This window comes from Melanotaenia boesemani, chromosome 5 (assembly GCF_017639745.1).
Source record: "Melanotaenia boesemani isolate fMelBoe1 chromosome 5, fMelBoe1.pri, whole genome shotgun sequence".
NCBI lineage: Eukaryota > Metazoa > Chordata > Actinopteri > Atheriniformes > Melanotaeniidae > Melanotaenia > Melanotaenia boesemani.
Genome location: NC_055686.1, coordinates 9,804,946 through 9,861,548, shown reverse-complemented (window position 1 = coordinate 9,861,548; position 56,603 = coordinate 9,804,946). Strand labels below are relative to the sequence as shown.

The following is a 56,603-nucleotide window of genomic DNA, read 5'->3' as shown; positions in this document are numbered from 1 at the left end:
ATACGCCATTGTAGAGCTCTAAAAACAAGTGTTGACACATAACTATAAAAGTTAAAAATAAATTCCTATCCATTGTAGGCAAGTACCTTATCAATCTTAACTATGTTATGCTCGAGCCGACATGTAGATCATTGTTTCTGAGCATTGATTCAGCATGTCAAAAGTCACGTGATAGACCAAACGAGGGCTCGTTACGTCATCAGAGCGTAACGAGCAGCACGCGGGATTTTCAAGGGACCGGCCTTGTCAATCTCTCAATGAGAGATTCCAAACGCTGAGGAGATCGCGGTTTGTTGAGAGGATGAGATTCTGCTAGCGATTGTGCACATTACATTTTGACAGCAAATTTAGGGGAAGCATCACATCAGCATGAGCTTATATTGAATCACATTTAGCTTTTAGAGATTTTGGAAAACAAAAGTCTGCGCGAGACGCCGTTGCCAGGATTACTGCTGAAGGAGCTGTGTGAGAGAGGAGTATGAGAGAAGGACGGATCGGGCGGTACCTTCAACATCGCATGTAAGCTTAATTCCCCTTTCTTTATATAGATGTTTTTTAAATAGCCTTGCAAAGAGCAGACTTTAAAGTTAATCATAAACTTCAACCAGAAGCATCAGAGGAAACGTCTCAGTCTACAGCTGCAGAGAAAAACCACCACCTGCAGGACCTTAGACACCAAGCTGGTTTCTGATCACCATCAGCAGAGAATTTAATGTTTTTAAACTTGGTTAATTACAATTTTGTTCTTGTGTTTCTTTCAGGTGCAACCTCTCCAAAGCTGGAGAGGTAGTGTGCCAGAAGAGGAGCAGACTGAAGCCTGACAGAAAATACGTTTTTAAATAAAAATCTATGTCACATCACAATGTTTACAAAGTTTTTTTTCTCATAACACATTTCAAGATTCAAAGTGTCTTTGTCATTTGCAAAGTAAGGAAACAAGTTTCCCTGAACAATGAAAATCTTATTTTGCCGTTCAAACTGAATGCCATAAAACATTATAAAATAAAAAATAAACAATTTAAAAAACTAGATAGAAGATAAAGTTAACATAAAAAAATTCGGAGTAAATAAATCTATGTACATAAATGTGCAGTGTGCCACATTCAACAACGATCAGCTATGCAAAAAAAAAACAAAAAAAATGAAACAAAAAAAACAACAACAAAAAAACAAAAAACAACAACAAAAAAAAAAAAAACTCATGAAGTAGACAATAAGATGCATTTGCAATTTCTATTATAAATGATAAGACACAACACAGTAAACAATTTTACTACAACTGTATAAAATCACTAACACATTCACTATCCCCGTTGCACAAGTACCCTTCCCTCATACACTGTGAGTAGACTACTGTCATTATAGATTGATATACCTAAGTTACACCACAATTCTGTTACCTTAACTAATCTTAACTAACACCCCTCCTTGTTATTTATATGAACAGAAAATAAATATTCACTCGGATGGTAGATTACGTATCGTTTATTGAACACGTATTCCAAGTTGAGATAGGGATGACAGATGTGAGGTGTCAACACTGTCCTTCTGATACATCAGACTCCCACAGCCAGCAGATGGAGCTCTTTGGTTTGGTCAAATGATTCAGAACAGGAAGCCATGTTGATGCATTTGGGTCACAGTTGGCTCGATGATTCATGAATCCTTGGTTTCACCATCCCTAATCTCAACACACAAAAGTTAAAGATTAAACATCCTTTTTTTGTACCAGGTGCACAATGTTTTTCAGAGTGAGCACCTGCTACACAGAGGCAAAAAAAAAACTTTTATAAAGAATTTCTCCAGAGAATCCAAGAAAAACTAATGAAATCAGTAAAGTATAGTATTTTTAAGAGGTTCTTGAGCTTCTCAGCTCCCTTGCTTCCTCTGGTCCATGTTGAGTGAGGTACACACCATGTCACCAAACAGCACAGTGACTACCTGTAGCCCTATATACAGACCCACTGACTGGTTACAAGATTGTAGACGCCTGTGATGCTAATTAGTGGACACACCTTGGATGAACATGTCCCATTGGTCACATTATTTTCAGTCTTTTCTAGGGGTACCATCATTTTTGTCCAGGCCTGTTTTATGAGTTTATTTTTTTGTTTTTAATAATTCTGTTGAAGCATGGTTGAAAAGCAATGTTTGACTTTCACTGTTTAAATTTCATAGAATTTTTATTTATTATTACTTTTGTCAGATTCAAGTTATTTCTGTGACCATTGTGAGTTTTTCTTTCATTAACCGAAGGGTACCAACAATTTTGTCCACATCTGTGGAATCCCAAAATTTTAAAACTTAAAAACATTTAAATATAAAATTATAGTCATTAAGGCCTTTAGAACAATGTTTTATTGGGAGATGGGGTAGTGCACGATAGGCCCCTGTGGCTTGGTCTGAGCTTTTGTCTTGACTTTTTCCCCCCTTAGATTACTTTTATTTTCATACTCTAAGCAGTTTTGAAACCAGAACTTTTACACTTTTACTTGAGAAAAATACTTGACTTGATGCTTTAACTTCTGTGGGAGTCTTTTTAAATGCTAGTATCTATACTTTTATCTGAGTAATCAAAGTAAAAACTTTTGACACCCCTGCTCAACACACATCCTCCATCCAGAATATGCACTAGTTTGAAGCTCTTATCTTATCTTAAATACAGTTAATTTTAAGATTTTTATTAATCAAAGGGGAAAATGATTCTGTATAGATTTTTACATTTTATAAAATTATCATGGTAAAACTTACCAGATTGCTTTTTAGGTTTCTTTCCACACTTTGGACAGGAATAGCCTGGTGGTGAAGCAGACTGGTCCCAGTCTGATCCTACACACTCTTGGCATGTCCAGTGTCCACAGGTGAGCTGGGTTGTCTTTCTCACTTCTTCACATGCTGAACATCTTGTTGGGTGGCTGAAGGATGGATAAACATCACATTTGTTTTGTCATGTAAATGTGTCTGTTATAGGAAGCTAATCTTAAACCAACGCTACAGAGCTTTTGCTCATTTTTGCCCTCTGGCGCCCCCTAGTGAACGTTGGGGGTAAGGTAGAGCACGTACTTGCATTTAAAACATTCACACCATTTCTTAAAATTATTTTAATTTCACTGATTAATCTGTTTGTATTAAAGCACAACGCTTCACAGCCCTAATAAAAATGCCAAATTTATTTGATAAATGTGGGCTATATTTTTTTTCAGTGGTCCAGCGACCTCCTGAAATTATCTTATGATACTCGGTTTAAAAAAGGCTGGTCCAGAGCCACCCTTAATTTCCTTATAATTTGCTTTCCAAGCAGTTAGTTTCTTATAATCTTTTAAAGTGGTCTTGACCAACGCTTCTCCAGGTTTTCTGAAGGTCTTTCAAACATTTTCTTTGGGCATTGGTTGCTTTTCACTTATTTTTACTGCAGTTCTTGAACCTGATCATTTTAAGAAGAATGTAATCTTTGCTGAGCCCACAAATAATAATCTGTGAGTCATTCAAGCATAAAAAGGCTGCTGTTGTGTCAACTAAACACGCAACTTACCAAAAAACTATATGGTAATACGGTATGTGGAAATGTGGGGTAGCAGAAGACATTGACATAGCACAGTATAACAGCAATAAATAAACAAAAGAAAAATTCATTTAAAAAAAAACATTTGTTTTCGGGTTTTAAATAGAAATAATATGGTTCTAACTGGTAATTAAGATTTTGAAAATAGGAGCAACTTCTTTCTTGACAAAAACACAAAAAACATTATTTACAAAAAAAAATTAGGGCTGATTCTGCGGGTTTGGACAGAACTAAGTAACTCATTCCTACAATGAAGCATGGTGGTGGCAGCATCATGATGTGGCAAAATGTCTCAATAGCAGGTTGAGACAGACAATATATATTATTGCAAAGAGCAAAACAAATCATTTACAATTTAAGTGGCCAAGCAAAATTCTGGTCCTACACCTTATTGGAGGCACCTTATGAAGTGTAATTTGTAAGGCATTAAAAGCTCTTCCCCCAAAATTCAGCGTCTTGTAGGGTAAATCCTGGACACGTATAAACTGTGTATATTTTTACAGGCAATTTTAAATACACACTGACTGGTCATATTGTTAAGCTGCATGTTTGTTGGATGATGTTAGACTAAATCTCTTCTGGAATATGTTATGATTTGATGTCACACATTATAAAACAATAAATTCACCTTTGGATCTTTTCAATATCCAAGTGAACTGGCTGATGCTCTGGTGAATCACTCATCATAGACTCGGTGGTGGAAGCTCCAGGTTCAGTTTCTCTAAACTGTAAACTAGAAACATAGTTCTTTTCACACATCTTTGTATTTCTTTATGGAAAGATTTATTGAGGTAATGGAAGATTTGATTTATACTAAACAAAATGTGGAAGTTGAGTGTGTGATACATTGAACCATCACTCTTCAAAGATTCCCATGTAGGATTTCAGACTCAGATACACTCCTCTCTGAACTGTTAAAGAGAAGACAATGATACACTGAAAGTCATAAAAAATATCTAAGATTTTACTAATTAAGACATAATGAAAAAAACATTAAATCCAGCCTTATATAAACAACAGAGTACATGACATTGTATGATTATTTATAATGGACCTGCCATGATCATTTCCACATATTTAATTCTTAATATTTTGTATCTCAAGATCAGCTTTGCATCCATCACAACTTTGAATATTTTTAAATTATTTCAAAACATGGGGAAACTTTCTCCTGAGGGAAGCATCATCTTGAGAATATTTGTGTCCTTAGACTCATCACCACAGAGCTACTCAATAGATTTTGATTCAGTCGAAAATTTTAATGCTCCAACTACCGCCCACTTAGCTTTAAAAAAGAATGACCATGTTTAATATTTCATTTTAGATGGTTCAAACCCATTTGCATTCTTTATCTGCTAGGCTGCACTTATGTTTTCTGGAACTAATTGGCTGTAATTTAAGCTTATTATTTGTTATGATTTTATTTTGTTTTAGTCATAGCAGTTTAGTCACCTGTTGTTTTTAAATGGATAAACTAACTGTGTGTTGTTTCTGCCATTTGTGGGTGATTAAATGTGTTTCCTTGACTCTGGGTCTTACAGGTTATTCCAGAATAGTACACAACATGCACAAAAACACAATAAAATAAAGTAGATAAGTAGAAAAATAGAATTAGATACACTTAAGGGCACTTGTGAGATGATAATATAATTATAGTAAAAGTGAGGGTGTAATAATAACAGTATACGATTATAGCAACAATGTTATATGCTAATAATATTATTATTATTATTATTATTATTAATAATAATAATAACTGTCCTGGACTGGAGACATTAAAGGAGGCTGCTGCAGCCGCTCAGCATCAATATTTGTTCATAATCCCTCAGAACTCTTCTTTCTCTTCACAAAAACTAATCCTGTTAATCTGCAGCAACATTTCTAGACTTCATGTAGACGGTTGTAACAAAGAACAAATAAAATCAGAATCCACAAACCTCAGTAATAATAAGACAAGTGTTGTAGACTTTTACAATAAAGAGGTTTCAGTTCTTTTTATCAGTATTTTATCTGTATTTCTGAAAATTTTCATCTTTATATATTTCAGTTAGGCTTTAATAACCACTATTAGATGTTTATTTAGTCCATTTTAATACCATGAAGATGTAATACAACTAACATTTGTCTGTGGCTCTAAAAGTAAATTTATTTCTGTAGACTTCTAGTGAGTGGTGTGTTTTATCTGAAGTAAAACACAATAGATTTGGATTAAAAACTTAAACTAAAAACTTTGAGCAGCTCAGTATGACAGAATATTTTATCTTTAACATTGATAAATTTTATAATATTAAAGTGCTTTATTCTTATGTGGTGATTATAAGGGGTTAAACTCTATTACCTTTACTAAGCTTGACAATGCCAACTGGAGGAGTGTCATCTCCAGTAAATTAAAGTTAAGGTAAAATCTACAACTTATTAACAGTTGGTTAAATAAACATATATACACAAAGATAAAACAATAAGAGCAACCAACGCAGGCATAACGGCTGGCAGACAGCTGCAGATTGCAGAATAGCAGCGTCGCCAGAACCAGCCACACCAAGAACATGGACGCACACTGAGGAGCAAACACCTGACCAGGTACAGGGTGGTCCACATCAATTAACAATCAGTGCTAATAAGCCACACCTGGGGTCAGCAAAGTGGCAAGAAGGAAATCCTGTAACAGGTTTCAGACATAATAAGAGTCCAGATTAGGGCTGGGCAATATATCGAGATTTTCAAATATATCGAGACTTTATCAGACGCAATATAGAAGGAGGGAATATCGTTTATATCGAGATAGCTTGTTTTGAGTTAAAAGCATCTTTTCTTTTGCATTTTGCACAGCTGTATTTTTGTTATGGTCATTGAAAAGTATTTTTAATTTATTTTGTTTTAGGAGTATTTAATTTAATATAAAGGTACTTTAATTTCAGTCAGTTGTTTTAATGAACATGTGCTGCTGATCCTTAATGAAAGTATATTTGGCACTAAAGGCTGTAAATTAGAACTGGCTCTTTGGTTACTTGACAAAAAAAACTATATGGAGATATAAGATTTGGTTCATATCGCCCAGGCCTAATCCAGATTGTCGTGTCCTGTTGGGTCCAGACACCTTTTTTAAGAGTGAACAAGTCAACGTCCTCATCAGTAGAGAAGTTTCCTTCCTGATGATCAGCAGTCTGTCTGAGTCAACATGGACTCTGTTAAAGCTGCATTACTGCCATCTACTGGATCCATGTGTTATTACAGTGGTTGGGCGTCTCCTGTAGTAATGTCTGACATTGTTAATGGTTTTTAAGTATTGTTATATTCATATATTAATGTAGATGTTAGAGAGACACAAATGTTGGTAATCTCAGTTTCTTATTGTTTCTTTCTCTTCGTGGGAAAAAACAGAGATAAAAAGGACAGAGTTGTGTCTGGATATTCAGAAAAATCAGCATCACGAACCTTCAGGTTTCTGTTAAACAGCTGATCTGAAGTTTGTCGTATCCTCAGTAGATTTAATAAAACAAATTACTGAGATGAGTTTGATCATCAGAGCTGCTGCTGCTGCTGCTGCTATCAGTCCCAGTGCAGCAAAGAGGCCGATTCTTCCTCGATTGTCTGGTTGTTGATTCTCAGTTGGTCTCTGAAGTTGATCCTGACCAGCAGCTGCTGTAAAGGACAAAAAACGTAGTGAATACATTCATGACTGTTTTTTTTTTTAATCTGTTGTCAATTTCTTTCAGTTTCCCTACATAAACTTAAACTGCTGAAAAAGAAAATGTAACTTAATGACAAAGTTTTACCACCATGAGCATCACAAGGTTTTCATTCACACATGAGAGAAACATTTGTTGGTTTTGGTGTAAAAACATGAACAAACACAAGAACAGAAAATCCTAAATTTGCTTTGGGAAGAAGAAAATCTTTTAGGAAAAAAGGAGAAAGTTGGTTAACTCACCGGTAACGTTCAGTTGACATTTTTCAGAGCTGAAGCCGTAATCTGTCTTCACATCACACACATACAGACCAGAATCATTAGTTCTGAGTCTGGACACATGAAGTCTGATTCGTCCTTCTCTGAGGACGTCTTTGTCACTCTGGACTCGTCCTGCAAACTTTTCATCCTGAGACTCTGGTACCTCAACTCCTTCATGGACATGATACAGGGTGAAGAATCTGTGATCAGTTATCAGGTTACAGATGATAAACAGGAACCTCCAGGAGACGTCAGGTTTGGTGGTGAAGGTCCACTCCAGAGTGATGTTGTGGTTCTCCTCTGCCTGATAGGAGCTCTGTGTCACATTCACTACAAATGTTGCTGCTGAGGAGACAGAGAGAGAAAGAGAGGAGCAGACACACTGAGAACTGGAACATGGAGGCTTTAAACTACATCTAGAAGTTTCTGAACATCTTCATCTCTGTGATGTCAGAGCTCATATCTCACATTAAGCGAGAGCAGTTTGTTTATAGATTTAGTGTAAATTAACAGTATAAACTGACCACAGACAGATGAGATGAGGATGAGGAGCAGCAGCATCCTGCAGATCATCTTCTCCCTGTGAGAGGAGACAGAGGTGAAGAGTCATGAACACATGAGGTCAAAGTTCAGTCATTCCAGGTAGAAGAAGGAAAATCTCCAGTCTGACTTCATTCAGTCATTCCAGCATCTGATCCTGTTCATCATCCTGTTTATTTCACATCAAACAACTTTCTGACTGAACTACATGAACTACAACCACTGAAATAGAAGCTGTCACCATGGAAACCTGCAGGTTTTGTATCACTAAAGGTGAATTTGATCCTTCCAACAGTGCTCACTGAGTCAGGATTTTATTAGACTACCTTTATAAACAGAGTTTTTTTTATTTCTTTTCTTTTTTCTTGTCAGACATCTTTGTTGCTGCAGAGGAAGAAGACAAACAGGTGGTTGTGTTTTTGTAATTAGTCGGCAATGTATTGACAAAGTTTGATAAATTCATAGTTAACAGCACTACAGTAGCTGTATGACTGCATTTCAACTCGTATAATTTTCACTTACCAGGAATGAGATTTAGCTCTAAGCTGCAGCCAAAAAGGAAGGTTGTGGGTGCTTGTAATAGATTGCAACATAAACCGTCATTTTGTTCTGTCATCTGTTTCCTCTGTAACAAAAAAAAAAAAAAAAGAAGAAGAAGAAACAAACTATTTCCTTATTCAATCCCTGAAATAAAACTCAAACTACAAAGAGATATAACAGGGAAAACTGTTAAACCAGCAAAAATGCTTTGACCCAATTAATATTTTTCTTTTCAACATTGTGACTCTTGGCTGACGACAGCTGGGAAAAACTCCGGCTTTCCACAATCCTAACCAGGATAAACTAGAGAATGGATGGAGGGAAATATATACCAATAAGTAATCTGATATTAAATTAATAGTTGCCAGTGGTGCTTTTAAGAGGATTTTATGAATATAGAATTTCTGGGTTTCTGCCAAAAAGGTATTTCAATTCAACTTTTTATTTATCACCAAGGAGTAATTTAAAAGGCCGGAGGAGCAGCACGATTAGAAGAACATTATTTATTGTGTATTTATGTAATAATCTTATCAAGCAGAAACATTTCAGTTCTTTTTGTCAATGATTAATTGTTGTACTCAGGTTTATAGTACACACAGAAATGTGGGACAGTTATGAGCAACATGGTGCGTCACCTGCCTGTGTGCAGTGAGACGGTTTGTGTGTACGTCTGAGTTGCCATAGAGTGTGTGCGCTGCTTTTAGTTAATAATATGTACCAGGGATTACATCTGCCTTGTGACAACATCGACCAACTTTCTATAGATAAATGCTCTTCACTCTGAATTTAGTTTTGTTCTTTTTAAATTATTTTAAAAGCTGAGCTGAAATAAATATTTAGTTACTTTTAATTATAAATGTTTTTTTTTGTTTGTTTGGTTTTTCTTTTGTTTGTTTTTTTTTATTTTTTTTTTAATAGTCTCTGCGAGCAAAGTAAAAGAAATCCTCATCAAGATGGCAGTCTGACAAAGGGACAAAATGAGAACAGCCAAGTTCATGAGCAGTCTAGCTAAAAAACAAAACAAACAAAAAAAAAACAAACAAACAAACAAACAAACAAACAAACAAACAAACAAACAAACATACATTTACTGTAAATGACTGCTAACAGAATACAGAGAACATTAATGTTGATGGTAAGAAGACATAGTATATCTCCTATGGCTCTTACATCAAATATCCTGTTAATCATGTTAATATCAGGTCATGTTTTACATTAAAAGAAGCTAAATTTAAGGTGGATATTTTAGGCCTATAATATAATTATGTTCTGTCACGGCTCCCTGACAATGTACTACTCTGTGTTTATTAACTAAAAGAAAAAACTAATAAAGCTTTGAGACAGAAAAGTGATGAAAGACGGTTTAACGTTTTTTTAACTGAATGAAATTCAAACAAGAAATTGTAATAACTGAACGAACAAATCTACAGAACACATTAAAGAAAGTTTGTAAAATATTCTTTTTATTTCTGTTTAAATACAAATAACTTACTGTTTTTAAAAAAGGTTCCTTCTGTCGCTCCTTGTTCTTTATATTCATGAACAGCAGTCTGTCTTCTCTGCTGGTGGCGTCTCAAATCGTTGTAACTGTTTTGTTTGTTTATTTTGTTTATTTGTTTAGTAACTCCACTGCTTCAGCCTTCTACCTTCATGTCGTGAACCCCATTATCTTTGTCTGAGCATGCAGCACCAACTGTTTCCTCTTCTGGGTTAATTTGATACACCCATCAGGGGGTGGGGGTTAACTAACGACAGCTGCTTCACCTGCTCCAGTGAAGTTTAGTCAACACATTTCTAACAGCTGCTTAGTGTCAACACACCATAAATTATCTTTGTTGTAGAAAGATTGTGGGAATATTGCTTTATACACACACACACACACACACATATATATAATGTATATATATATATATATATATATATATATATATATATATATATATATATATATATATATATATATATATATAAAAGATGACACAACTCAGCAAAATGTTAAGCAAGGAAAACTGTAGACAACACAGCACACTGAGATAATCCATTATTTGAAATTAAAGTAGAATTAAAGTCATTTAAGAAACTGCTAACCCCTCCCACTTTAAACTGAAATAGCTCAACTATTATGCTGCTAGCATCTTAGTCAAACACTTCTGCCATCCTAACATCCAGTGTATTTGAATAAATAAATAAAAAAGAATTAGCATATTATCTAAACTGTAACAGCATATAAAGGTACCTTTGAACCTATAATAGAAGTTGCTGCTGAGTGCTTGTACTGTGTTCTGGACTAGGAGTGTTTACCAGGGCCAGTCAGGATTTAGGTGTGTGGATTTGGGCCACGTTGGGTTGAGAGCTGTTAAATCTCATGTACTGTGATGTTGCTTTGGACAAGATGAAGACCTGGTGCAGACTCTGGGAAGTGCTCTTGAGCCTATCATGGCATGTTACTCGTGTCACCTGGGTTAAATACTTTTCTGGGTTTGAGCCTTTGGGGCTAACATTCAGGTGACAAAGAGAATAGTGAAGAACAGATTAAAACTAAGTGGCATTAATAAATATGGTCATTATTGATAATGTGTGGATGAAAATGTGTTGACAGATTTTAATGATTTAGTTAATGATGATATGCTAATGATTTTACCATTTTAATAATATACAAGTATTTTACATTTACTGGCTTGTTTATCTTTTGCATGCTCATGAAATATGTTGTAAAGTGAAAGCAGCAAACACATGCATTGGCAGTTGAACTGTTAAACGATCTTCATGCAGATCTTTATCTAGTCAAATGAAGTCAATGAAATCTGGTTACGTCGTAAGAGGGTGGAGTTCAAAGGCACGATGGGGGCTTGCTAAAGTGTGTGAAGCCAGTTGAGACTGTTAGAAGAATGATCAATGACTCATTTTTATACATTCAAGTCCAAACCAGGGGTTTAGAGAATAACGACAATTCAAACAACACTGTAGGAATCTGTGAGATTTTCTTTAAAACCGGTGTTGTATCAGCTGCTAGTTGACTTATCAGTAAGGTTCCATCACATTCAAAGACTACTTTGGTTATGTTTCTTAAATACTACCAATAATTCAGCAACAATAATAAAAATCAAAACAAAAGCTGGACATCCTTTACGTAAACCTCATCTAACATTAAACCTTTTAGTCGTCCCAAAAGGAAAAAGAAACAGAACCGTTGATATCATAATATAATAAAGTTTTTTAAGTGTTTCTCCAAATCTAAAATGTTCTAAAGCTTTTAAAATGAAAGAAAAAAATCAAATGCCTTGTAAAAGTTAGCGATAGGATAAATTATTATTATCTTTGCCTCCGCCAAGGTTGAGGTAATAAATTATTTGATTAATTTCTCCAGCTTCCATTTACTTTCTGTTAACCATGTAGGAAGATCATCAAAGTAATCAATCAGAGCTGTATATTATTTAATTTTAATTTTGGAAAGTTAATGGACAACATTGACGTATTTTTGTGAACTTTTCCTGTATTTGTATGTTTTTAAAAACAAATCATGTGATAATCTTCCTGTTGAAATATTACTTTAACCTTCATTTAAACAAGCAGGTTATTTATTGACAACAGCATCGTTATTGGGTTACTTTGCAATGCAGTAGCATTTAGTTTATAACTGTAAATAGACCTAAAACAAATTAAATAATGTTCAAATTCCAGGACGTCTATACTTTATCTTCATTTATACTTTATTGTCTGATGATTTGCAATACATTTGTGATACATGTAATAAAGCAGAAAAACATTTCACTCAATGTAAATTAAAACCAGAACACATCACACTGACACGTGATACTGAAATTAAAATGATCACATCATTCTTCTTCTTTCTCATCCTGAAGTCACACTTTTTTCTTTACAAGGCAAGTGACATAAAATAAACACAAATCCTACTTACAAATGAAATCCTACATTTCCACATAACTCCTGGATTCACCTTTAAATCGGTCTTGAACAAATGAAAATGGAGTCTGAAGAGAAATGGGAGGTTATCACGAGGTCAGAAAATATGCAAGAGAAGGTTCGTTTATCAAATCATATAAGTAAAAAAAAAATAAAACTTTTTTTGTGATTACTCAGGAAATAAGTGTGTCATTACAAAATCTGTTGTTTTAAACCAAATACTTCACCAAGTCAACTTCAGTAATGACACATTAATTTTAGCTTATCACAAATTGTTAAGGACATAATTTATTGCTTATTAGATTTGTTCATTCACACCAGCTGAATAAATATAAACAGATAAAAATCTGACACAACTTAGTAAATTGTCAGAAAGGGACGGAAATGTGTTATTTGTACATCAGTTTATACATAATATAGTAAAAGAATCTATAATAAGAGATTAAAACAAAATATGGTTGAATAACATCTTCAGGAAACTACTGATAACACGAGGTAAAAAATGACTAATTTAAAGTAAATGAATGTTAAAATGAACACACATACATGGTTGTAGTAAGTTTTACATATAGAAACACACTCTGGATGTACAAAATAAACATGTTGCTTTATCATCATTTAAGCAAATCATTTCTGCCTCATGGGCAACAAAGAAAAATGTGTTTACTAACACGATGCTGTCCTACAAAGATCAAATCTTTATTTTTCATTAGTTTCTTCATTTCCCTACTTTGGTGTTGAGTGCTCTGGTTTAACCGCTCCTACCTCAACCTTAACACACACACAGTAAATACACAAAAACCTGACACACAAAATAATTATAAAATTCAAAACAAAGACCAAAATTATAAGAAAATGAGAAAATCATAAATAATCATCTGTATGTGTAAATGGGGATCATTCGATTAAATTGGTGATGATAAATGTTACATGTTCAGATGCCTGGTGTGGAGGATATCATGAAGCTTTATTTTTATTAATTTACAAAGATTTAACCTCCACAAAAGGCTTAATTTATTATTATTGTTTAAATTATTATAATTATTTACAGCATTAGTAGTGATAGGAGCCCCTGTAATAACAGCTTTCAGTAACACATGTATGTTACTCATCTTTAGGACGCAGCTGTCAGGGTGTGTGGAGGACGAGGACCCAAATGCAGGGTGAAGACATAGTAGACAAGCTGATGTAGGAATCAGTCATTTAATGAAGATAACTAAATGCCCTGCACAGGCAGGATAACTAGAACGTAACACAATTCTTAAAAAAAAAACAAACTAAGAGGCAGATTCGTACCAGTAAGAAAGACAGAGGACCCGAAGAAGACGAAGACTAGAAACTAAATAAAATACCACAATATAAAAACAAGAATTAAACCAAAAATCACACAGACCACATTTACCATTAAAGCTAAAAGACGCTTTTATACACGACTCATTTTTCTGTTTTTTGGTTTTGGATTTTTTCATTCTTTCTATTTACATTTTAGTCATTTTATTGTATTTTTCAGCCACATGAGTAATGTTAAGAAAAGGTAACAACAGATTAAAATGGCTAAAAACTAAGCGGTAAAAAGAAATATGTGGATAGAGTTTATTATGCTTGGATGGAAGGTGAATAGATTCAGTCATGTGAGTCATGGTCCGTCTTATGGTGTTTGGATTTCCCAGCTGCCCTGAACGCCCCCTCCTTCCACTCTCACTAATTATTGATGCGCTCCACCTGCGCTGTGCTCTTTATATACCTGTGTGTGACAATCTCCCTCTGTCAGATCGTCTTGGTTCATCCCTGCATGCATCCAGCATTATTCTCTGCCTGCTTTGCCGTTGACAGCTTCCCCTTTGGACCTGGATTCTCATCTCTGCCTGCTCCCTGTCTGGTACTCTGCTGTGTATTAATTGGATCTCCTGGCTCTCTGACCTCTGGATTTGTTATCAGGATTTGGATACTGGATGACGGACTTAACCCCTTTTGGCCCAAAGTAGTAATACGGAAGCACCACCCTCTGTCTACCACACACGGTGCCCCAGCTCTCTGTCTGTGGCTTCTTCACTAACTTATTCTCTGTTCAGAAGTTCTCTCCCACAATCCAGCGGTCTCCCTTCTGGTTCCTCCTACTGGTCCCCGAAATTCTCATAAAGTAAGACGCTGAACTTTCGTTCAGTAACATCATCCCAACCTTCCTGCCTCCTAACTCCTGTTCTCGTGTGTCCGCAGATTACTGACCTAGGGAGAGACCGGATGGCATATTGTACAATAAAAATCCTTATACCTTTCCCTGGGATTCTGATTACTGCTGAGTCCAATCACCTGAGTTATGACAGTGCGTATCTCTCATCCTACCAGACGGATCCCTGCAGAACATGGAATGTCGTACATAGTTTTTCCACTGCAACATACGTCCACAACAAATTAGCAATAAATGCTTAAATCTATTGTTTACATCTGTACACTTTACACTATTAAAATAAACTGTAAAAAATAACAAATCTAAAGGATTGTTTAACAACCAGACAGCTGTTCACTGGTTGACTTTTAACTCCCACACAGCTAAAAGAAAACTAGTCTTCAGAGACAAACCAGACTCCTCTACTTGAACCTGATACTAACAGATGAAAACTTTTAATACATTTTCTTTTAAATGTAAAAGTTCAGGTTGCTGAATGAATAAAGTAACACCACTGAGCGAGTTCAGGCAAGCAAATAAAGCTCCTCTGTGCTTCATATTCTACATGTCACATAACAACTAAACCTTCCGATCTGGACAATGTGTTTAAGCTGCACACGTCCTGTCTTGCTCTCTGCTTCATACTTACTTCACAAACATGACTTGCTTGCTTTTTATGCCCTTACTGCTGCTGCGTACTGCAAACAATACATGCTGCCTGTAACTGACTAAACTACACTTATGTCTGTGAGGAGCATGTCGGAAAATCTGAAATTCAGCTGAACACAGCAGATGTATGAGGGTGGAGTTCAGCAGCAGGATAGAGAGGCTCGCTGAATTTTGCATTGAAGGTGTGAAGCCGGATGAGACTGTCAGAGGAAACTTTGTAGAAGGACAGAACACCAGCCTCCCAATCCAGATACACTCCAACATGCCTGGTGCGTGCACCTAAAGACGTGATACAGATCTTCTGATCATCATGCTGAACATAACAACCCTCCTTAGAGCAGCTCAGACACCAAGACTTGTCATTGAGCCCCAGCTTGCAGTCATCAGTCTCCCCCTTTCTGACAATGCTTCTGTATGTTAACCCGATGCTGAAGGGTTCCCCCTGCTCCACCTCAAAGTAGCATCTCTCTTTAAGGCCCTGCTCACACAACACCTGACGACAGAGATCGAATCTTTCCACGTGACGAGGATATGGCTGCTCGTCTTCCACCCAGGTCACCTTTCTGTTCCCGTCTGAGAGAAGCAGGTTCTTGTGTGCTGTGTTGGGGTCCAAAGTGACCCGACAGGCATCTGGAGGTAAGAAAACACTCGATGCTATTTGGGTCATATGAACTGTAAATTATTTAGGATTTTACCCTCTTTGTAATTTCAACTGTCTATGAGTTTCACAGAGATTTATAAAAAGGCCTGTAGGCTGGAACAATGATATAGCTGAATATGAACCATATCATTTTATTTTTGGCTTCATAATGGTCATACCACTTTAGCAGAGACTTACTTTAAAATAAATTGGGCTCAAATCAAATTAAATATTTAGAAGCATACACCCACAAAGAACTAACAAAATTAAAGGCTTTAAATGTCACTTCTTTAGGTCAAAGGATAAGAAAAGACACAAAAACTTAATTTGAAATTTAATTCCAATAGTAATACCACACACTCCCAATTAAACACAATGAAAAACAATTCAATGAATGATATAAATTATTATAAATGTATATTTCACATCCAAACTCTTCAAATGTCCCAGAAATAAAAGGAGCTTTTCACTCCCTTGTTCAACCCTTTAAAGTCCCACCCAAGAAAAAATGGGGAGAAAATTAATTTTATTAAAATCATGTCTTTATTTGGAACTTTAACAAAATGTAATATATATATATATATATTGTTTTTTTTTGTATAATTACTTTATTACTGTGTGATCTCTGAAAATGATTGCAGTTTAGTCGTCTGGCTCCTGGTATCCAACAGTGGGCAGAAGACAAGTATCAGATTGTGAACATCAGGGTTTTGAACAATGTTTTAACATAAAATGATGCAAATGATGTCAGAAACTGTATCAAATATGATGTTTGGCATTATGGAGATAAAGAAATATGATCAAGCAGCTTAACTGAGAACTCTTTATTGCTGGTTCAGTCCTAGTTGTTAAGAAATCAAGCAAAACTTATCCAAACACCTTCCAGCCCCAGCTTAAAATGAGCAACAAACGGATTAATCAACCTTTTAAAATTTGGTTAAATATTACTACTAAACGAGGCCTGTTCATGGATATAAAGATCTTACAGTGGTGTTCATACACTTTTGATTTTAACCAGAATCAGATTGATGCTAGCTTCAAGAACTGGATGAAAAGGAACCTGTTTGTTCACTGAACTTAAAATAAAATAAATAAAATAAAGGGACCCTGTGTGACCCTGAGATGTTGAAAAACGAATACGGCTTAGACAGTAGGGATTTTTTTTATTCTTACAGGCACATTATTACATGTCTAGCTTTATTAAACATTTAGAATTTGATCATAATGTGGTGGGAGGATCCCTGGTCCAAAGTAATTTCAGGACTACACAAGAGTCTTCAGGAAACTAAAATGATAAATTTATCCTATAAAAGGCAGAAATGGGAGAAATGACTGAGGAATTGTGGCTGAAATACTGTGAATCCAAATGGAAAATCATATATTCAACCTCTTGGAGAGTATTTGGCTGGACTTGGTAGATTTCCATTACTCCGGTCCAAAGATCATGTAACTCAGAGCTCCTCCATCTGCTGGGAAACTGTGGTTCACCGATCAGCTTAATTTATTCTGGGACTGTCCATAAAGAAACGTTCTGGATACTCATTTATGTAAAACTATTAAACACAGTTGCTACTGGAGTCAAATATGTGTTTTATTTTTTTTTGTTTTGGTCACTAGATGGTGCTGTGGCTTCATGTATGTAGTGAAGGTGACAACAGGTTGAGTTCAGGTGTCGACCCGAAAGGGCCGCAGATTTTTGACTTGCTGTGGCGGAGTGTGTACGAACGCTGTCGTAATGTAACCTGTGGGATCGCAAGAGTTGGACATTGTTTACTATTCATCTGTCAAGAAGCAATAAACTGGTAACACTGAAAACATGACGAAGTCTTGGACTGAACTGCACACGAAAACAACAGGTACAACATGAGCCACCCAGCGCGTCATAAACAAAGCAGCTACCTCACTAACAAAACACCTCACTAGTGCAGCAGTGGGCTGTTATAGCTGCTATTTAAATCATGTTTCACTGGGAGGAACCTCTCAAAATCTGTTAACAAGGTCAAATATTTGTGTTATTGAGCGTTGCAACAAGGAAAGCAATCATGAAGAAATGGCTCACACCACAATATATTGATCATTAAATTATTTTCTATATGTAGACTCGTTCTAAAAAGGTTTCACTGTCATGTACCCAGGTTTGCTGCCAGGAGTTTAGGGCCCCCTGAAGACCATTATTTACAGTTTTAATGTCATTTTTTTATTGTAAAATGCCAATATTAAAAATTTCTCTTCACTTTAAAGAAAGTTAAATATACATTATTTATTGACTAGATATATATAATCTACATTACAGTAGATATATATTGTTGGTGCAGCTGCTTCAAGCTGCTTAAATAAATTGCCCTTCATGGGAATAATGAAGATCTATAGATGTGTTTTCACTAGATGTGGCTGTAATTGACTCTCATTGTACACATCACACTGGCCTATTTTGATATTGACTTCTATTTAAACACAGGCTGGAGGCTACTCAGTGTTTCTAATTAAAAAAAATAACGCCTTTGATTTTTGTTAAAAGAAATTTACATTTTATTGTTTTTGAATGGTTAAAAGAGAGAAATTCCCACAGACTCTCTGAAATTATGCTAACTGGCATGTTGGCTGAAGAGTCCTGTTTCATTAAAAAATGAGAAGCCTCCAACCTCAGAGGGTGAAGAGGATTAAGGTAGGTTAGCAGTAAACTGTAGCTTATTTCTCTGACCGGCAGGTTCATTTAAACCACTCACAAACTATAGAGGCAACACACCTTCCCTGCAGAAAAACCAGGTCACCTAATGACACCATTTCTTTTGTCTCTCATCTCTCTCCTTTCTCTCTGTCCCTTTTTGAAAACCAGATTTTCTTTTCTTGCTGCAGTTTTAGTGACCGATAGTTTAATAAATGCTCCGGTTCTTGCACATTGCTGCTGACAAGGAAACTGATGTGCGAGGACAGGACCAAACCATTTCATACACTTTCATGTGGTGGTTTGGTCAACATCGATATTCATTTTCTTTTAGCAGTTTACTGCCAAAAAACCAAGTGAGAACAAAGAGGTCATTCATTTTACTAATACATTTTCTTATTATCTTTGAAAAATGTATACATCATTTCTAATGAAGGTTTAATAATTGTTTTTATATATTTGCACATCTTTTGGGCTCCTATCAAGTCGTGGGCCCTTGAAACCAACAGCAGCCATACGGCGCCTCTGCATGTGCCCAACCCCCTCACCCCTTCTATAATATGTGTTCTAGACCCGACCTGGACTCTTAGAAAGGAAGGGTGAAGTGAGAGATACTGAGTGTTGCTACCTTCAGTTTTACCACTAGATGTCACTAAATCCAGAATATTGATCCTTTAAAAAGATCAAGCTGGTTTGAAAGCATCAGATCTTATGAGCAACTTTAATTGCTTTAGAAATACAGACTGATTGATTAATGGATTTATTTCTTGATTCATTCATAAATTGTTTGATTGGTGGTTTGATGATACTTGTTAAATTGCTTATACTTACTTTCTGAGAGTACTTACATTTTTTGAATCCTGGTTTCAATCGATGACTTCCACCACATTTAAAACTGTGGACAGAAAGGAGAAAAGAGGAATGATTGTTATAAATCTATTTTACGTTCACAGTGATTGAATAAAGTGATGAATACTGAATGTTGTGTTTGATGTTCAACATCAAACTCCTCACCAGCCAATCAGAAAAGAAGACTTTCAGACCAGAGGTGAAAATACTGTGGTGTCTAGCATACAGTGAATCAGACAGGGAAAATATTGTGATTACTGGAGTATGTTGAGTTTGTATTGGTGATTTTCTCTGAGCTCAGACAGCATCTTTTCTCCTGATTCCCCTGGATGGTTGTAGCTCAGGTCCAGCTCTGTCAGATGGGAGGGGTTGGACCGCAGAGCCAAGACCAGATGAGTACAGCCTTCCTCTGTCACCATACACCCAGACAGCCTGAGAACAGAGAGTTTGATTTTTCAGAGCGCAGCTAGAAGAATCTTTGTAGAGCTTCATCACAGGTGACGTGTAGAAAAACTGTGAATGATGAACACAGCTTATGGTGGTGTTGTGGAGGTGCTGTTACTGAAGGAATTCGTCATAAGAGTTTGTTGGTGTTCTGTCACATTTGTACAAACATGTTGTAGGTACCTCAGGATCTGGAGTCTGCAGCACCGATTTGACAGGCCATCACACAGAAGCTTCACTCCTGAATCTCTCAGGTCGTTGTTACTCAGGTCCAGATCTCGTAGACGTGAGAATGGGAACTTGAGACCAAAGGCCAGGTGATTAACCCACTCTTCAGTCACTTTGCAGTCCTTTAACCTGAGTCAGGATTAAAGGATTATAATCTGGTGTTTTTCAAAGAATTATTTATACAGTAGCAGTCAAAGGTCTGGACACACCAACACATACAGTCTGTCTCCAGTTTGATTATCTTCTGTACTGTAGTGCTGCATCAGATCACCTAACCTCTGCAACACATCTGTAAAAAGTGGTTCCAGTTTAGCATTGTGTAGCATCTCTACTTCTTTTAACAACTGTCTGTAAACATCTGGGAAGTCAGGAGACCAGTTGTTGGAGTTATAAGAGAGGAATGTTCTCCCATTCTGGTCTGATGCAAGATTCTAGCTGCTCAACAGTCCTGGACCTTGGTTGTTGGATTATTGGCTTCATGATGCTCAAAATGTTTTCTGTTGGTGAAATGTCTGGACTGCAGGCAGACCAGTTCAGCAGCTGGACTCTCCTCCTGTGAAGCCATGCTGCTGTGATGGATGCAAGATGTGGTTCAGCACTGTCTTGCTGAAATCTGCAAGGTCTTCCCTGAAAGAGACGTTGTCTGGATGGGAGCAGATGTTGCTCTAAAACAGGGCTACTCAATTCAGTCCTACGAGGGCCGCAATCCAGCAGGTTTTCCATGTATCCCTGCACCAACACACCTGAGTCAAATTAGGTGGCTCTAACAGCAAATCAGGTTCTACACAATGACTCATTAATTTGATCTGTGTGGTTGTCAAATACTGCTCCAGTTGTTTTTGATTTACTTTTCCAGCCTTTTTTTTTTTCCTGCTTTTTAAAGATGTGTTGCTGCCATCACATTTCAAAATGAGCTCATATTTTCCATGAAATGGTAAAATGTCCCAGTTTCAGCATCTGACATTTATTTATGTTCTACTGGGAATAAAATATGGGATTTGCAAATCATTGAATTTTATGTTTTTTTAAATTTTACATTGTCTCAACTTCTTGGAAATTAGTGCTTTGTTCTTTAATGGCAAAAAAGTTTTTTTTTTTTTCTTTTTTTTTAACTGTTTATGTTGAGACGTGTTCAAACTTTCCACTGTATACAAGTTTCAGTTATCATGGAGGATTTGTCCCATGTGCAACAATCCTTTTAATAGAAATCCAGTTAGGATTGTATGCACTTACTTTAATACACTTTAATAAATGCTGGAATAAAGTTGTCTGATTAAAAAAGTTAAAGGAAACTCACACAGCTTTCCTGCTGCACCTCACAGCTGGTATCAGCCTCCTCCGGCCTTCCTCTGATGTGTTGTAACTCTTCAAGTCCAGCTCATCTAGTTCATCCTTTGAGATCTGCAGCATGTAGGCCAGCGCAGAGCAGTGAAGGGGGGTCAACTCTGTTTTTGAACGATCTGATAGTTTGAGATATTCCTGAATCTCATCTTTGACTTTGTGGTCCCTCATCTCCACCATGGTCTGGAAAAGGTTAACGCAGCTGTCTGGGGACAAGGTCTTCCTCCGAATGGATCTGAGGTAAGTCAAGATTTTCTTGTCTACATCTTGGTTTGAGTCCAATGGAGTCAACAGACCCTTAAGGACTCTCTGGTTGGCTTCAACCATCAGGCCAAGGAGGAATCGCAGGAAAAAGTCCAAGTGTCCATTCTTCTTCTCCAACACTTTGTTAACTGTCATCTTAAGAAGCTCAAGTAAAGCATGTTCTTCGTCCTTTAGATTGAGGAACCTGCTGAGACCTACATAGTTCTTGGTTGTGAAACATTCATAAACATGAAGAGCTGCAAAGAACTCCTGAACAGTCAGATGCACAAAGAAGAAAACTCTTTTCTTGGAGAAAACTTCTTCTTCCCTAAGAACTGTGTTGAAATATCCAGAGAAGACTGATGCTTCTTCAATGTTAATACTATAGCCTTCCAGGTCTTCTTCATAGAAGATGAGATTATTTTCCTGAAGATGGACAAAAGCAAGCTTGCCAAGTTTCAGAAGAAATTCTCTGTGTGTCTCCAAGAGTTTCTCTTTCTTCTTCTCAGTATTCTTGTCATATTTTCTGCTTCTGCATTTAGTCTGAGCAAACAGGAAATGTGCCATCATCTCTGTCAGAGTTTGAGGAATCTCAGTTTCTTCTTCTTCAAAAACCTCCTGAAATAAGACGGCAGAAATCCAGCAGAAGATCGGGATCTGGCACATGATGTCAAGACTCTGTGAAGACTGAATATGTGACACGATTCTCTCACAAAGATTCAAGTCACGACTAAATCTCTTTTTAAAATATTCCACTTTTTGTGGGTCACTGAACCCTCTTATCTCTGTCACCATGTGGACATACTCTGCAGGGATCTGATTGGCTGCTGCTGGACGGGAAGTTATCCAGAGATAAGCATCAGGAAGAAGGTTACCCTGAATGAGGTTTACAAGGAGATTACCCACAGACGTTACGTCCTTGAGTGACGTTACTGCCTTAACGTTTTCAAAGTCTAGCTGAATTCTGCTTTCATCCAGACCATCTAAGATCACTATGGTCTTGCTTTTCAATAAATCTTCTGACTCTTTCAGGTGGTGGACAGCAGGGTGGAACTCAGTCAGCAGCTCGTGCAGGCTTTTCTCAGCTGAAATCAAATTCAACTCTCGGAGAGCAAAGCAGAAAACAAAGTCAACATCCTGGTTTTCCTCGTCCTCAGCCCAGTCAAGAATGAACTTCTGTACACAGAATGATTTTCCAATGCCTGCAACTCCCTTCGTCAAGACCGTCCTGGAGGGTTTCTCTTGGTTCGGGGATGATTTAAAGATGTCACTGAGGTTGACTGATGTGTCAAATGATGTCCGTTTTTGTAATCTACTTTTAAGGTGTCTGAGCTCGTGTTCTCTAGATAACTCTTCACTCTCTCCTTTAATGGTGTAGAGAGTTGTGTAGATGCCTCTCAGGGGACTATGTTGGTCTTCATCACCTTCAGATGTCAACCTAAATTTCTTCTGCATTGTTTCTTTATGAATCTTCTTTGTTTTCAAATGATAATCATCACCTGTAAAAACCAAATGCATGGCTGTAACTGTTGAGGCAAAAATGCAAAATTTAAAAAGTTAAATAACTTAAAAGCAAAGCTGCCTTTGCTTTGTTATATTTGATGTTGTAGTTTAACATGTTTTTTTTAGACATTCTGGGTTTTTGACATTTTCTGTTGTCAGTGGAGTCTAGCTGAAACATGCTAACATCTTTTCAGACAAACAGCACTGTTTGTTCACAACAGATGACCAACCTGCTGTGTAGCCCTTGGTCATAAATGCAGATGCAGTTCAAATTCAAAACAATTTATTTATATGTGTTTATTTGTCCACACGATACATGGGATATGCAATATAATATGCATTCTTTAAGCTGGTAAAAACTGCACAAAGGTCCACCTTTTCTACAACCAATCTAGGACAGAAAATAACAACCAATGCCAGAGGTGTCAAGTAACAAAGTACAAATAGCTCTGTTATCTTAAGTAGAAATTTTGGATATCTACTGAATACTTAACTGGAGTAATCATATTTCAGCGGACTTTTTACTTCTACTACTTACATTTTCACATAATTATCTGTACTTTGTACAATCCTTGTTTATCCTTTTCATTCCATCTTGAAAGTCTTTAAAAAACATTCTGATACCCTACATGTAATTCTAGTCATTACAGCCTTTAGAATAAAGTTTTATTGGGAGATGGCATAATGCAGCTTAGGCCCCTGTGGCTCGGCATAAGCTTTTGTCTTTAATGTCTTTTTCCCCCCTTAGATTACTTTTACTTTTATACTCTAAGCAGTTTTGAAACCACAACTTTTAAGCTTTTACTTGAGTAAAAAACTTGAGTTGACACTTCTGTGGAAGTCTTTTTAAATGCTAGTATCTATGCTTTTATCTGAGTAATGAAAGGGAAAACTTTTGACACCTCTGCCCAACACACAACTTCCATCCAACTAGTTTGAAGCTCTTGTGTGTGCCTTCATCCATATCACTCCTAAACTGCTGCAGTCACAACAACCTTCAGTTTAATAAGAAGATATGTATCTTATTTCATCATCATGTTTTATGTCTCCACTTGATTAGACTGTATTTTATTTGGAAATTTACCTGTTTTAGGATTTTTACTGTTCTTCATGTTTCAGGTTTTTAGTTTTTTTTTCATTATTATTAATTTGTGTCCATATCTTAAGTTAAATACCGTTCAATTTAAGATTTTTTATTAATCAAAGGGGAAAATGATTCGTTATAAAATTTTACATTTTATGATATTATCATGGTAAAAGTGTTTTAAAAACTTACCAGATTTCATTTTAGGTTTCTTTCCACACTTTGGACAGGAATAGCCTGGTGGTGAAGCAGACTGGTCCCAGTCTGATCCTACACACTCTTGGCATGTCCAGTGTCCACAGGTGAGCTGGGTTGTCTTTCTCACTTCTTCACATGCTGAACATCTTGTTGGGTGGCAGAAGGACAGATAAACATCACATTTGTTTTGTCTAGTAAGTATCAATCAAAAACACATAAATGTGTCTGTTATAGGAAGTTAATCTCAAACCAACACTACAGAGCTTTTGCTCATTTTTGCCCTCTGGCTCCCCCCTAGTAAACGCTAGGGGTAAGGTAGAGCACATAACTTGCATTTAAAACATATTCACACCAGCTCTTTTTATTTGAATACTAGTCCGTTTGCTTTGAAAGTCTGCTTTGTTTGGGGAAATGTCAATGCACAAATGAGACCAGATTCAGATGAAAGAAGTGAACTGATAGAAGCCAGCGAGGCAGGGCATCTCAGTGTGTCCAAGGAGGAAAGGACACCCCAGGTGCATGGCCAGATACCCAAGGACGGAGGAGCTGGGACAGTTCTGGCAATCCATAGGACATTTTAAGAGTGGCAACCTCCTCAGGCACCAGAGCAGGAAGGAGGAGCATACTGCTTGGTGACCCGCTCCCCCAGAAGCATGCTCTCCCGGACCACCACTAAAACAAGGATTCAAGAAGCTTACTTCCCAAAAATCAGTTTCTCTCTCCCAGATAAGGCAACATATGGATTTTTAATATGGCATGAGTAATAATTTAGTCTTTAGTGCATTTAAAAATTACGTTTTAATTTCACTGATTATTCTGTTTGTATTAACGCATAACTCTTCACAACCCTAACAAAAATGCCAAATTTATTTGATAAATGTGGGCTATATTTTTTTTCAGTGGTCCAGCAACCTCCTGAAATTATCTTATGATACTCGGTTTAAAAAAGGCTGGTCCAGAGCCACCCTTCATTTCCTTATAATTTGCTTTCCAAGCAGTTAGAATTTCTTATAATCTTTTAAAGTGGTCTTGACCAACGCTTCTCCAGGTTTTCTGAAGGTTTTTAAAACATTTTCTTTGGGCATTGGTTGCTTTTCACTTATTTTTACTGCAGTTCTTGAACCTGATCATTTTAAGAAGAATGTAATCTTTGCTGAGCCCACAAATAATAATCTGTGAGTCATTCAAGCATAAAAAGGCTGCTGTTGCTGTTGTGTCAACTAAACACGCAACTTACCAAAAACTATATGGTAATACGGTATGTGGAAATAAATAAAAAAAAGAAAAATTAGTTTAAAAAAAAAAAAACATTTATTTTCAGGTTTTAAATAGAAATATGTCTCTAACTGGTAATCAAGATTTTGAAAATATGAGCAACTTCTTTCTTAACAAAAACACAAAAAACATTTACAAAAAAAAAATTAGGGCAGATTCTGCTGGGTTAGACAAAACTCAGGAACGCACACCTATAATGAAGCATGATGGTGGCAGCATCATGATGTGGCAAAACTTCTCAATAGCAGGTTGAGACAGACAATAAAGATTAATGCAAACGGCAAACCAAAACATCTACACTGTAAGTGGCCAAGCAAAATTCTGGTCCTACACCTTGTTGGAGGCACCTTATTGAAGTGTAATTTGTAAGGCATTAAAAGCTCTTCCCCCAAAATTCAGCGTCTTGTAGGGTAAATCCTGGACACGTATAAACTGTGTATATTTTTACAGGCAATTTTAAATACACACTGACTGGTCATATTGTTAAGCTGCATATTTGTTGGATGATGTTAGATTAAATCTCTTCAGAAATATCTTGTGATTTGACGTCACACATTATAAAACATTAAATTTACCTTTGGGTTTTTTCAATATCCAAGTAAACTGGCTGATGCTCTGGTGAATCACTCATCATAGACTCGGTGGTGGAAGCTCCAGGTTCAGTTCCTCTAAACTGTAAACTAGAAACATACTTCTTTTCACACATCTTTGTATTTAGTCATCTACAGATTTAAAGAGGTTATGGAAAATATTTTAATTTATACTGAACAATATGTAGAATTACCTTGGTGACTTCCTAAAGCTGAGTGGGTGACCCATGGAACCATCACTCTTTAAAGATTCACGTGAGGGACCTCCAGACTCAGATACACTCCTCTCTGAACTGTTAAGAGAAGACAGTGATACACTGATAGTCATAAAAAATATCGAAGATTTCACTAATTGAGACATAAATGAAATATTCTGATCCTAATGATGTTTTGATATCAAACGCAACCTTATATAAACAACAGAGTACATGACATTGTATGATTATTTATAATGGACCTGCCATGATCATTTCCACACATTTAATTCTTAATATTTTGTATCTAAAGATCAGCTTTGCATCCATCACAACTCTGAATATTTTGAGATTATTTCAGAACACGGGGAAGCTTTTTCCTGAGGGAAGCATCCTCTTGAGAATATTTGTAGGGAAGTGTCTTCTGATTAATTAAACTCTTTGAAATTTGCCGAGAGATCAACAGAGGTGTGACGATGACTGACGAAGGACATTCAGTCTGAGAGTTCCTGCAGAATATAAACTAACTACATCCAGGTTAACTAATACTGATGAATCACTCATCATAGTCTGAGTGGTGGAAGCTCCCTGTTTACTTCCACTAAGCTGTGAACTAGAAACATAGTTCTTTTAACACATCTTTGTATTTACTCATCTACAGATTTAAAGAGGTTATGGAAAATATTTTAATTTATACTGAACAATATGTAGAATTACCGTGGTGACTTCCTAAAGCTGAGTGGGTGACCCATGGAACCATCACTCTTTAAAGATTCGCATGAGGGACCTCCAGACTCAGATACACTCCTCTCTGAACTGTTAAGAGAAGACAGTGATACACTGATAGTCATAAAAAATATAGAAGATTTCACTAATTAAGACATAAATGAAATATTCTGATCCTAATGATGTCTTGATATCAAACGCAACCTTCTATAAACAACAGAGTACATGACATTGTATGATTATTTATAATGGACCTGCCGTGATCTTTTTTACACATTTAGCCTTAATCTCTAGATTAGTTGGGGAACACGGGGAAGTTTTTTTTCCTGGGGGAAGCATCTTCCTAAAAACAAGAATATTTAAGGGGAAGTGTCTGATTGGTTTCCTGGAAACTCACTGAGGGGGCAGCAGAGATGTGATAGTAACTAACGACACATCCCGTCTGAGTGTTACGACAGCCTGGAAACGAGGGAATACTTGGAGGTGTTTGTGCTGATATGATGAGTTTGGTTTTCTCCCAACATGATGCTGCACATTCTGACCAAACATCTGTCCAAATGACGGTGGTTTGTTCAGATGTGACTTTCAATAACACTATTTATTTATCTAGGGAAAAGGGAGAAGACATTTTCACTGTTAAAGTACAGCATCGAGTTAAGAAAATGTTTATATGACTCTAATGATAACACAACATTTCCAAGGATATTAACACATAATGGGAAACAACCATGTTGAATGTGGAGGGTACATTGTTGGTGTGTAAAACACCGCCAGTGTGTTACTGGTATTTTGAACATTGGTGTGTTTAAGACTATTTTGAAATGTTGAGTAATTATTGATTTCCCTGAATATTACTGGTAGTTTAATCCAAGGCTGTGTACCTCTGACAGGTTTAACCATTTTAATTATTTTTTTTTATAGAATATTAAATCTCAGAACAGACAGTATTTTATAAATCAGATGTGTGTCCAAGAAAATTTGATAACTGTCAAAATTAAGAAAGTTATATTATATTTCTAAAATGTCACAGTGGTGGAAATTATGAGGTTTTCTATCTATGATTTTATTTGTTTTTTAGAGAGACCTGATGGGTTGTTATGTGATTGCAGTTGTATGTGAGCAGGTTGTATAGCAGCATGCATATAAGCTGCGGCTGACTCTGTAGTAACAGACGCTTGTATGTAATGGAAGCTCAATCATTTATACTTAATTGTATTTGCAACTTTCTTTACACGTTCCCTAAATGTTAAGCAAGAGCCAAAAACCAACCAAGGTGTTTAAAATGTCCCACCACTTCATGACTCTTTATTCACCATTACACGTTTGGACGCCCTCTGCTGGCTCATGAGAAAATTACACGAATGACGTCTTTTCAATCTAATCCAGATTCTTCAAGCCACTGAGAAAAAGGTAACAGAGGTTTTATCAGGTGTACAGCTGCTTCTTTTGTGTTCCAAAGCTGTGCTGCCATGTTCTTTCTAGAGAGAACAGGTTTTTCCTGGTAGTTCTTCCAAACAAGCCTGTTCAGTCTATTTCTAACTGTGCTGTCATGAACTTTAACATTTACCATGCTGAGGAGAATAAGCATGTAAGACTGACAGTCTTTTATGTTTTTCATTTTTAATCTTTCTCAGTGAAACATGATGCATGATGAAGACCACGAAGCCTTCCCAGATAGATGAGCAGCAGCAATTGTTTCTCCGTAATAATAACTGCTGATGTCTTTCCTCCTTAGCATTGTGTAACCACACCTGAATGCTGCATGAGAATAACATGCAGGTGTAACATTACCTGTGTGGCAGCTCACTGGAGGAGCTGAGTGGATCTTTGGACAATGAAGAGGAAGAGCTGGATGAAGAAGAGTCCATTTTCTTCCTCTTTCTCCCCTCAGCCATTTTTACAGCAGCAACTGAAACACATTTATTTTTCTAATCAAATTTATTGTCCCTTTTGAAGGACAAAAGATCTTTTCACTGCAACAGAATAATCTCTGCAAATTTGTTCTCCTGAATGGATCATAAGTACTTAACACATTACAAACACCTTCTCATTCGTCTGCAGAAGTTTTAGTAGGATTGTTTATGCTGAACTAGATGTTATCATCCTCTGCAGCTGACTGTTAGTATCACACTTTAACTTGATGTTTATCTGAGGCTTTTTTCCAACAGTTCGTGTTACATGTTATCGAAGGTGTTTCAGATCTAGGATTTCAATAAAATGGTGGAGTGCCAAAACTACGAACAAAAGCATCAAAGTACAAGTTCATGCATGTTGCTTCTTCATTGTTTGGGTACTGGCAGTTAAATAATCCACAGTTTTGAATATAAATTGAAAAGAAAATGCTTTTAACAACTCACAATTACAAACATAATGGATCATAATTTTGGAAAACACCTTCTCTGTCACGTGTATCTACGTCAGTTTGAGGACCAACCGTCTGTTTCGGTGCAGAAGATCAACACAGATAAAAGCCCCGCCCCCTTCAAATGAACAATAATAAAAACAAACAGCACGTGCGTGAAACGACGGCGCTTGGAAACAGATTAAAATTTATGTCTGATTCTTTTTGACATTTATTGTGTTAATCTATTTTTATTTTTACAACTTTTGAACTTTTAAAAATACAATCTGCTGTAAAATACAAGCGTTGTACATAAATATGCGCATGATACCTTTGTTTACAGACAATCGGGCACGTTTAGCTGATCATAACACAATGACGAACGTTACAAGCGTTACTCTGTCACCATGGTTACTGAACTAAAATAAGGATTTGTGCCTCAGGTAGAATTCGTCAGTTAACGCGGTACATCGCTGCCGTTGAACTGGCTTTTGAAACTGCGTAGTTCCGTAGTAACAAACATGTCTGCCTTACATGCAGTGGAAGAAAACACAGACGTCACAGATACGATGTCCGAGCAGAGTGAAGACGGAAACGCAGACACATTCTCACCTCTTCCTGAAGTAAAACTTCTTCTTTATACCTTTGGATCCAGGATCCTCTAAACGTGTCCTAACAAACGAACTGAACCTGAAATGTGGTCCGCTGGATAAAAAAACACAGCGGAAAGTCCCAAAATCTCCCTGCCCTCTGTTTCAGTTTCACAAATGGAAAAAAAAAAAAAGAAAAAAAAAAAAAGAGGGGGGGGGGGGGGCTTTCACCAAAATAAAATAAAAATTCGACCCGTTATAACGTCATATCTTTATTGTAAAAACGTAAAACGTATTACGAAAGAAAGAAAGAAAGAAAGAAAGAAAGAAAGAAAGAAAGAACGAAAGAACAAAAGAAAGAAAGAAAGAAAGAAAGAAAGAAATCTGCATCATAAGGTGTTCATATCTGCGGCTGTACTTCTTCTACTCTTCTCCCACTCATGAAATAAACTAACATGAACATAAAGTTAAATGATATTTATGGCAGGGGTAAATTTTAATTCCATGTTATATGAATGTTATTCAATAACACTTCAAGCATCAAGCATTTCTCACACAATAGCAGTGCTTCTCAAACTTTTTGCCAACTTATTTTATTTATTTTTTTTAAATGTTTTTAGCCAAGTAACCAGGTGTCAGTTTATATTTTTATTTACATTTCACCACATTAAAATTTTTAAAGACCAGTAAAATAGGTTAACAGTATAATTAGGTACGACGACTCCAAATTTCTTCCTTTGTTTTAGAACAATTATTATCAAGAAGTTTGCATTTAATAAACAGAAACATTATGAACAACCTGGAATCTCTTCAGAAAATGAGCAGTTTCAACAATATTTATCACATTTATATTTACTTTATTTATTTACAGATTTTATTTTAATTTGATATATTTAATATTTTATTATGTAGGTTAGCCGTTATTATATATATAAAATATATTAATTTAAATGGTCATGAAATATATATACATTTAGAAAAGATTTAGTGACTTCTTATTCATTAAAAATATTTCATTTTTATTTTGCGTATATATTCAGTCTGAACTTTTTTACTTTGTATGCTAAATATCATATAAGTGGTCACGTATAATACCCATTTATGAATATTTATGAATGATCTGAAACTTTGGAGCACTTAATGGACTAAGAAATCCAAAGGCCATCAAAACTTAGGTCATTTATTTTAAACTGAAATGTTCTTTGAAATATATTTCATTGTTGTACCCCTCAGCTATGTTTTTATTTTAATGTTCACTCTATTGAAATGTTTACATTTTCTTCTGCTTCATGCGAGAGACCTTACTGTCTTTTGTATTTGTTATGTGTATCTGGTGTTGCTGAAAATTCAATTTAAAAGTTAAAAAAAATTAAAAATAAAAAAATAAAATGTTATACACACACACAGACACAACACACACAACACACACACAAAGAGAGAGAGAGAGAGAGAGAGAGAGAGAGAGAGAGAGAGAGAGAGAGAGAGAGAGAGAGAGAGAAAGAAAGAAAGAAAGAAAGAAAGAAAGAAAGAAAGAAAGAGTAAACTTCAGAGCTGGCCAGTCAGGCTGGTAACCGCTGGCTGTGCTGTTTCTAGTCTCTAACTTTGCTCTTTGTTGACTTTAAGTTCAGCCTCACTTTTTTTTTTTTTTTTTTTTTTTTTTTTTTTTTTTAGGTATTTCCTATAAAATTTCTACTTCCTCAGTTTTTGTTTTTCTCTTTTATGTCCTATTCTGAGCACCAGACTTGATCAGTGGACAAACCCTTTGTGTGTGTGGGGGTTCTTGACCACTATTTTAAAGACAGGCCTATTTTGAAAAATGACCCTGGGCCCAGGACAACAGACTAATTTGCCTCTTACTCATTAAGCCTTGAATAAATGAATGAATGAATGAATGAACGAATGAACGAATGAACGAATGAACGAATGAACGAATTAACGAATGAATGAATGAATAAATAAATAAATAGGGACAAAGTGTGGACATTAATCACAATTCTTCTGAATGTCCAAAGCCTATAGGCCTGTGGGGGACCCCAAGTTGGGAACCATTGTCCTTGGTGAATTTGACCTGAAGTGAACCAGAAGGTCCCAAAACTGACGACAATACAAGGGTTAATAATTTCTGTTAAAGCCAAACACGCTGACAGGAAATAAAAGTGTTAAAATTAGTATTAAAACAGAGAAACCCACGAGGGTAATATGGTTGATATTCTCCTTTATTATAGATTTTCTTCATTAAGCCTAGCTTGTGAAGCACATTTACCCGAAATATCACACAATGAAATATTACTTTGCATATTTTTTGCATTCTTTGCATTTCCTCCTGCATGCTCAACTATCTAATTCTGATATAAACAAATATCTAGCAAATGTTTAGTTTCCTGCACAGCAGCAAGATGAACAGAAACACCCTGCAGAAGACTTTTCAGCTTTTATCTGACCTGAAAAGAATAATAAAACATAACTTACATGTATGTCGACAAACCGTTTACACGCTTCTGCTTCCTTTTTTAACCTCCGTGGTCGCCTTTCTGTGGTATATTAGGGCTGGGCTAGTAAAAAGCAGCCTGTTCTTTCACTTCCTTTCTTCTGCTGAAAGTAAAAGGTGATTGACCACTAGATGCTGCTGCAAGAGATTCCTTACGTCCACTGTCTGTGTGATGATTTAAAAGTTTAATGAAAAAAATTAAAGTCATGATTCTGTATTTATGCTTTATTGTTTGTTTCTAAACAAACATGGCTTTGACATCGGAGTCAACTCTTCCTCTCTGCTTCTGCTTCTCTTCATTCATTTTTTTCCTCACAAATTTGTGAAGAAATGTTCAGAGAAGCCCTTGTTTCTTGTTTCTCTCTATATTTAATACACAATCTGACCGTTTCTTCATCCATGCTAATGTGTTTGCTTTTATTAGCCGAGAACCGGATGAAGAGGAGAGCTGTCACCGTCATCCTCCAGAGATCATTATTATCACGTGGCATGACATGGTGTTTTCATTTAATTGTACTACCATGTAGGACAGAACAGAGGCGCTATGTATGTATATATATATATATATAGAGAGAGAGAGAGGGGGAGAGAACGACAGAGGACATGATCCCCCCTAGAACTGCACAGCCTCCAAAGTTTAAAGTCCTGATGAAAACATCTGCTTCAAAACATGCTAGTGATGTCGTTGCAGAGGATAATATATTGTTGATTTCGCCTTGTGGATTTTTTTATTTTTTATTTTACTAGAGCACTGATTTTTCTTTTCACAACTCATAAAGTATATTTCTATTTTTTATTCTTTTAACAAGCCGTTGTAGAGCATCTGTCAAATAGCAGAACATAACTATAAAAGTTAAAAATTAAATTTCTGTCCTTTGTACGAAAGTACCTTATCAATCTCAACGTACAAAAGTTAAAGATTAAACGTCCTTTATTATGTACCAGATACAGACTCTGTTTTTCAGAGTCTGCACCTGGTACACAGATGCACAGAGGAAAAAAAAAACTTTCATAAATAACCTCTCCTGAGAATCCAAGAAAAACTAATGAAATCAGTAAAAAAAAAAAAAGGAAAGTATGTTTAAGAAGGTATTTAAAAGAAATTGACTCTGCTGTCCTGGACTCCTCAGCTAGTTCATTTCAGAGTTTAGAGACAAATGATCTATGACCTCTGGCCTTAAACCAGGTCTCTGGAACACTAAAAGTCCTCCAGAGGATCTCAGTCCATGTACAGGCTCTTAATATAAAAGGTCAGATAACTAAGAAGGTGAATAAATAATAGTTCTGAAATATTTTAAGAGCCAACACAAAAAGGCTAAACAGAAGAAATTGCTCTCTTCTTGGTTTTAGTTAAAAGTTTAGCAGCTCAGCAACCAACTAATAGTTTTTGGTTGAGATGTGCAAAAAAGGGTGTTGTTGTAGTCTCGGTGTGGGGAGATTAAAACGAGTGATTTTATGTGAGGCAATTATACATTATAGGTCAGGCTATGTTGATGTTGCCTTGCCCAAGAAGGCTATAAAAGAGCAGGTGTAGTGAAGTGATCAGTAGCTGAACATTTCCTCACCATTAACGGTCTGTGATGACATTGCACAGAAACCCCCCAACATAATACAGAGCCGGATGAAACTGAAAGTATTCAGTACCAGAACTTCAGCAGAGAAACAGCATGTCACCCCGAAAAGCAGCAAGAAAGAAAAAGGAAACCCAGCTTGTTTTGTACGGTAAGTAAAACTTTTATTAACATTTTGTTTAATAGAAATGCTGAATGACAGCAGCAGTGTGTTTCTGAGTTTCTCTGTCAGCTGTTTTCCTCATGTCATGTTGCCCTGACTGCTCTGCTTTTCTAGTTTACGGTTGCCAGCCACACATTAATTTATTTATTTGTTTGTTTGTTTATTTATTTATAATCAAGCAGAAAGAGCCAGGAAGACATCCTCCACTTCTGGTTGACATACCTGACTGTCTGGCCAAACGTCCTCTTTTACCCAGACATATCCTCTGTTTGAGAGCTTAAAACTGCGTCTGGTTGGAATCCCAAAATTATCCCGGATTTTGCTTTGTTTATATTGGATTTGCTTGGAGTTACACAACCCATACTCGATCATTGTTATCCACTCTCTCAGATAGCGAGGCTAGGAAGGGAGGAAGATGAGAGCTGCGGCGCAGAAAGCACAGAGAGGCTGGAGGAACTTGTTTGTGGTTGAGAGTCGCTCTCCTTCCCCAGACTCGGATGGGTTCGGCACCCGTGGGGAATGCCAGTGCCATTTTCATCTTGGTGGCGATGCATGGGAAGCTCAGAGCATGACATGCAAAGCAGGGAGCTGGAAGCTCACCAGTTCAGCATAAAGATATAGGTTTCTATTTTCTGTGTTGATATTTTTTATTGCTTTACAAAGCAACAAACACTGAACAGGAACACAACTCATCTTCTCCACCAATGCCACAGTATTTTCTTTCATATTTAACCAGCTCAGTTGCCTAATGCTGCCTTCTATTTACACAGAAAGTATCCAAACGTTAGCCTCCCAAGTTTGCACAGTAAAGCTGTGAATTTATACATATTGTATAAAAATATTCATATTTTGTTTGCTGATATATTAAATACACATAAAATATCAAATATTTAAATATCAAATAAAAATATGTAAATAAATAAGATTTCAAGATTTTTAAATCATGCAAAATGTTGTTGAAACTGAACTTATTTTTCTCCAAAAATTGCAAGAAGTTCATGACATTTTCTAATAGTATAGTTAAATGTAAACTTCTTGATAATGTTAAGTTAATATACTTCTCTGAACTAAAAACAACCCTAAATATGTTCTTAAGGTGATAGTAAGCTGATTTGGTAATTCCCTCAATGTGTTTCTCAAAGTTAAGCTCTGAGTCCATCACTACACCCAGATTTCTGGCCTGATTGGTGGTTTTTAGTTGTATAGACTGAGGCTCTGTGGTGACATTTAATCGTTTCTCTTTGGCTCCAAAAACCATCACTTCAGTTTTGTTTTTGTTTAACTGGAGAAAGTTCAGACACATCCAGTCTATAATCTCCTCAATGCATTTCCCAAGAGCCTGTACAGGGCCTCGATCTCCTGGTGACATTGTAATATATATCTGTGTGTTTACAAAACAATAACCCAAACGGCTCCAGTCTACCTCCACTCCTTCCCAGAGCTACACTTCCTCTCGACAGTTATGCTCTGCCAGTGAAGGACGCCTAGTGTTCCCACCACAATGTGGTGCCACATCAGTAGCTAGACTTTTTTCCTTTGTTGTTACCCGGTGGTGGAACGATCTATCTAACTCTGTCCGATCTGCAGGGTCCTTATCCACTTTAAGAGCTCAGCTGTTTAAGGAGCATTTCCACACTTAGCTTAACTCTTCTACTCAACAGAATGAGTTAGAAAGATTTGTCCAGCTCTTTGACTCAACTAAGCACTGAATAAGCTGCGTGCACATATGCAACATGAGGGCCAATCTGGGCCTCATGAGTGCTCACTCTCCTCACCTGTTCATCACCCTGTTTAACTTCCCCTCAGTCTCTGCTTCCCTACCAGATGGTCAGCAATAATCTTTGTTTGATATCCAGCATTCTTGTCTTTAGATTCCTGTGTTGACCCTGCTATGTTTCCTGGACTCCCTGCTGCCTGATTCCCTATAGGATTTTCCCTGCACTCTGCCTAACTACCTACCTGCATAACAACCCCTGTTTGGACTAACCTTGTTCTCTGCCTGGCCCTGTTAAGTATTCTTTAGTGTTGGACATGGATAACCACTCTGCTTATTACCTAAGCCTTTCAGGACCCTGCCATCACCTCCACTATAGAGTGGCCTCCTCGCCTTCCCTGTGCGCAATAAAACCCTGTCAAAACCGTTGTGTGTATGGTTGAATTCCCGGGTCGTCCTACGTTAACCATTACACTTACACCCAAGATGACATTGTGTGATGAAATTGTGATCTTGTATTTAAACAAAACACTATATATATATATATATATATATATATATATATATATATATATATATAGATAGATAGATAGATAGATAGATAGATAGATAGATAGATAGATAGATATAATTTAATCTGACTACTACTTAATAATGATGTCCCATCTTATTTGAATTCTTGCTTGTATTGTTCTTACTCTCAGATGTAAGTCACTTTGAATAAAAGCGTCTGCCAAATGACAATAGAATAGAATAGAATAGATTAGAATTTTCAGCCTCTATTTGTTGTGTACCTCAAGGGTCCATTTTGGGCCCAACTAAGTTTTCATTGAATATGCTGCCTTTGGGATAAATTTTTGGGAAATCAAAATTTAATTGTTATGCTGATGACATCCTAAATTATTTCCCTTTTAAACTGGTTGTTTCTACTCCCCTACAATCTCTGTTTAACTGTCTGAAAGATCTTATAGTAGTTAATGCTGTTTTTTCTAGTTTGTTTTTTGTTTTTTGTTGTTGTTATTTTTGTTATGTAAACAAGACTGAAACATCATATTTGGAAATTGTTTCTCTTTGGACCAGTTAACTGATGAATTTTGCCCTTTTACATCTTAGTTTTCCTCAAATGTGAGAAACGGTGGAGAAGTGAGCACAGCAGTTAAGTCCAGTTTTAATCAAAGGCAAATTGTGAATGTAGTTCAGGCTGCAGATTTCAGGCTCACACCAGTTTGTTTTCAGTGTTTCATTTAACATTTAGCCACTAACGTTTTAATAATAACAGTCAGAATCCAGAGTTTTGTCTTTTACAACATCAGTAATGTTTTTGCTTTAACATTTTTTAACAGCTGGCGCAGCAGACCTGAGGATCGTACTTGTTGGAAAAACTGGAGCAGGAAAGAGTGCAGCAGGAAACACCATCTTAAGAAGGAATGCTTTTCTTTCCACCATCAGTCCTTCTTCAGTAACATCAGAGTGTAAGAAGGAAATAGGAGAGTTTGAGGGTCAAACTCTGTCAGTAACTGATACTCCGGGTCTGTTTGACACTTTCACATCTGAAGACCAGATTAAAAGAGAGATCGCTAAATGCATCTTTTTTTCTGCTCCGGGTCCTCATGTGTTCCTCATTGTGATCCAGCCGAACAGATTTACTCCAGAAGAACAAGAAACTGTGGAAAAAATTCAGGAGGTTTTTGGAGAACTAGCGGCAGATTACACCATGGCCCTGTTCACCCATGGAGATGATCTGAGGGCAGATGGTGTCTCCATAGAAACATTCATTAATAGAAATCAAGATCTCCGTGACTTCATTGGCCAGTGCAGGGGAGGATATCATGTCTTTGACAACAGAGACAGAGATGTTTCTCAGGTCAGAGAGCTGCTGAACAAGATCAACAGATTGGTTCGGAGAAATGGAAAAAGATACTTTACCAATGAAATGATAAGAAAAGTTGAGAGAGTTAAAAAAGAGGTTATAATTGTCATACAGAGAGAAAATAGGGGTATGGAGATTGAAGAAGCAATAAGACGGGCAGAAGAGAGCTATGCTAGGGGCGTTGCCTTTGGTTTGATGATGGGAGAAAGAAGAAATGCAATAGGAAGCTCTACTAGCAGGCAGATAGCAGACAGCTATAATGCTGGCGTTACCATGAGCAGTTTTACAACTTCTGGTGCTGCTGTTGGAGCTGTATTAGGAGGCCCGATAGGAGCTGCAGCAGGAGCTGCAGTGGGAGCTGCTGCAGCTGCAGTAACAACGAACAATTGCACTATTCAGTAATGACGTGTGTTAAATACTATGTGGCCACATCTCATTAAAACCACATTGAAACAGGAAGATAACCACAGTTTGTTGTTTTCATTTGTTCATATGAATCTTTCTGACATTGTAACTGTATTCTGGTTCTTGTTTTTTAAAGTTTTAGGGTCAAGTTCTAATTTTATTAACATTGTATTATCGCTGTGTTGTACTCTGTTGACTCACAAGCTGTTTTTTTCTCATCGTCGCAGATTAGTGTCTTTAAATAATCTTTAAATAATACTCAACTGTTATTACTAATTGTATTAAAACAACCCTTGCGTACAGCTGTAATATAAAAATGTCATTTTAAAGCTGTATATCAGTATGTACCTGCAGTGGTTGATTTTTAGCTGCATTTCCATTTCACATAGAATTGCACAAATCCTAAACATCACAATAAAAAAAAAACTGGTAATAGAAACATTTAAATAAAAAAAAAAAAACTCTCAATTATCATAAAAAAGTTTATATGCTCTCCTGAGGTGATTTTTCAGGCATGTCAGTATAAAAGAATATTTGGATAAATGTAATGGAAACACTTTTTTTGTATGAACACACCACCCGACATCACAAACAACAGCAAAATGCAGAGTTTTACAAGGAATTAAAAATCTTCTTCCTCCTCAAAGTGGAGTCTCATGGGACGAGACTTTACGAAAATAACGGATTATGCTCTAAACATCATTCAGTGGAAACACATGCAAATTGAAATTGTACCTTGTCAAAATCTTTTAAACACTGCTTTTATTTAGTGAAAAACTGTAATGATCTCACAATTCAAAATAAACATTTGAGAGCTTCTTTTCTTTCTCTGTGCAATCAGAAGAGATTATATGTGAAGATGAGACTATTCTCTTTCTTTTCTGTGTACCCAACTTTGTAAATTAAAATGTTTTGAGTGGAATTGTATATGTACTTTGTGTGTTCAGACAAATGCATTTTAAAACATGGAAACAGTTAATTAAGGTGTAAGGTTTTATTTTTTCCACTTAATGTATATATGGAAACAATTTTACCAACAGCCTTGATGAGAAGGATGTTATCTTATAGGGAGAAATCATGCAGTCACTGGACATCAGAATGAAACTCTGACTAACAAAGGTGTGTCTGCTGTTTTTATCCACAGAGCACAGGAAAAGAACAATGGCAGGAAAGGGAAACCAAAACCTCTGTGTTTGAGATCGCTCGTTTGTGCATGTGGGTGTTGTCTGAACACGTTGATAACGAGCGTATAAGAACCACAAAGGTCAAACCTGCTTTTACTGCACCCCAAAGTGGAAACTGTCATTAAACAAGCTGGGCTTCTCACCATACAAACTGCTTTGCATGTAGTTTTGCATCTGAGCTTCTACTCTTCTGTTCTGAATAAAATTTCCATCACATTTTCCTCCTTAAATTAATCACTCAAAGCATAATTGCATTAAATTTAACACAAAGAACAATATCATAAAGAAAATATGAAACGATCAAACTCAAGAAATCACACAATAAAATCACGTCTGAAAACACCATCATAAAGAGAGGAAAAATGTGAGGTCATCGACCTTTTTAGACCCAGTAGATTTAAAACAACACTTAGGAACATTTCTTAGAAACAATGCAAGCTGTTCTGTCAGTCTCGCATCCAGAATGGATGCCACACTGTCAGAGACATCCATTCTGTCTGATACTATATGTATATATATGTGTGTGTGTGCGTGCGTGTGTGTGTGTGTGTGTGTGTGTGTGTGTGTGTGTGTGTGTGTGTGTGTGTGTGTGTGTGTGTGTGTGTGTGTGTGTGTGTGTGTCTAAACATTGTGTCTGGTTCAATGACTACTTGTATCTACTGTTACAAGGTCAATGACCTCATATTTACATGTACATATGATGGTATTTTCAAATGTGTGATTTTTATTATGTGATTGGTAGAGTCTGATCATTTGATGTTTTCTTAACAATAGTGTTTTGTGTGAAAATATTGATGAATTATTCTTTAAGTGAATAATATAAAATAAGGTTTTATTTTAATCAAAAGAAGGAACGTGATAGAAATGTTTTTTATAGCTGTATAAGTTTAGATGTCTCCTATACAAAACAGTTTAAGCTCAGAATCTTTTTAGCCATACACCTGAACTATGTACAATAACTTCCTGTGTTTTTAGCAGAAAAAGAAGTGTTGCATCAACAGAACTGTTTCTATTCTGTGGCCTCGGTCACAGAAGTTTCACTTCCTCCCTGAACCCTGCAGATAAAAAACGGTAACAATCTCTGTTAGAGCACATTTAGTTCTGGTTAGAACTGCCTTGTGTTCACGTAAGACAGACAACATCTAACATGATGAAAGAATTAACATTTCATGATTCTACTTAAAGAACCTACATTCAACATTCATCATGTTTCCAACAATTATAAATGTCATCTGAAACTTTAATATCCATCATTTTTGGTGAGTAGTGTATACTTTAAGCAAACTAAACTAGTACAATAACCTCCATTAAGAAAAGGAAGAAACCTATAAATTAATTCTTTATACATTGTTAGAGAGAGAGAGAGAGAGAGAGAGAGAGAGAGAGAGAGAGAGAGAGAGAGAGACTTTACTGTCATCATAAATTTACAATGAAACTTTGTTGGTGACAGTCATATAGCACCGACAGCAATTCAGAGATAAGAACAAGATTTACCTACATGAACACATATATTCATATCTATATTTACATAGATACATATTCACTTACATACACACACACATGTACACATACATACACATGTATACTGTATATGAGCAGGGAACATATAAATAAGCAGGTTATTTACGACATATAAATATGAACTGAAGAACGTGTTGAAGACCACATATTACACAGGAGTGTGAAGAGTGCATGTGGTGTTAGGAAGTGTGATGGAGGCCTCAGCTCTGGGGAAAAAGCTGTTTCTAAGTTTGTCTGCATTTTTATAGTCGGTTAGTGCCTTCCTGATGGGAAGGGAACAAAATGGAGGTGTCCAGGATGAGTTCTGTCCATGCTGATGAGCTTAGCTTGTCTTTGTAGGCAGAGGTGCCACTTGCCAACATGCAAACCAGGCTAATAAGGCTGGGCGATCCAAGTATTGATTGTATCGATACCAAGCCTAGTATTGGTATTGATTGATACAGGTTTAATGAGACCAAAGTTTTTGTTAGTACTTTGAGAAAAAAAAGTCAAAGAATATTAATGAGAACCAACCAACAGTAGGTTTTGTTTTTGTTTAGGCAATTTGCACTGATGACTTCATTTTCCCAAACAATTGTGTGTGATGAAAGGTGTGAAAGTAACTTTACTGCATATGATAATCACTCATATTTACTCATATAATAACCACACATACAATCATTATACTTTAAATAATGTATTATTGTTTTTTTATTTATTACATTACGTTTGCATACTGTGTGTTTTCATTTTACAGAATATTGAAGTTATTGCTTTTCTGCTGGGTTATTGTGCTTGTGTGAGGTCAGACTCTCTTCCAGGCCTTGGATATGGGAAAGTTGAGACTGGTAGTTGCATCTGCTAAGATAATAACCGTTGTTTAGAAATACCAGCCTGTATTTCAGGCCTTGGGTTCCGGGACCCTTTTCTGAGAACTGGAAGACAGGGGTGCCACACCGTCTCCTTTCACTTGGTTTATCAGTTTGTTGTTGTTGACCTTCTGCTGGAGATGGGCTGAATAGAACTGTTTTCTTTAATGGAGCAAGCCAGAGTTCTCTGCTGACTTCTCTAGAGGTCAGACGACCGCTTTCCACTTGCAAGTAATTTTGTATTCTGTACTTCTCCTGTAATAAACTTTATATTCTTTTACTCATGCCGCACTCTTGGTAATTTTTCTATTACAAAGGCAATAACAATTATTTAAATATTTTGTTACATTGTTGATGTTGTTATTTTATATTGTTTTTTAAAAAAGCTGAAATTTAAGGTCTTCTTTGGTTTGCCATTCAGTTTGTTCGTAAAATATGTTTCATTAGGCAACAATCTTTATACTGTGTTTGATCATGATAATAATATTGACATATAATTAAAGGCAAACTCATTAAATGATTGTGAAATTTTAAGCAAAAAGTATCAATATCAATATCTATATTGGTTTTAGCGATCGTCCCTTGGATTTACTTATCAGATCAATACTAAAATTTGCTTTATCACCCAGCCCTACAGGTAAATGCTTGGGGCACGAGTCAGAAGGAGGCCTCCATGGGCCAATTTTAAATCAAGACAGAGCGGTGACAATGTGGAGAGCTCAAAATGATAGTGGTGCTCCCCAAAGAGACCCATCCTCATCTCTCCTCTTCCTTCAAGTGTCTTATGCAAACAAATATGAGAGAACAGGTGCCACGGTTATGGGTTTTCAGTTCATGTTTTGGATGTTTGGTCATGTTTAGTTTTAGTTTTCCCTTGTGTGCTGTGGTTTTCTGTTTCTGATTAATCATCACTTCACTGTGTCCTGTTACTCCCTCTGTGTATAAGTACTCCTGGTTTTCTGTTATTCCTTGTTGGATCCTCACTATTCACGCATGCCTGTTCCCTCTTGTTTACGTTATTCTGTTTTTCCTGTTTTGGATCCTGAAAATAAACCCTCTTTTACCTGCACTAAAGCTGCCTCCTGCCCTGTCTACCTGCATTTGGGTCCTCACCACCTCCTCCGCCCGCCATACATGACAGTAGGTTTATAAAAATTAGAAGTTCTCTATCTGGCACTGACAAAAGAAAGCTAGAATAAACAGGAGGAGTAAAGAAGAGAGCAAGACATTGGTGAGTAGTGCAGATAATACATAAGCTCATTAAACTCAGTCTGTCCTCCAGATACTACATGGCTTTCAAGGCTGAAATAACTACAGATAACTTGGATCATATCATATTAAAACTGTCAAGTTCATATTAACTGTAAAGCTAAAAAGATTAATAATTCATAGGCCAGAAATCTGATATGCACCACTGGATGAAAGTAATTGTGTGCAAGTGGTGTTTTATTTTCCATGTCCAGTATGCTTTCTGCTTCTGAAAACTACTTCTGTGCTGTATTGTAAATGTAATCCTAAAGCGTCATAATGCAGGTTTCAGCAAATAGTTTAATCTTCTGTGCTCTTACATGACTCTTAAATTAATAACAGACTAACTTTGAAACATATCCACCAGCATTTAACTATTCCAATACGAACTTTTTTAGTAAATAACCATAAGAACAAAAATAAATAAAACAAAATAGTATATTTCACTTAAGGAGACATTATATTCTGTCAGTCTATGAAAGAAACATCAAAACAAGCATCACTTATTGTAGACCCTACAGAGGCACACGTCTGCATTTCCTGTATTCAAAATCAGCAGCTAGGTCATCTTAGGACAGTCTCTGAGCCACATCCATATTGATGCTGATAAAAACCAAGCCAAGGACATCTCACCACCTATTATTTTCTGCCTCTAGTAATGTTAACTCCTGTTGGTCTATTGCCATGCCCTTCTTTAGCCATGTGTCTAGTCCTCTCCACTGAAGCATGCATTTTGTATGATCTGGGCTACATTCATGGCCCCTCTAACTACTGTTGATGTTAGACCAGTCACTGTGGCCCTCTCCAGTCAGCTTTATAGCTTTTGAACTGAAAAGCAAAAGCAAAACACAACATTGTTCTGTGGGGAGTACACTAGCCAGCTCCTGTTGATTTTTTTCTCCATTTGAAAATGTTTTGAACTGAAAACTTGTATAAAATGCTCTTCCATCAGGTCCTTTTGGAAAATTGAAATCAGACTTGACTTTATATGGACCTCTGTACAATTTCCACATGATCAGCATCTAAAATGTGGACTGGCCAAAGAGCAGGATCAGTTGGAGGGGGCACACAGGTCTCTGCAGTGTCACTGGTTGATGGCCTCTCAGTGACAGGACACTCTGTGCCTTCAGAAGTCCCAGAGTCCACATACCTGGTGGCTGATGTTTGATATGAATAGGAATTACTGGTAGATGGTTGCTCATCTGCATCTGCCTCCTGGCCTTGTGTTCCTTCTTGAACATACTTCAGCATCGACCCTGCACTCATTTAGGAACAGAAGACGATTGAATACTCAAACTTCAAGAATTAAACATTGAAATACAGTTTACAGATTTAAACCCATAGGAAAAACTATTTCATATAATAATTCTATGTTTATGTGTCAAATATTTGTGTATGGCATAATTTCAAACTATTTGTCCAGAAGAAAACTGGAGCTTGTCGGGCACAATATCAAATTTCTTTACATCATTTGAAAACTAACAGTTCAACACACCTACATGTGTTTCAGAATAAAAGACACAGAATAGAGTTTTCCACATCACTCTATGATTGCATTTATAAAATTATAAATTCATCAACAGATGCCTATCTTTGGCCAAGAAACTTCACATAAATGTCGTCAACAATTATAAAACTTTAAAAGGCTGCCAGTTTTGATGTATGACTTAATGTTACCAAGACTTATATTTCATCCAGTTATACATCCATACAGAGCTAAACGATCCACAGAGGATGCAGTCTGCTCTGCCCTCCACCCAGCCCTCACCCACCTGGACAAGAAAGACTCATATGTGAGAATGCTAGAGTTCAGCATTCAACACCATAATGCCACAGCAACTCATCTGCAAACTGGACAACTGGGCCTCAGCACCTCCTTCTGCAACTGGCTGCTGGACTTCTTCAGTCAGAGATCACAAACAGTATGTGTTGGCAACAACACCTCAAGATGCATCACACTAAGCATAGGGGCTCCCCAAGGCTGTGCTCAGTCCCCTGCTCTTCACCCTGCTGACACAAGACTGCAAAACAACCTACAGCACAAATTGCCTTGTGAAGTTTGTGGACAACACAACTCTGGTGGGTCTCATTACCAAGGTCGACAAGACTCACTACAGGAATGAGGTCGATCTTCTGACCACGTGGTGCAGAGACAACAACCTCCTGTTGAACTTTAGCAAGACCAAGGAGATTGTTGTCAGCTTCCAGGAGGCAACACCCAACACCTGCCACTGACCATCAATGGTGCTCACTCTGTTAAGGTCCCAGGCTTGTCAGCCCAAAGCCGTATATGTAAATAGCACTGTGCCAGCACTTCCCAGTTATTGGCTGTAGGACTGTTTTCCTGGATCCGCCTTCCTTTGCTGGGACTTGTTGCCGATTGTTCCGGATCTTCAGTGGCTGACCAATCAGGACGACGTCTCACCTTCAAATACCTTGGACTGCCTTGGACAAGCAGACTGTGGTCGGGTCTCGGGAAGACAACCCCGATGACGAGCAGACCAGATCTCTGGCGGACGGCCAGATTGCAGCACCGACTGGAGCTGGATCTCAGGCAGATGTGCAGGCTGGGTCTCTGGCAAATGACCAGAAGGCCACATGAACAGGAACTGTATCTCTGGGAGGCGTGCTGACTGGAGCTGGACCTCTTGGAGGCACACTGACTGAGGTTTGATCTTTGGAAGGCGATCAGGAGGTCACACAGACAGGTACTGAGTGTCTGGAGGGGGCATAGACTGGAGCAGACTGTCTGGAAGACAAACAGATGTTAGTAAGACGTCTGGAGGGCGACCAGGAGGCCGCACAGACAGGAGGTGTGTCTCCGGAAGATGTGCTGCATGTAGCACCTGAATCTCTGGGAGGCGTGCTGCGTGGAGCAGCTGGATCTCTGGAAGGCATGCTGATTGGAGTTGGATCACTGGAATGCGCGCTGACTGGATCTCTTGAAGATAAACAGGCGTTAATATAATGTCTGGAGGACTAATGGGAGGGCGCACTGACAGGAGTTGAGTCTCTGGCGGGTGACCAGGAGGTCGCACAGACAGTGACTGTGTGTCTGGAGGTCGACCAGGAGACCGAAGACAAAGACAGAACTTCTGGAAGGGGTGCAGACTGGAGCAGGTACTCAGGGAGGTGTGCAAACAATGGTAAAAAGAAGTCTATCAACAAACCAAGGCTAAAGGTAAAAGAACCAAATAAAATTCAATCTAGGGCAACTGGTAAAAATGGTCACTGAGCAGTAGACCAGATTATATGTGTAAGAGAGAGAGGCTACTTAGCATCAGTGCTACTGTGCTATTGTGCCTTTGCAGTTCTTTAGTCTCGTCTCACCCTGCCTTTGTTCCGTTCATAGCCACTCTGCTTGTTGTCCTTCACCCGTGCACACTTAAGGCGGATTTATGCTTGCGTGGCCTCTGCGTAACCGCCATAGGCATGGCATAGCTCCACAGAGGCTTGACACTAGTGTTAATTTTGTTAACGAAAACTTTACATGTTTACCTGCTGTCCATATAAGTGCAATATCATTAATATTAATATCAGAAATGTTGTACTTTGGACTATCACTACCTCATGCACATACATACTTGCACATATTTATCTAGGCTGCACATGCAAACTGGGCTCTTTAGTGTTTACTGTTATTTTATTTAAAATTTTGCTTTTATATTCTGTTGTATTTAGCTTATATTCTATTTATATTTAGCCTATATTTCTATTTTTTTTTTTTTTTTTTTTTTTTTTTCTCTCTCATGTCTTATCTCATTTTATTTCACTTATTGCCCTCCTTCTTATGGCTCAAACCGGGACCTCAGTTCTAATTTCATACCATAAACATGTAAATGTGAGCTGGTATGACAATAAAGTTCCTTGAATCCTTGAATCCTTGAATCCTTAAACGAAAATATTTTCGTCAACGCACATTTTTTACCTGACGAAACTAGACTAGATGAGACTAAAACCCCAAAATATTACCAATAACTGGGACTAAATCAGAAACCATTTTCATGGACTAATAAAGACGAGGCAAAAATGTAGTTCACCAAATAAAAATTGGGCTAAAATCTATGGACATTTTAGTTCACGAACAAAGACGAGACAAAAATTATATTATTATATGATATGTTTTTGTCAAATCCTGTCTCCTCCGCCTTCTCCGCCTCCTTAGCTCTTCCGCCACTCACACACACACACACCCCCGTTCAAACCTGCAGCAGGCAGGTACACAAACACATGGGACAGACAGGAGGTGGATTCACAGTAAAAGGTTAAAAGTAAAACATTAGTGGCCATGCTTTGAACAGGGCCCAAGAGAAAGAGAAGACGTGATATATGGACCCATTTTCGCTACACTGAAGTGGAGAAAAAAAAAACCTTATGCTTGATTTTAGTCGAAGGGAAGGAATGTGGTGTGGAAATGTAGCTGGAAATACACAACAAACCTGAGACTACATTCACTACAAAGACATTGTGGTAAGTTAACAAAAAGTTTGGTGGTGGTTGTTTATAACGTAACATTAAACTACCGGCTGTAATGTTCCAACAATAACTTTAAATCGACCACAAACCGCTGGCTAACTTACTAGCTTTGTAGCTTGTAGCGACCTTAGCCACTTGTTGATAGAATTGTGTGTGAAGTTGAATTTATGCTAACTTAGATACGTTATACTGGTTGGGCAACTGGTCTGGCTCTAATTAAGGTTAATTAGAGCAGACAAAATTATGAGCTAATCTATGAGCTGCAAGTGAATGATAGTGAACACAAAACACCTGGGCAGCTACAGATGGATACAAATTAAAAACTAAAACGTACAAAAACAAATAATCTAGATAAAATAAAAATTTAAGCCATACATAAAATGCTGTTCTGTTTGTCTTCAGGTTACCATCACAAGGACATTTGATTTGAATTGGCATCAATATTAATATAAATAAATGCATGCAAACATAAAAATGCCTGCAATTATTTCTGCATAAAATAGGATTGTTATATTTTAAGTATGAGTTTTAAATGGATTGTTAAATGCAGTTTAAGAATGTTAAACTACATTTAACAATATTCTACTAACTACTAACAATGTTCAATATTATCTGCTGACAAAAAAAGTAAAAGCATAGGATTACGCCTGCCCATATCCAGAAAATCTGTCCTCTCTATTTCCTCTCCTCTTTTCCCTCATCTATTTGTCCTCTCTGTCCTGAGTGTCCTCTTTCTTTTTCCTCCTGTCTTCCTCTCTTTTCCTTCATCGCTCCCCTCCCTTCACTATGTCCTCCCCTCTCGTCCTCTTTTTCCTCTCCCTGTCCTCCTTTGTCCTCCTCTGTCACTGCAGCTATGCTACACACTGATTTGAGATTGTTAACAATCGTAAGCTAAGCTTTTTGCTTAACTTTAAAACCAAAAGGACAAAGGTTCCTTGAAATTCTTTTAAACTCTTCGACAGATTGCGCTATGGACGTAATTCAAGCAGATTCTAAAAGCTGAGAAACACAGATTTGCACTGACAAACAGTAGATTACAGTATATAATGTGTCGTTGATATACAGCCAGTTAACCACGTCTAACCACAGTATGATGAACAAAAACATCCTGCAGAAGGCACGATTCAATAACAAAATTTAAATGTTTCTCTGTGATAAATTAGAGTAGGACTGTTAAAAAGTAGAGTCATCCTCAACTTGCACTTCCTTCTTCCTGTTGAAAGTAGAAAATGAATAAGTACTTGATGCTGCTCCTAAAGAGACCTGATTTTCACAGCCTGTGTGATGATTTAAAACTCAATTCATACATCTATTTTCTATACTGTTTTTTCCAACCAGAGTGTACTCTGCAGTTACAAAGAGCTAAATTCACCTGATTGTAGTAGTGGTGGGATGAACTCAGGAATGAGATTTTCTATTGATTATAAGCAACGGTGGAGTAAACTACATATCATGTCTTTTGTAGTTGTATTTTTTTTTCTTGCACACTCTGAAACAGCCTCATTAATGTGTTATTGTGTGATATGGAGAACAAAATAAACAAGATTAATAAATTACATTCTTGTGTGCTTCATCAGTTAACTCTTGTGTTCAGCTTACTGCAGTTTATATAATAGGAAATGTTGGACAGTTAGCTGCAATATCGACCGAAGACTGCTACAAATGTTGAGTTAATGTTATAGAAAGTATAAGCAATGTGATGAGCAGTGATTTACTTGCTGCACAGATCACTGCAACACCTGGAGGTCAGCGGAAGTGCTGTGAGAGTCATGTTTTTCGACTTCTCCAGCGCTTTTAATACTATCCAGTCTTCACTGCTACGAGTGAAGATGGAAGGTATGGGAGTAGACCAACACCTGACTGCATGGATTAAGGACTATCTCACCAACAGACCACAGTATGTGAGGCTGCAGCACTGTGAGTCTGACGTGGTGCTCTGCAGCACAGGTGCCCCTCAGGGTACGGTGCTCTCTCCCTTCCTCTTCACTCTATACACTTCGGACTTCACTTACAATAACACACACTGCCACATCCAGAAGTTCTCTGATGACACAGTCGTTGTTGGCTGTGTTTCTGAGGGGGACGATCTGGAGTACAGGACAGTCATCAGGGACTTTGTCAGCTGGAGTGAGCGTAACCAGCTCCAGCTAAATACCAGCAAGACAAAGGAGATGATCGTGGACTTCCAGAGGAAAGCATCCTCTCTCACACAGGTGAACATCCAGGGATCGGACATAGAGGTGGTGGAGAACTATAAATTCCTGGGTGTTCACCTAAACAACAAACTGGACTGATCTACAAACACCCACACCCTCTACAAGAAGGGACAGAGTCGCCTCCACCTGTTGAGGAGACTGAGGTCCTTCGGAGTGTGTGGGACTCTCCTCAGGACTTTTTATGACTCCGTGGTGGCCTCAGCCATATTCTATGCTGTGGTCTGCTGGAGAGGGAGCAGCACAGACAGGGACAGGAGCAGGATCAATAAACTGATCAGGAGAGCGAGCTCTGTCCTGGATTGTCCTCTGGACTCCGTAGAGGAAGTGGGGGAGAGAAGGATGTTAGCCAAACTGACATCCATCATGAGCAACACCTCTCACCAGCTAAAAATGACTGAATGAATAAATAAATGAATAAATAAGTAAATAAGAAGTAGTACAGTTGATTAAAATGAAAATAAAATAAATAACATGTGACATCATAGAAGTCTGATGTCCAACACGCTCCATTCATGTGAAGCATCTATGCACAGAGAGTATTGTTTGGAAACAAATATTGTGAGTTCTATCAAAAACATTTACTAGAATTTGCACTGACTGCTCAAGTTTATCCTTTTTTATCTATATTTTTCCTATATTTTTTTCATAGTAGATTTTATATAGGTACATATTTTGAATTTTTGTCATTCTTATATATTGAGAAATTTGAGGAACGGCTCCTCAAGATCTGGTTCCCTTCAAAGAGCCATAAATCCCATCTCTAAGACAAATTCAGCTCTGTTTCAAAGGAGCAGCACACTAAGTAGACCAAACCACTGTTAGGAATCAGAGGGGGGTGGACCTATCTTTTAAATGTTTATTTATTTATTTGTTTGTTTATTAAAGTGGTCACTTCAAACGTACTTTAATAATGAATGTAACATAGCATTTGTATTTACAGTCATATACTGTAGAGGACAGTTAACTGTTGTTTCCAAGATAAATCAATTTCCACCTTCACAAATACAGGTGACATACGTTAAACCGGAATGACCAGAAGCGAACAATAAAACACAAAGTCAAACAGAAACTAAATTATTTGGGATCAGAACATCAGCTGTTGAAGACATGGCAGGTCGGCTGGCAGAAGAAGAGGAAATGGATTCCCAGCTTGCTTTGTTTGGTAATTATATGAATAACATTTCTTCACATTTTATTTTAAAACATATTTCTTAATATGTTGAAGATTTACTTCAAATATGAAAGTAAAATTTAATATATTCATAGAGGAATCATAACAAAAGGACTATAAAATGTTGATACATAGACTTGTAAATAAATGTAATCTAACTTAAGTTAATAGTAAAATGCTTATATAACTTATAACTTATAACTTATAACTTATATAACTTAAGGCAACCACACCTCTTTTGCTGATAAATTTCTATTTGCAAGGTGGAGTGCTGAGAAGCTTCCTGTTCAACTAGTTTGGGCAGAGTTTTTTACTGGGGTGTGGAGGAAATAGAATAAAAATTACAAACAACACATGATGGGATGATGGGAAGTATGTAAACTTCAGTCATAATAAAAATTCCAACAATGCCACTCTGGGACTTTCACCCAAAGATTATCACATTTTCTCTACAAAAGGCATTCAGGTTTGTTATACTGATGGAGGTATAAGACAAGGATCCAATTAAAAAAAAAAAAAAAACAGCTGAGGCATGTGGGACAGCTGGGCTGAAACTGTCTGGAACTCAAAAAGTCCACCCCAAACCCACCTGCTAAACATGCACACTACCACACAGCACTACACCCACACATGATCAGCATGCAGAAAGGGAGCCGACAATAAAATTGCAGCACACAAACTAAGTAAAACTGCCTTAATTTAAATAATCATAATAAAAGCAAACTGTAAAATGGGAGGGAGGCTAATACTGAGGACGGAAGCTCAGGCCCTCAATGTGGGTCACCAACAAATTGCAGCAGTACTCGATAGTTCAACTGAAAAACAAAAGCAGGTAGGGAGACATTTTACTGAACAAAAGATCATTGCAGCCTGTAACATGCAGCAATTGTAGCAGCGACAGACAGCCGAGCCTAGAAAGGCGAAGCAGCACGGGCATCCAGCGGAAGCAACAGCAAGTAAAATATCTTTAAAAGAAAGTAAAACAAAGCAAAGCAGCAGGAGTAAGTGGGATGATCAGCAGGGGTGGTGGTTAGCTGGTGGCAGCGGCCTGCAGGACTGCTGTGCTGTTGAAAGCTTTCTGATCCAGCCCCCTAAAAGAAACTGTATAAATATCCCATACAGGAAGGAAACGTGCCCACAAGCAGTAGATTTACCAACCAGGACGACATGAGCAGGAGGTAACATGACTTACAGGTTTACCTATAAAACACCGCCATTTAATATCTGTCCAGCCAAATAACACGATGCAGGGAAACAAGGCATACATACCACAACGACTCAGGTGTGCAGATTAATTCAGCGTGGTACCTACAAGAATCTCTGTGACGGCTGGAAGTCACATGACCAGCCAACCAGGCGAGCGCTTGATGTCTGGAGCTGGCTCCGTACCTGCCTAAATATGTCGCTACCCTCAGCTGATTGGCTGGTAATGCAAGTACTAATTTCATTCTGCCACACATAACAGGAGAGCTGGATCTGTCGTAGGAGTTGAACTGGAGTCTGTGGCGAGGTGTCTCAGAGGAAGATGCTGAGGAAGCTCCTCAGTATCATGGACAATGTCTCTCACCCCTGCATGCCACACTGATGTCTTGTCAGAGCTCTTTCAGCCGTAGACGAGACCACCAAGGAGCTCCACTGAACACCATAGGTCTTTCCTACTATCTAGCTTCCTCCCACAATCATGCATGTTAGGTTAATTGGTTTCTCTAAACTGAGTGGTTATTTGTCTCTTTGTGTTGGCCCTGTAACCCTGACGACCTGTCCAGGGTGTATCCTGCCCTTCGTATCATAATTCCTCTCAACCCTGAATTGGATTAAGTGTTATAGAAAATGGATGGTAGGCAAATAAAATCCAGTACAGTACAACTATGTACTGGGTTCCCCTTTGGATCCAGTTAAGGTGGTGAGAGGAGGATGATGTATAAAGGCTGTAACATACTCCAGACGTGGTTGGGCACATCTTCCAGCATCAGCCGAGCAGAACTTTCTTCTTGTGGGGCTCCAGGAAGTATTGTGTGATTAGTTGAACATTTGAGGTGGACCTGGTTAACACGGAAAAGGTTGAAGCGGAAAGTTGTCACCTCCGCATTTCCCCTGACGCGAGGTTGAATGGATAGTTTTGATTAACAACTGATTGAGGTGGTGAGAAAGTACGAAAATTAATACAACACATAGAATTTAAAGACACGGACACCACCGCATGTACAATCCCCCTTTGCTCTTTAAATATTAAAAACACGCAGTCAATTGCACATACCCGCCCACTCCCACTCCCGCCCACACACACACACACACAGTAATCCCCGCACCAGAGTATTGACTTGACCAATACTGAAGAACAGCCCCACTCTCTATCCTGTCCCCCCTCCCAAACACTGTAAAGCTGACGGCCCTGCAGATCTCCTTCAGAGACAGACTGCTTCTCCCCGAGTGTGTGAAGAATCACTATCGTAGGTCTCTGAATCCTGCAGCAGTGAGACTGGAAACCAGCACTTCTCCCAGTACACCACAAACAAACACACTCAGTAAAAGTCAACATAATTTGTTATTTTACATATGTATGTAGGAGACTAAAACCTCGCTAGGCCTGAACGTTGGTCTCTCTGTGATGGACAAATAGCTGCTGGAAATAGACATCCTGCATGGGAATAATCTCTTATCTTGAGATATGAGAAAAGTTAGCCTGTTATCAAGCAATAACAACGTTTAAAAAAGAAAAAAAAACATACAAGCATGACCTCTCTCACTACATAGATTGTTTTCTGTAGTTACATCTAAAATTTAGCTGCTAATAGAGATTTAATGATAATTTTCCTTTCAGAATCCGGTATTTTGTCTTTTACAACATTAGTAATGTTTTTGCTTTAACATTTTTTAACAGCTGGTGTACCAGGCCTGAGGATCGTACTTGTTGGAAAAACTGGAGCAGGAAAGAGTGCAGCAGGAAACACCATCTTAAGAGGGAATGCTTTTCTTTCCACCATCAGTCCTTCTTCAGTAACATCAGAGTGTCAGAAGGAAATAGAAGAGTTTGAGGGTCAAACTCTGTCAGTAGTTGATACTCCAGGTCTGTTTGGCACTTCTACATCTCAAGAGCACATAAAACAAGAGCTGGCAAGATGCCTCTTTTATGCTGCTCCGGGTCCTCATGTGTTCCTCATTGTGATCCAGCCGAACAGATTTACTCGAGACGAACAAGAAACTGAAAATAATTCAGGAGGTTTTTGGGAAAACATTAGGGATGGAAGGAATGGAGGGAGACCAGTGACGAAGTCCATGGAGACGTGGGACCAGGGCCGGTGAGGGATGGACAAGGGATGAAGGAGTCCAGCCGGACGGTGACGGGATGTCTTAGAGCGCGCACAAACTGGACAGGCCGCCACATAACTCCGGATGTCCCGGCGGCAAGCGGGCCACCAAAATGCTGGGACAGCAGGTGGTACATCCTTGCCACACCAGGGTGACAGGCAAACCGCGAGGAATGGCACAAAGCGAGGACCTTGGACCGAAACCGGGGTGGAACGTAGAGATGGCCATCTGGGCAACCAGCGGGCACCACGGTGGAACGGTGCACTCGGCTGATCTCAGCTTCCAGGTGGACACGGCTTACCCCCAGCCTGACGTGAGAAGGAAGGATGTAATCGTCTCCACCGTCAGCCTCAGCCTCCTGGGGGGTAGCCCCCCAGTCGAGAAAGAGCATCAGGTTTGGTATTCTTGTAACCTGGACGGTAAGCCAGGGAAAAATTAAACCTGTGAAAAAACAGAGCCCAACGGGCTTGGCGCGGATTAAGCCTCTTGGCCGACTTCAGGTACTCGAGGTTTCGGTGGTCAGTCCAGACAATGAAGGGATGCGAGGCCCCCTCCAGCCAGTGTCTCCACTCCTCCAAAGCCAGCTTAACTGCCAGAAGCTCTCGATCCCCAACATCGTAGTTACGCTCTGACGGTGACAGACCTCTGGAAGAAAAAGCACAGGGGTGAATCCGCGAATCCTCCAAACACCGTTGGGATAACACTGCACCAACGCCATAATCTGACGCATCAACCTCCACAATAAACTGTCTGGTAGGATCCGGCATGCGGAGAACGGGGGCTGACGTGAAGCGTTGTTTTAGCAGCGTGAAGGCTGCTTCGGCCTCGGTATTCCAGGAAAAGGATGTTTTTGAAGAGGTTAACCAGTGGAGAGGGGCAGAAATGGAGCTGTAGTTTTTAATGTATCTCCTGTAAAAGTTGGCGAACCCCAAAAACTGTTGTAGCTGTTTGGGGCCTGACGGTGAAGGCCAGTCCCTTACAGCTATGACCTTGGAAGGGTCCATCTGGACTCCTCCGGCTGTTATAATATGACCCAAGAAGGAGACGGTGGAACTGTGAAACTCACACTTTTCTGCCTTCACGAACAACTGGTTCTGGAGGAGGTGCTGTAGAACGGAGCGCACGTGAAGTAAGTGTTCATCAGGGTTCTGAGAAAAAAATGAGAATATCATCCAGGTACACAAAAACAAATTTATTAAGCATGTCCCTTAGAACATCATTAACAAGTGCCTGAAAAACTGCAGGAGCATTAGTCAATCCAAAAGGCATAACCAGATATTCGTAATGGCCCGTTGGTGTGTTAAAAGCCGTCTTCCACTCATCTCCCTCCCGTATGCGCACCAGATGATAAGCGTTCCGTAAGTCCAATTTGGTGTAGATGGTGGCGTTCTGTAACAGATCCAGGGCGGTGGACATGAGAGGGAGGGGATAACGATTCTTGATAGTGATTTCATTTAAACCTCGATAATCAATACAAGGGCGGAGTGTGCCATCCTTCTTTTCCACAAAGAAAAATCCAGCTCCCGCGGGCGAGGAGGAGGCTCGAATAATGCCCGACGCGAGGAATTCGGAGATGTATTTGTCCATGGCCTCTTTCTCTGGGGCTGATATGGAATATATCCTGCCACAGGGTGGCATGGAGCCGGGGAGGAGATCAATAGCGCAGTCATAGGGACGATGCGGAGGCAGAGAAGTAGCACGAAACTTATTAAATACTTCCTTTAGATCATGATACTGAGGAGGAACTTGAGAGAGACTGGGGTAATCCGATTCAGTGCTGTCAGGCCGTGGAGTCACTGTAGCAGGGAGAGAACGTAGGCAGGTGGTTAAACAGTTAACGCTCCAATTGATTATCTTACCCTCACGCCAATCAATGTGTGGATTATGAGCCTGGAGCCAGGTCATGCCCAAAATGATGGGTATCTGTGGGGAGTCAATGACATAAAAGCTGATTGTCTCATGATGATGAGAGAAAGTGACCGGAACTGGTTGAGTTTTCTCGGTGACTCTGTGAAGCAGGTGATCATCCAGGGCTCGGACGGAGACGGGTTTCGGAAGAGGGAAAAAGCTGAGTCCCAGCTGTTCGGCCACCTGTCGATCAATAAAATCAGCATCAGCACCAGAGTCAATAAAAACAGCCAAGGTGTGTATGTCATC

The 56,603-nt window shown here is 37.9% G+C and overlaps 3 protein-coding genes across 4 annotated transcripts; 1 reads left to right on the top strand and 2 right to left on the bottom strand.

Annotated features, from left to right (window-relative positions):
- Nucleotides 1-4,320: 4,320 nt before the first annotated feature.
- On the bottom strand, nucleotides 4,321-8,233 carry LOC121639818. 2 transcript variants are annotated; one of them, XM_041985369.1, is made up of 4 exons: nucleotides 8,036-8,233; nucleotides 7,494-7,856; nucleotides 6,998-7,204; nucleotides 4,321-4,473 (listed from the first exon to the last, which is right to left on the bottom strand). In XM_041985369.1, exons 1-3 carry the CDS (start codon nucleotides 8,082-8,084, stop codon nucleotides 7,011-7,013), a joined length of 606 nt encoding a protein of 201 aa, XP_041841303.1. In that variant the 5' UTR covers nucleotides 8,085-8,233; the 3' UTR covers nucleotides 4,321-4,473; nucleotides 6,998-7,010. The 2 variants fall into 2 exon arrangements, with proteins under 2 accessions (XP_041841303.1, XP_041841304.1); XM_041985370.1 differs by having other exon boundaries at nucleotides 4,409-4,473; nucleotides 6,998-7,201.
- A 4,056-nt stretch (nucleotides 8,234-12,289) lies between these two features.
- LOC121639716 (NACHT, LRR and PYD domains-containing protein 5-like) lies at nucleotides 12,290-30,397 on the bottom strand. Its single transcript, XM_041985161.1, has 12 exons — nucleotides 30,285-30,397; nucleotides 30,004-30,197; nucleotides 29,123-29,240; nucleotides 27,323-27,421; nucleotides 26,606-26,704; nucleotides 26,397-26,501; nucleotides 24,541-24,692; nucleotides 21,475-23,260; nucleotides 20,133-20,306; nucleotides 19,764-19,937; nucleotides 19,505-19,551; nucleotides 12,290-15,981 (listed from the first exon to the last, which is right to left on the bottom strand). The coding sequence occupies exons 3-12, from the start codon at nucleotides 29,224-29,226 to the stop codon at nucleotides 15,458-15,460; spliced, it is 3,264 nt and encodes a 1,087-aa protein (XP_041841095.1). The 5' UTR covers nucleotides 29,227-29,240; nucleotides 30,004-30,197; nucleotides 30,285-30,397; the 3' UTR covers nucleotides 12,290-15,457.
- A 3,913-nt stretch (nucleotides 30,398-34,310) lies between these two features.
- Nucleotides 34,311-54,455, top strand: LOC121640346. The gene is made up of 6 exons (XM_041986059.1): nucleotides 34,311-34,472; nucleotides 37,542-38,467; nucleotides 39,618-39,688; nucleotides 49,477-50,015; nucleotides 51,003-51,128; nucleotides 54,019-54,455. Exons 1-6 carry the CDS (start codon nucleotides 34,418-34,420, stop codon nucleotides 54,438-54,440), a joined length of 2,139 nt encoding a protein of 712 aa, XP_041841993.1. The 5' UTR covers nucleotides 34,311-34,417; the 3' UTR covers nucleotides 54,441-54,455.
- Nucleotides 54,456-56,603: the final 2,148 nt, after the last annotated feature.

Excerpts from the sequence above, each read along its gene's own strand:
- LOC121640346 (XM_041986059.1), top strand. The coding sequence starts at position 34,418 with ATGTCACCCCGAAAAGCAGCAAGAAAGAAAAAGGAAACCCAGCTTGTT. Across the intron at positions 38,468-39,617 it reads CGAACAATTGCACTATTCAG|AGCACAGGAAAAGAACAATG; the intron begins TAATGACGTGTG and ends TTTTATCCACAG. Across the intron at positions 51,129-54,018 it reads TTCCCAGCTTGCTTTGTTTG|CTGGTGTACCAGGCCTGAGG; the intron begins GTAATTATATGA and ends ATTTTTTAACAG.
- LOC121639818 (XM_041985369.1), bottom strand. The coding sequence starts at position 8,084 with ATGATCTGCAGGATGCTGCTGCTCCTCATCCTCATCTCATCTGTCTGT. Across the intron at positions 7,857-8,035 it reads CCTCATCTCATCTGTCTGTG|CAGCAACATTTGTAGTGAAT; the intron begins GTCAGTTTATAC and ends CTGTCTCCTCAG. Across the intron at positions 7,205-7,493 it reads ATGTCAACTGAACGTTACCG|CAGCTGCTGGTCAGGATCAA; the intron begins GTGAGTTAACCA and ends TGTCCTTTACAG.
- LOC121639716 (XM_041985161.1), bottom strand. The coding sequence starts at position 29,226 with ATGGCTGAGGGGAGAAAGAGGAAGAAAATGGACTCTTCTTCATCCAGC. Across the intron at positions 26,502-26,605 it reads AGCTTTAGGAAGTCACCAAG|TTTACAGTTTAGAGGAACTG; the intron begins GTAATTCTACAT and ends GTATGTTTCTAG. Across the intron at positions 19,938-20,132 it reads TGCAGACTCCAGATCCTGAG|GCTGTCTGGGTGTATGGTGA; the intron begins GTACCTACAACA and ends CTCTGTTCTCAG.